Source organism: Eptesicus fuscus, chromosome 20, assembly GCF_027574615.1.
Source record: "Eptesicus fuscus isolate TK198812 chromosome 20, DD_ASM_mEF_20220401, whole genome shotgun sequence".
NCBI classification, from domain to species: Eukaryota; Metazoa; Chordata; class Mammalia; order Chiroptera; family Vespertilionidae; genus Eptesicus; species Eptesicus fuscus.
This window is the reverse complement of record NC_072492.1, coordinates 43092065-43156458: the sequence shown is the minus strand read 5'-3', so window position 1 is coordinate 43156458 and position 64394 is coordinate 43092065. Positions and strand designations below refer to the sequence as shown.

Below are 64394 nucleotides of genomic sequence, written 5' to 3'. Positions count from 1 at the left end.
TCCCCTTCGGAACAGGAGTCCTTGTCTCCCTGTTTAGACTACGCTCCAGATACCCAGGATCCTGTTATTTCTTGTTTTAAGGCCCACACGTTTGCTTCCAGAGCCTGGGTGGGCTGCTCCCCCAGATTCACTTTCCTGAGAACTGATTTGCCGCTGAAAGGGTGGTCAAAGAATGGTTGTTGGGAAATCTGAATGGAGGTTGGACTCACGGACTAGGATGTCAAGCTCCTCAGGCTATGAGATGGAGAGCTGAAAATAGGAGTGGGGGACACTGGGCTGTTTATTCTTGTCCCTCGTTGTAAACATTAGGGACAACCTGTTCATAGGACAGAGGAAGGATGAGGGCTGTGTATAGGGAGACTCAGACATTGGAGCCAGAAGTAGGTAGCATTTGTTTGCCTTTTTACTGAGGGGGAAAGAAGGGCCAATGCTGGAAGCCATGGACATAATTATCTACAATATGGTTCCATAGGATAAGCAAGACAGCACATTTTTAAATAAACTTAAAAAAAATTTTTAGCTCTAGCTGGTTTGGCTCAGTGGATAGAGCGTTGGCCTATGAACCAAAGGGTCCCAGGTTCGATTTCAGTCAAGGGCATGTACCTCGGTTGCAGGCTCCTCCCGGGCCGGGGTCCTTGTCGATGTGTTTCTCTCACATCAATATTTCTCTCTGTCTTTCCCTCTCTCTTCCACTCTCCCTAAAAATCAATGGAAAAATATCTTCGGGCAAGGATTAAAAATGTATGTATATTTTTATTGCCCAGCTGGCATGGCTCAGTGCTTGAGTATTGATCTATGAACTAGGAGGTTGAGGTTTGATTTCCAGTCGGGGCACATGCCTGGGTTTCGGGCTCTATCCCCCGTGTTTGGTGTGCAGGAGGCAGCCGATCAAGGATTCTCTCTCATCATTGATATTTCTATCTCTCTCTCTCCCTCTCCCTTCATCTCTGAAATCAGAACCTCGACCTCCTGATTCATAGGTCGACACTCAACCACTGAGAAACACCGGCTGGGGCTAATAAACTTTTTTTAAAAAAGAATAGTTTTAGATATATAGGGGAAAATTTGAAGATAGTAGTGGGTCTCCACACACCCCAAGCCCAATTTTCCCTTTTGTTAACACCTTAAATTAGTATGGAACATTTGTTACAATTACAATGGAACCAGTACTGATACATTATTATTTACCAATGTCCATGCCTTATTCAGATTCCTTAGTTTTCTCTTAATGTGCTTTTTCTGTTCCAGGGTCACACCCAGATTGCCAAGTTACATTTAGTCATCATGTCTCCTAAGGCCCTCTTGGCTATGACAATTTCTCAGACTTTCCTTATTTTTGATAACCTTAACCTCAGTTTCCTCCTTACTTTCCTCCTACGTCTCCTGGTATTCAAGCAGTCTGCAAAGCCAGGAGATTCTGGGAGGACTGCCAGAGTTGGGGGTGAAGTGGTGATGTGTGTAACTGAGGAAGCCTCAATGTGGCCTGTGGAACACAAGTGTGGAAAGGAGAACTCTGGTAGTAGACTCAGAGGTTTAGGAAATAATAATTTTTGTTTAAATATGCCAGGAAAGAAGAAACATATTGCTAAGGGAACGCCACCCCCTTGCTGTGCCTACTAACTAGCGGGTAATGAAGGAGTGGCAGAATATTTAAATAACGAGTCGGCAGTGACGTCATTGGGCGAAGTCTGATGGCGAGCGGCCTTTCGAGAGCCCTCCCCCCTCACTCCCCTGAGCCCCTGTGATGCCTCAGCTCCTACAAGTCCTTCTCTAAAGGAGAGAAACGAGGCGGGCTGACTACTTATCTTCCACGCTAGCTCAGTCCGAGAAACTACATTTCCCAGAAGACCTCGCGGCGTGACCTGCCTCTTGCGGCATTGGCTTATGTATGTTGCCCCCAGCCAATAGAAAACTAGCTCTTTGATAAGTGCCAAAATGGCGATGCCTAGGTCTTAGAGCTAAGTGGTCCGGTAGGCTTAATTTGGGGCGGTGGTGGATGAAAAGGAAACGGGATGATAGTGTCAGGGTTGTGGAAGATGGAGGAAATGGGGGGTGTTGTCTAGATTTGGAGTGGTGGTGCCTGCTGAGGGACGGAGCCAGAGCTGAGGGAATAATTAGGCGACCAGAACTGGCTTAACCCTTTGCTGTCCTCTTTACTCTTTGTATTAAAGCCCCTTTGACACCCTCGTTAGCTTAAGAAAGGATGGTCCAGGAGGGAAGAACCTGGCAGGATCCTTACCACCCTCTCCCCCCTCTTTTCCTCCTTTGGTTCTGTCTTCCTGTAGCTTCTCCATTTCATTCAGGTCTGCCCCCCCCCCCCCTTCTTTCCCTCAGCATCTCCTCTCCCCTTCTCTAGCTCGACTTCTCCCGCCTCCCAGCTGACCGCCACCGGCCCCGGCTTCCTGAGAGTGCAATCATGAAGGTGGTGAACCTGAAGCAAGCCATTTTGCAAGCCTGGAAGGAGCGATGGAGTGACTACCAGTGGGCAATCAACATGAAGAAATTCTTCCCCAAAGGAGCCACGTGGGACATTCTCAACTTAGCAGGTCTCCAGTGAAATAGGAAGGAAGGATGGGAGGGCTACACCCGGAAAAGTTGTGACCACACGGTCTTACTTTGTGATTCCCCTTGCAGAAGCACTGCTGGAGCAGGCCATGATTGGACCTTCCCCCAATCCTCTCATCCTGTCCTACCTGAAGTATGCCATTAGCTCCCAGGTAAACTGCCCCACCGGTTCCAGAGGGTGACAGTGTGAAGATATAAAAGGCGTAGGGTACTGTTGTGGGCTCATACACCGTCCAGGTGAATTTGTTGGAATATATCACTTCTCTGAGCTGCAGTTTTCTTATGGAAAGAATAATACTTCATTAACTTATTCTACAATAAATATTCACAAATGTTTGTATGTGCCAGACGGTGCTATAGGCCCTGGGGATATGGCTCTGAACAAGGTCTGATCCCAGCACCCAAAGAATTTAGTGGTTAATGCAGATATAATAAGCTGTCAGTCACAGGATAGGCTTATGATAGTGGCTGGGACAGGGTGCTGTGGGAGTACATGGAAGGGGCACCTAATCCATTCTGAGCAATCAGAGGGATGCGATGTTTAAACCAAAACATGAATGTTGAGTTAGCCAGGCAGATTGATAAGACTGTACATAGTGTTTGACAGTATTTCCACACATCTTTGCCAATGCTGGATAGAATCTTGCAGATTTATTTCCAGAGAAGCAAAAAATAACGTCATGTTATATTATGTATTTCCATGATTGTGATGTTGAGCATATTTTTATATGCATATCTTCTGTGAATTACTTATGTATACCATTTGCCCATTTTTCTATTGTTTGATTGTTTTCTTTATTTTTTTGGTAACAGCTTAATTGAGCTATAGAATATGTACTATATAAATAGTTTACCGATTTAAGATATACACTGAGTGGCCTGATTATTATGATCTCTGAACGCATAATAATCTTGGCCACTCAGTGTATATCCTATAGAATAAAAGGCTAATATGAAAATTGTCCCCTCGACCAGGAGTTCGACCAGCAGGCAGGCCGGCCAACTGTCCATGTCCCCTCCCCTTGGCCAGGCTTGCTGGACTCCACCCATGCACGAATTCATGCACCAGGCCTCTTAAATCGGTAAACTATTTATATATATATACACACACACACACTGAGTGGCCAGATTATTATGCATTCAGAGATCATAATAATTTGGCCACTCAGTGTATATCTCAATAGTTTTTAGAATATTCAGAGTTGTACAACTATTACCACAATCAGTTTGGAACATTTTCATCATTCCAAGAATTCCTACTGATTTTTAAGTGTCTTTTAAAATAATCTATCTTGCCCTAGCTGGTTTGATTCAGTGGATAAGAGTGTCGGCCTGTGGACTGAAAGGTCCCAAGTTCTATTCCGGTCAAGGGCATATGCCTGGGTTGTGGGCTTGATCCCCAATAGGGGTGTGGAGCAGGCAGCCAATCAGTGATTCTCTCTCATCATTGATGTTTCTATCTCTCTCTCCTTCTCCCTTCCTCTCTGAAATTAATAAAAATATATTTAAAAAGTAATCTATCTTGTAATCCTTATCTGTTGTATATGTTTTCAATTTTCTTTCTGTCATATTTTTTTAAGTTTGTGATTTTTATTTTCTTAGCATGCAGAAGTTTTTTTAAAATATTTTTATTGATTTCAGAGAGGAAGGGAGAGGGAGATAGAGATAGAAACATCAATGATGAGAGAGAATCATTGATCGGCTGCCTTCTGAACGCCCCACTGGGGATCGAGCCTGCAACCTGGGCATGTGCCCCTGACCAGAATTGAACCCAGGACCCCTCAGTCTGCAGGCCAATGCTCTGTCCACTGAGCCAAATCAGCCAGGGCAGCATGCAGAAGTTTTTAATGTTTCTGTTGCCAGATTTAGCCTTTTTTTTTTTCCCCTTTGTGGCTTTTGTCTTGCATAAGGGGTTGCCTGCTCTAAGGATCAAAATATATTTTTCTCTAATTTTTGCCAACACTTCACTTTTATTTTTTATGTTTCTTTTCTCTGACACAGTTAAAATTTATTGCAGTGTGAAACGGAGATCCAAATTTGTTTATATACTTTTTCAGACAGATGGACAGTTGGCTCAACTTCCTTCATTGAATAGACCATTATTTGTCCTATCCTAAATTTTCTTATAGGCAAGATTCCATTTCTTGACATTCTAGTTTATTTTATTGGTATATTGGTCTTTTCTTGCACCAGTACTTTATTGTTTTAATTATTGTATCTTTATAGTATGTTTGATACCTGGCTAGGCAAGTCTTCCCATAGTTTTATCTCTCAAAAATTTCTTGACCCAAGCATTTTCATTGCTAGACAAATTTTAGAATCCACCTAAGTTCTTTTTAAAATCCTATTATATTTTGATTGGGATTTTCTTGACTTTGTGGATTTGGGGAATTTGTGGACTAACTTTTGAAAAATTACTCTGATTGTAGTTTGAAGAATGGGTTGAAAGTGGGTAAGACAGAAGGCAAGGACACAATTTAGTCTGAAATATTTTTGCTCTAAAGAACCAGATAGTAAATACTTTCTGTTTTGCAGGCCATATAGTTTCTGTCACTACTGTTCTGTCATCATAGCTTGAAAGCAGATCTAGATAATATGTAAATAAGTGGGCATGCCTGTGTTCTGATAAAACTTTATTTACAAAAATGGTGGATAAGCCAGATTTAGGTTGTAAGCCATAGTTTTCCAACTCCTGATTTAAGCTATTGTAGTAATTCAGGAAAGAGATGATACTAGCATAAACTTGGGAAGTGCCAACCCTGGCTGTTAGAGCATTGGCCCGAAAACCAAAGGATCTTGGGTTCGACCTGGTCATGGGCACCTGGGTTGCAGGTTCAATCCCAGGTCCCAGTTGGAATGAATGTAGGAGGCAACCAATGGATGTCTCTCTGTCTCTCTCTCTCTCTCTGCTCTCTCTTCTCTCTCTCTCTCTCTCCCTCTCTCTCCCTCTCCCCCTCCCTCCCTCCCTCCCTCCCTCTCTCTCTCAAAATCAATGAAAAAAATATTCTTGGGTGAAGATTAACAAAAAAATAAAATAAAATTTTTAAAAAAACTTGGGAAATGGCAGCAGCAAAAAAAAAAAAAAAAGATGAATTCAAGTGCAGTGTAGCGCAGTTGGTTGGGCAGCGTCCCATGCAACGAGAGGTTACCAGTTTGATTCCTGGTTGGGGCACATGCCTGGGTTTCAGACTTAATCCCCTGTAGAGGGTGTGCATCCATGTTTCACTCTCCCATTGATGTTTCTCTCTCTCCCTCCCTCTAAAAATCAATTAAAACATTAAAAAAAGGTGAATTCAAGAACAAGTTAGGAAATGACATTGGGAGAGGATTTGGTGATTGACTGGAGGAGAAGTGTGAAAGAGGAAAAAAATCCAAGTTAGTGTCTAGGTTTCTGGTTTGGAGGACTGGCTGAATGATGGGATCATACGATGAATGATGGGATCGTAGGAAGACAGTGGGAGTAGAGTGGGACTCTTAGGTTTGGGGTGCAGATGAGGGGTGGGGATGGCATGTTTGATTTTGGCCTTGTGACATTTAAGGTGCCTCTGTGGGCTATCAAAGAGAAGATACTGAGTAGCCAGTTGAACATACATGTGTGGAACTTAGAAGGAGAGGCCTAGACTAGAGCTGTTGATTTAGGAGTCTTCGTCTGCAGATGGTAATTGAAACTATGGGCACGGGTGAGATTGCCCAGAGAGTATGGAGAGTGAGCAAGGAAGGGAGTGACCAAGCCACATTCCTGAGGAACCCATCACCTTTAACCCTTTGCACTCGCTTCTTTTTTCTGATTCCTTTATTCTACTCGGGATTTAATTTTTTAAATACCCCAGATTTTACAAAGCGCGGCAGTAGAATAAAAAACTGGAGTTTCTTTTCATACAAACTTATTTATTTATTTTTTTATATTTCAAATTATTGATACATTCAATACAATTCGACATACGAGCTGCTACCAATGCTAACCGTGTCGAGTCACACTCGACATCCAAGTGCAAAAGGTTAAGGAACACACACAGGAAAAGAATTCCTCATAGGAGCCCAAAAAGAAGGGGTCAGCGAGGAGAGAAGAAAAGAAAAGCGAGCGAGCGGGGTATCAAGAAAACTCACAGGAGGAGGAAGGAGAGGAATGAAGAATGAGGAGGTGTTTCCTGGTGTTAGATGCTGCTGGGAGGTCATTGAGATCAGAACTGAGAACTGTCCATGGGGTGTAGCAACAAGAGTTTGCTGATGAGCTTAATGAGAGGATTCATGCCGTGGGAAGGCCAGAAGTGATTGGAATGGGTTGAATTGCCAACGGGAGGTGGGGAGGTAGTCAGTGAGTATAGGGAACTCTTATGCCTGTGAAGAGCAGACGAGAGGGTGGTGGTTAATTGGAAGTGTGAGGTCTGCGGGAAGTTCCTTTAAAAATAGAAGAATCTTGAGATGTGTAAACACTGATGGGGAGAGCAAGAGGGATAAAGAGGCTGAAGTAGCCGTGAGAGAAATAAATATACATGGAAGACCGTCATGACTTCCAAAGTGCTGTGCACAATTAGTCACTTATTTTTCCTTCAGAGTCAAGAGGCTCTTTGGTCCAGTGCTGTGCTCGTAGAGGTACTCAGGAGCAGTTGGGGTGTTGACTATGAAGAGCAGAGGCGATCAGAGAGCAGCTGTGGGGTCAGTCTGGGCTGGCGAGGTGTGTAGTGGCCACATAGACGGTCTCCGTCCTTGGGCTGCTGGTAGTTTAGCGCTCCTGCGTTGATGGATATATTACGACTGGAATAGGTTAAATCCTGCTGTTAAAACAGTTCGCCACGTGGGAAGTATTTTTAGGTCTCTAGAGTAGGAGTGCTTTATTGATACTGTTGGCAAAAATTTACTGAACAGAATCCTGAATTTGGAGACCATATAAACATATAACCAATGACATCCTTCAGAACATACAGAATTGGGGGTGTCTCTCCTGGTAGTTTGGGGTCCGTTTGTCGTGGGGACATCCAGCTCCCCCTTCAGGTTGGTATCCAGCAAGGTTCTGTTCTCTGCCAAGCTCTTGCTATGGGGACATCAGTTATAAATAAACAAACACTCGCCTGGAACGTTACGGTCATCCTGCCCAGGCAGGCACCCAGCTCTCTGATCACTGTCAGACGCCAGCATTGACTTCCCGGTGTGTCCTGCTGAGAGTGGCACTAAACACTAATTGTGTATTTAAGTCTTCTGTGTGTTTTGCACCTGTTCAGTCCAAGAATCTTCGTTAAAGATGTCTGAACAGAGAGCAGTCTGTGCACATGATGGGAAAATAAGACGTGAAAGGCATTGCCATGCATGTAAAGTTCACCCGACTAAGGTCATCGAGGCTGACTTAGCTTTCTTCTTAAATCTTTGGAAAGTTCTGTTTTTCTAGTGAAGAAAACCCACGAGGCAGGTAATTAACTGTCTTGACGGTTTCTGTCATTGTATTTTGCTTTTTTATTTGGTGTATTGTGCCACTAATTTTGACTGTTTTCTGTAGTATTACTCATTTTATCAGCATGCTATATTATTTTTTTATTTTTTTATTTATTTATTTTTTTGGTACAGTCATGCCCGGTCCCACAACATACTCTGAACACAGAGCAGAGGTTGTGGGCCTATTATTTTTTTAGAATATGACAACTTAAAAGATTTTTTGTAGGGTTTAATTTCATTCAGGACAAATTATTTCTTTTGAATTATACCTCTGATCTTATGGTGATAAGTAGGTTTTACTAATAGAAATTTGTTTTAAGGTAAATTCCCCCCCCCCCCCAGAACATTAGTTACCAGACATCTTAGATATCATAGTGAAAGACACATCAATGACGAAAGAGAATTAATCAGTCCAAAGCCATAAAAACTTATGGAGGACCCACTACCTGCTGGGCCCCAGGTTGGGTTCTAGAGAAACAGAGAATACATTTTTAAATTCTGTTTAACTTTAAAAAGCCACAAGTGGCTGATGGCATCGCTATTGTCCAGTGCAGCTTTAGAAGCTACTTTGGGAAATGCTGATCTAAGGGTGTGTTCTTACTTATTCATTCTACAGACATTGTCAACAAGTTCATGGGTCACCGAGTAAAAGCATCCTTATCCTCAAGGAGCTTCTAGTTCGGTGTGTGTGTGGGGGGCATGGGGGGGGGGGCAGCAGGTACCAGCTGTGCAGTGATGGGCACAAGGGGATTACTTGGACACAGAGGAGGATTTCAGCTTTGGGTGGGAGGTTGGGGTTGATCAGAGCAGGTGTCCTGGAGGAGTCCTCGAGAATAACTCCAGAAAAATGAGTAAGAGGTGAATAGTGGAATTCACTACCTATGTCAGGGTGCAGTTACCACCTAGTCACTGCAAGAAATGTGTGCTTGTCTCCAGTTCTTTTTTATTTTATTGATTTCAGAGAGGAAGGGAGGGAAGGGAGAGAGAGAGAAACATCAGTGATGAAAGAGATTCATTGATTGGCTGCCTCCTGCACGCCCCCCACTGGGAGTCAAGTTCACAACCCCAGCATGTGCACTGACCAGGAATCAAACCGTGACCACCTGGTTCATAGGTCAACGCTCAACCACTGAGCCATGCCAGTTGGGCTGTTCTTGTACAAACAAAATCACTCTTGATAGAAGTTGTAGGAGTAAAGGAACATAACCATTCTTCTGTCCACTGGCAGTCAGTTAAACTCTCTCTATAGTGGACTGTGAAACATGGCACCTTTGAATACCCCAAATCATCTTCTGAATGGGTTTACGCTTATGATGTCATTTGCGGTGAGTCTGATAGAGGGAAGGATGGAGACAATGCCTGGTGTTTTGTCCATTTAGTGGGTTGAGGAAGGCCTCTTGAGGGGTTGAGGTTTTAGGAGAGCTGCAGCAACTTGAAGTATCCGCGCTTGTTCGCTCAACTGCGGAACACCAGTTGTCTGAACTTTATCTTTCTTCTTTCCCTCCAGATGGTGTCCTACTCCTCTGTCCTCACAGCTATCAGTAAGGTATGATCATAGCTACTCACAAGCTGGGTGGGGGCAGGGGAAAAGATATAGTCATGACGGAGGGGGCCCCACCTCCTTGAATGCTCTGATCATGTGACCACTGAGGCTGGACAGGCAGCCCACGATGCCTCTGGCTGGCATAGCTGCCTTTCCCTGGAAGGGAGAGCATCCTGGGAAGCGGGGGCAGGCAATTAGCCAATCTCCAATGTTGAAAGGGTGCTCATTCTGAAACCTGAGGTGGGAGGAAAGATGAGTGTCCCATCTGCCTCGGGTGAGACTGTAGCATCACCTCTGTTCTTTCCACAGTTTGATGACTTTTCCCGGGACCTGTGTGTCCAGGCTTTGCTCGATATCATGGACATGTTTTGTGACCGACTAAGGTAATAGGGGTGAGAGGCTCACAACCTCCAGCACTAGCTTAGTGTAAAGTATAGAGACTCTGTGGCTTCCCACACTTCTCCCCGCCTGCCCACCCACACCCACCATCCCCATCCTTTTCTCCTTAGTCCTTAGGACAGAAACGCCTCTTCTCGATTTGGAGTAGCTCATTTGAAATCTTGTCCAGTGGAAGCCAACAGGGCTGTCTTCCCTGGGACTTTGCTAGCTTCCCAGCTCTCTTCCCTAGTAGGGGAGTGCCAGGCACTCTGGGGAACGCTGGTGTGGGTCAGATTTCAGCCTTTGGAGCAGAGACAGATTTTGCATCCTTTCCCGTAGCTGTCATGGCAAAGCAGAGGAGTGCATCGGGCTGTGCCGGGCCCTTCTCAGCGCCCTCCACTGGCTGCTGCGCTGCACTGCAGCCTCTGCCGAGCGGCTCCAGGAGGGGCTGGAGGCTGGCACTCCAGCTGCGGGGGAGAAGCAGCTTGCCATGTGCCTGCAGCGCCTGGAGAAGACCCTCGGCAGCACCAAGAACCGGGCCCTGCTCCACATCGCCAAGCTGGAGGAGGCCTGTATGTCCCCTCGTCCCCCTGAGCCCCACCTGCCGCTGCTCCCATATCCGGTTCTGTAATTGAGAGGGGAGAGGCAGGATGGCATCCCACTTTTTTCCAGGAGGATCTGAAATCATCCCACTTCCTTTTTTTTCTCCCCATAAGCATTGCATACATCCCAGGGACTTGGGCAGGGTGGCACCCGAGCCAATCAACCAACAGGTATTTACTGAGCCTTATTGTATGCCCAGCACTCTGCCAGGTGCTGGGGGCGGGAGGGCGGGGGGCTGCTGAAGGAGCATGTGGCAGGGTCCCTGCCTTCAACCAGTATACATGCCAGTGGGGAGCAAGACTAGTGTGCAGTATACTCGGAAAAAATTAGAGGACAAGGCAAGCACATGATCCATCCTTGTTTGTCTCCATGTTACTGATCATCTGAAAAACAGATGCCTGTGTTTGAGCATTGCCTAACACGTCCTTTAGACATGATGCCTGTCTGCTGCCAGGCCTACTGGGCCATGCACCTCTCGACTCAAGTGCACATGTTAAACTTTGGAACTCTCCAGAGTCTGCGATCAGACAGATCACCTAGTGGGAGGGAGGGTTCTGATATTCCGGATGTGGGGCCCGAAGGCCGCAGTCTGGCTGCGGCTTGGGACCACTGAGGATCTATATTTCTCCAACAGTGAAAATCCTAGAATGGGTTACCTCCAGGTCTTCCAGGCCTGGTTGAAGGGCTTGTTGTAGGATTAGTATATTTACTACTTTCCAAAACATGTCTTATTGCCTGTGTAAAGTACAGGAAGGACCACGATGTAAAAATGGGCTGTGCTGACAGTTTCTTACCTATTTTGAGCACTTGACAAATGTTTATTGGCTGCAAAATGAATGAATATTTAACTTAATGGATCTCAGGTCTCACCTCCCCCATGCTAGTTGGCGCCATTCTTCATCATTTGACCCTCTGGAATTATAACTAGGATAAGTGACTTATAATTAAGTGCTAAATCATGCAGTGTAGACCATGAATTCAGGCATTTAGGAGAGATCAGTGGGTTGGACCAGTTGGGTAAGTTGTTAAAGCAGCTGGGGCTTGAACAGAGGCTTGAAGGCTAGGGAGAGTTGGCGAGGTGATGAGTGGGAGGGGCGTTTCCGAAGGGAGGACAGCTAGAGCCAAGGCCCAGGCCGGGTGGAGGATACGGGAGGTGGTGTAGGAGTCCAGCTTGACTGAGTTGGAGAGTGTTGGCTATTTGCAAGGCTGACACACTCCTGAACTGACCTGTGGCCACCTCCCTGTTCCAGCCTCTGGACTCCCCTCCCCGGCCCCACCCCTGCCTCTCTGCCACTGCGTCTCTAAAGTCAGCTGTACGCATCCCTACCAGTCAGGCTTCTGGGATTAGTTTCTAGGGGCTTCACTGTTGGTATGCAGCCTCCTTCTAGAAACAGCACATGCTGCCCCCAGGCCCCCAGCCTCCATGTCACCCTCAGGGGAAGCCTCCTTGTGTGGTTTGGTGGGCCCAGGGGGTGCCAAAGTTGAGGAGTTTGGGGCTACCCTCTCCCTCTCTTCTGTTTCCCATCATGTTCCTGCATTTCTTTTTCTCCGCCAGCCTCCTGGACAGCTATTGAACATTCTCTCTTGAAGCTTGGGGAGATCCTGGCCAATCTCAGCAACCCCCAGCTCCGGAGCCAGGCTGAGCAGTGCGGCACTCTCATTAGGAGGTACCCAGCTCCCAGGCCGATGGTGGTGAAGGGAGAGGGGAAAGGCCCTGGGTGGGGGTGGGTCGTGTGGCGCCTGGCCCCAACCCTTTTGCCCTCCCCTGCTCTCCAACGCTTCCCAGCTCACCAGATCCCACCCCTGTGTCCCTGTGTCTCTGTCCTCTCAGCATCCCCATGATGCTGTCCGTGCACTCGGAGCAGCCGAACAAAACTGGCTTCCCCACAGTCCACGCGCTGGTCCTGCTCGAGGGCACCATGAACCTGACAGGCGAGACCCAGCCCCTGGTGGAACAGCTGATGATGGTGAAGCGCATGCAGGTGGGCGGGCCGCAGTTGCTCCTCTGTCCGCCAGGCGGCGACCGTTTGTGTGCAAGAGGGAGGATTCTTCTGGTCCTTCTGGGGGACATGGGGTTTCTCCTCTTCACGGTGGGAAGTGAATCCCTGTCTCGTACGGTTCTGCCATCTCACCTCACGTCCCTGGCTCTCATGTTCCTGTGTTTCCCAGTCTGTAACCCAGCCTGATCCCCGGGGGCCTGCAGAGGTGAAGGGGGAATGGGGCCCCTCTAATGCCTTGCCCTTGGATCTTCCCGCAGCATATCCCCACCCCGCTTTTTGTCCTGGAGATCTGGAAAGCTTGCCTTGTGGGGCTCATCGAGTCTCCCGAGGGTACGGAGGAGCTCAAGTGGACGGCTTTCACCTTCCTCAAGGTGCCTGGGACCCGGAGCAGCAGGAGAGCCAGGCTAGGGATGGTTCTCGGGAAAAGCAGCGACTCCCTGGGCCTTTGCCCTGCGTTTCTCCCCGCTGGCGTCATGCCCAGCCTGCCGGGTCCCCCAGCACTAGTTCCCATCGATTCTTTTCTCAGAGTCCCAGGCCATATTTAGCTCGCTGGCAGGCTCCTGCTGTTTGTTAGCACACAGGTGCTCCTCAGCTCCGTCTTCAGCCAGATTCCTACAGGGCTGTCACAGGAGCCAGGGAAGTAGGCCTTGGTCCTTGAAGTGGGGACTCCACTTTTGTTATGGCATTTCCTCGTTGGGCCAGCCGATGAAGGGTCCCTGTGTCCTGTAGGCTGAGGGCACCGGGCACGTAGGTGCCATTGCTTTCTGATTTGGCTTCTAGAATGCTTTCCCCTTCAGGGCAGGGGTGTTTCTGCCTCTCTGCCCAGAGCAGGGGCCAGAGGGGGTGCCTTCAGTTCTGGGTGAAAGAGAAGAACTTGTGCTTCCTGTTCTCCCCCTGCCTCATCCTCTAGATTCCACAGGTTTTGGTGAAGTTGAAGAAATACTCTCATGGGGACAAGGTGAGTAGAAGAAATGAGACGGAGGGAGCATAGGAGCAGGTAGATCCTTGTCTCTGCCCTGGAGAAGCAAGAGCCAAGGGCAGGGTCACTTAACTGGGCAGGAGTGTGTCCTTGTTCCTGTGGGAAGGGGAGTGTGTATGTACCTGAGCGTCTGTGTGCACCACACACGTGCACCCAGTCTCCAGAGAGAAGCAGCTAGGCTGCTCAGGAGGCAGGGTTGCCCGAGATGATCAGGACCCGGGTGGCCATGGAGGGCGATGCCCCCAACCCCCCCTCCCCCCCTCCCCCCCCCACCCCATAGTCACTGGAAGCCAGTGGGTAGGCACGGCCGACTTGTAGGCTTTATATCCAGCGGCGTCCTGGTGAGCCTGCAACGCAGGCTGTGGGTGGGGAAGAAGACTGAGGAGCCAGGTGGCATTTCTGGCTCTCTAGGACTTCACCGAAGATGTCAATTGTGCCTTTGAGTTCCTGCTGAAGCTCACACCCTTGCTGGACAAAGCTGACCAGCGCTGCAAGTACGAACTCCCCTGCCCTCGACTGGGAAGTGTCCTGGGCTCTCCCACTGCTCTTCCTGCCAGACACGCCTCAAAGGACTGTCTTACTGTTCACCCCCCTGGGCAGGAGCAGGAGGCACCCGCCGCCTAGTTGCCGAGTGCCCAAGCCCCTCTCCCCTCTCCCTTCCCTCTGGCCCTCCAAACGTTCTTCATCCTGAGGGAGGGAGGACCCGGGCTGGGACCCTTGCTCCTGCCCCTCGGGGATCCCTGCTCTGGGCCCAGTCCCCTCATCCTCTTTCTCCCGCACAGCTGTGACTTCACAGACTTCCTCCTTCAGGAATGTAGGAAGCAGGGGCTTCTGTCTGAGGCCAGTGTGAACAACCTGATGGCCAAGCGGTGAGTGTGAGCTCCCTCGGGCCGGTCCAGGCACCCTTTGCCCTCCCTCCCTCCCTACCAGACTGGGCTCCTGGGTGCCTTTCCCCTCCCGTCTAGAGTTGGGGTTGTGGGGGCCTGGGGCCAGGAGACGCTGGTTTCTGCAGACTAGGGTTTTGCCCCATGAGGTTCTGTGCTCTGACTCTCAGCCTCCTTCGTGAGCCAAGTCAAAATCCTCAGTCTTCCTCCAATCTTAAATGAACGTTCAAAACGGTGTAATGACCAACGACCGAAGGAAGCGATCGCAATATTGGATACGCTTTCCTAGGTGTCTCCATGGCGCCAAAGGTTCTCCTGTGCTTCCCACCGTCTCTGGGCCTCTGCTCCGGGGCTGGACAGGGAGCACGGCAGGGACTGGTCTCTGTTCCTCTTCTCTTTTCTGGGCCGACTGGGTGTGGCCACAGCGCAGCAGACCGGGAGCACGCCCCCCAGCAGAAATCGGGGGAAAACGCCAACATCCAGCCCAACCCTGGGCTGATCCTCCGAGCGGAGCCCACTGTTACCAACATCCTCAAGGTGAGAGCGCCCTTCCCTTGCCACCAGGGTCGTCTCTTCCCTCTTTCCAGTTTTCCCTCTACTTCCAGACGAACACTCAGAGGCCAGAGACCTCCCTCTCCTGGCTTTTATACTTAGTTACTTGGGAAGTAGAGAAAGGGGGAACGCAAGGGAAGCTGCCATTGAAACTAACATTTGTTGAGCATCACTTGTAAGCCAGGCGCTGTGGTAGGTGCTTTCACTTAGCTCGTCTTGTGCAGAAACAATGGAGAATTTCACAGCAGGGACCTCACCTGTCCCGATCCTACCACCCTCGTCCCAGTTTCATTGTGAGGGATGGTTTGGAGAGCAAGGATAAGATTTATTTTTTTAAATTATTTTATTGATTTTTTTACAGGGAGGAAGGGAGAGAGATAGAGAGTTAGAAACATCGATGAGAGAGAAACATCGATCAGCTGCCTCCTGCACACCTCCCACTGGGGATGTGCCCGCAACCAAGGTACATGCCCTTGACCAGAATCGAACCTGGGACCTTTCAGTCCGCAGGCCAACGCTCTATCCACTGAGCCAAACCAGTCAGGGCTAAGGATGAGATTTTAGAAACTGTTTTCCAGATTGGAATCAGAAAGACGTAGATTAAGTTGCAGGTCCTGGTGTACCATTGAATGGAGACATGCAGAGAGAGACTGTGGCTAGGCTGTATCTGGGGGGGTCTTCAGTGTTCTTCAGGACTTGATTTCCTGTCGTGTCCCCAGACGATGGATGCAGACCACTCCAAGTCCCCGGAGGGGCTGCTTGGGGTCCTGGGCCACATGCTGTCTGGGAAGAGTCTGGACTTGTTGCTGGCTGCAGCTGCTGCCACGGGGAAGCTTAAGTCCTTTGCCCGGAAATTCATCAAGTAAGGAAGGCCGAGCTGTGACCAGGGCCGGGGAGGCATATCTGAAGTAAGAAGGAGCAGGATGGGGTGGGGCCCTGGGGTCCGGGTCTCCCAGGATGCTCAGGCCAAGACAGAGCATCCCAGCTGGAGGCCGTGGGGGAAGGGCCGTTTCTTTGGACATCCAGCCTCGTTGCTCTTCGGCTGAGGATGACGTGGAGGAGTTCCAGGAGGTGACAAGGCGGTGAACGGTGGCCCGGAGGGGTTCTGTGTGTGCCCAGGCGTTAACTGGGGCTCTCCGAGTCTGTGGACTTATTTTTGTTAACCTGGAATTTGATCTATAGAAACTGTTCTATTCAGTGAGCCGTTCTCTAGGTTTTGGGAATCTTTAAAAACAACATTCTCTTTTCTGTAGCAATGGTGTTCATTTTAAGTTTAACCTGTAATTGGGACTAGTGAGTGCCTCTCGGGGTGGGTGTGGGCCCCCATCCCCAGCTGTTACTCCGCCCTGGCCCTGGTTGATGCGGCCTCTCTCCATTCCCTCCACAGTTTGAATGAATTCACGACACATGGCAGTGAAGAAAGCAGTAAGTCAGCTCTGCGCATCCCAGGCCTGGTTGGCACTGAGGCGGGTGTGGGGGGAGAGCTCAGGAGGGAAGAGGATGCCTTTCGTGGGTCCTGGGAGGCTCTTCTCCCCTGAGTGATGACTCATGAAGCCGGTGGGAGGCTTGAGAGAGGGTGATGCTGGGAAAGGGTTCTTCTACAACCACTCCCTTTCCCCCGCCTTAGGATTTGGTTGGGTATTGGGGGGAAAGAGGGTATCAGGAGTCTGATTCCAAGGAAGGAATGATGTTCCAATTGAGACTCAAGAAAAGGATTCTGAGCCTCAGAGCTTTGAAGGAGACACTGGCTCTGACCTTCCTTGAGGTGAATCCTGACCCAGACAAGGGCGTTGGGCCATGCCCTGGGCTGCGGGTCAGCCTTCTCATCCTTCACAGCCAAATCGGCCTCCGTTCGAGCCTTGCTCTTTGACATCTCCTTCCTCATGCTGTGCCACGTGGCCCAGACCTATGGCTCCGAGGTGAGTGAGAGGAGAGCAGGCAGGATTAGGGGCACTGAGTGGGTGGGGCAAGAGGGAAGGAAACAGCCAATATCTCTCCCTGCTGTCACCACTCACCTCCCGCCCCACCTGTCAGGTTCTTGGTGCAGAAATCAGGCATCCACATGCATATGAGCCTAACCAGTGGTCACGGACAACGGGGGGGTGGGGGCATGTGTGGGGAGGGGTTTGGGATGGGAATGGGGGGATGAGGACAAATATGTGATACCTTAATCAATAAATTAAAAAAAAAAAAAAGAAATCAGGCATCCACCCAGAGACTTTAATAGAAGTTAACAGATGCCCTCCTGGTCGCATCCCAACTCCTTCAGTGCCCGATTCCCGACCACTAGGTGGCAGCATATCCCTCATCTTTCCCCTGTAGCTGATTTGTCCCCAGTTCTCCAGGGGACAAATGGGAGCAGGGAGCCCCAGGGAATGTGCTCCCCACTCTGCTGGCCCATGACTCGCCTCCTTTCCCAGGTGATCCTGTCTGAGTCGAGCACAGGGGCAGAGGTGCCCTTCTTTGAGACCTGGATACAGACCTGCATGCCCGAGGAGGGCAAAATCTTGAATCCTGACCACCCCTGCTTCCGGCCGGACTCCACCAAAGTGGAGTCCCTAGTGGCCCTGCTCAACAACTCCTCCGAGATGAAGCTGGTGTCAGTGGCCTGGGTGCCCACTCCCAGGGGCGGGGGGGGGGGGGGGGGGGGGGGGAGACAGGGCCGGTCCCTCTCCCTCAACCCCCCCTCGTTCCCCTGGTGATTCTTCTCCCCCCGCCCGACCTCGCAGGCAGATGAATTGGCACGAGGCCTGTCTCAGCATTTCAGCCGCCATCTTGGAAATCCTCAACGCCTGGGAGAATGGGGTGCTGGCCTTCGAGTCCATCCAGGTAGCCCCCCTGTTTCCAGCAGCCTTCTCTCTTCCCTGGGACACAGAGCCAGTCCTTGGTAGATTGTTATATTTCATAAGAACAAGGAGACAGACCCTTAAGCCAGGAGCTCCTGTGTGGATGTTGATCTTCCTTGTAATCATAGTCCTAGCCACTCCGTCCCACCCAGGTGACTGGGAAGTCAAACTTGTGGTGAAAAGAGGTGTGGAATGTGGCCCAGAGCTTCGCCTGCTGCACTCGGCTGCCCGCAGAGGCTGCAGAAAGTGAGAGGCAGGAAGGGGAGATAGTGGCCCCGGTCACACTTTTCCCCTCTCTCAGAAAATCACAGATAATATCAAGGGGAAGGTATGCAGTCTGGCAGTGTGCGCTGTGGCTTGGCTCGTGGCCCACGTGCGGATGCTGGGGCTGGATGAGCGGGAGAAGTCGCTGCAGATGATCCGCCAGCTGGCGGGGCCATTGTACAGTGAGAACACCCTGCAGTTCTACAATGAGAGGTCAGTGACCCGCCCCTCCCTTCTGGAATGCTGCAGGTCTGTGGTGAGGAGCGGCACCTCCAGGAACCGATATCTAACCCCTCTTAACCTTCCCAGACATGCTGCTCACTTGCTCACTCACTTCCTTGCTCGCTCACATTCCTGTTCACGTATTCACTCACTGACTCAGCAGCAGTTTCGTGTCTTATCTGGCACCTGTTGTGCCCAGAAATACAGACCCCAAGCACCTATGGTTCCTGCCCTCAAGCAGGTCAAGTTCTGGAGAACTAGCTTGCCACAAGAACAATGCCGTTATCTTAGCTGCGTTACTGTCTAGAAACTGGGAGCCCATCTGTAGATGCACAGGCCTTGGCCCTGCTCACTCCCCTCACCCCCCACCCGGCTGTCTTCTGTGACGTTTTTCTGCCTTGGCTTTTCATGGGCTTCCAGAATCTCCCTGGCGACTTCAGCCGTGTTGAGTTTCAGTGGTGCTGTCCAATAAGCTTTTTTTTATTGTGGTAAAAAAAATACATACTATGAAATCTACCATCTTAACCATTTTTTATTGATTGATTTTGGAGAGAGAGAGGGAGAGAAAGAGAAGCATCAGTTTGTTGTTTCACTTATTTATGCATTCGCTGGTCGCTTCTTGATATGGGCCCTGAAGGGGATTGATCCCACAACGTTGGCGGATCAGGACGATGCTCTAACCAACTGATCTACCCGGCCAGGGCCCATTTTAGCCATTTTTAAGTGTAGAGTTCAATAGTGTTAACATGTATATATATTTTTTCCATATATATGTTATTCATTTATTATATAACAGTGGGAAGAGAGATTATTTTTGTTTCTTTGTTTGTTAATCCTCATCTGAGAATATTTTTTCCATTGAATTTTAGAGAGTGGGAGGGAGAAAGTGGATGGGGGGAAGTGGGGGAGACATGGATATGAAAGAGACACATTGATTGGTTGCCTCCCATATGCGCCTCATCCGGGGCTGGGGATCGAACCTGCAAACCAGGTACTTGCCCTTGACCAGGAATCGAACCCAAGACCCTTTGGTCTGAGGGCTGACACTTTTTTTTTTTTTTTTAGGGTTAGGGTTAGGGTTAGGGTTAGGGTTAGGATTAGGGTTAGGGTTAAAGTTAGGTTTGGGGTTAGGGTTAGGGTTCTGAGGGCTGACACTATTTTTTTTTTAGGGTTAGGGTTAGGGTTAGGGTTAGGGTTAGGGTTAGGTTTAGGGTTAGGGTTAGGGTTCTGAGGGCTGACACTCTAACCACTGAGTGAAACCAGCCAGAGCTGTATATTCACATTGTTATAAATCAGATCTCCAGCATTTTCATCTTGCAAATCTGAAACTCGTGCCCATTAAGCAACAACTCACCCTCTCCCAATCCCAGCTTTTCATAACCACCATTCTGCTTTCTATTCCTACGAATTTGACTACTTTAGATAACTCACGTAAGTGGAATCGTACAGTATTTGTCATTTTGTGACTGGCATATTTCACTTAGGTTCATCCACATTGTAGAGCACGTGAGAATGTCCTCCTTTTTAAGGCGGAATAATATTCCACTGTTTGTATATACATTCCGTGTTTGCCTATCCATTTATTGGTCGATGGGCACTTGGGTTTGATCACCTCTTGGCCGTTGTGAGTAGCGCTGCTGTAACAGGAGCCTGAAGCAGTGGGGCAGTGATGAGGGGTGACGCACAAGGTGGCCGTCAGGATGCCGTCCACGGGAGAAGTGGAACACCGAGCTGAAGTGGGGTTGGGAGGGCCCATGAAATCGCACCTGTTTCCCCTCGCCTCTTCTCTTCCCTCACCATCCTCCCTCCACAGTAATGGAGTGTTTGCTCTCCACGCTAAGCCCCCGACTCTGTCTGCTGAGGAATAGTGGGAAATCTGTGGCTTCGTCATGCAGGTCGAAGCAGTGGCTCTGAGAGTCACAGGGACTTTCCCAGAGCCACCGGCGTTCCAGGAACAGTTAGTCTCAGGCCCAGTCTGTATTCAGAGTCGAAGACTCTTCACGAGAAAATTCCTGGATACACACTCAAATTTGCCCAGCTACCAAGGGCCGGGAAGAGTCCCGCGGGGCAGCCCTTGGGCCCCGGTCCTGGAAGTTTACTTGGTAGGAGGCCCAGGCTGGGTGGGGACCCCCCTCAAGCACTCAGCCCAGAGGGAAGTGATTGTTCTTACTTATGCCAGAGGATTGGCAGGCCAGGCCTGGGGGATGGGGGAGTTGGAGAGAGAAAATACAAATACATTGCTAGATAACCTGGGAAAGGAAAGTGCACCCGCCCCCGCCCCCATCGGCTTTGTGCCCAGCAGCGAGAGTCCTGCCAGGTCAGGTCTGCTAGGGGTTTCCAACTTCCTCTTGTCTCCTCCCTTAGCATAGAATGGGGTTAATTACCCAGGAATGTTCCGTAACCCAACTCCTTGGAAATGTCTGACCTGGGAGTTTCCTCCCTTGCCCTCCCCACCCCAGCTCTTGAACCCGTGTTGCCCAAGCCTCAAGTTCTCTCCCCCTCCCCCAGGGTGGTGATCATGAGCTCGATCCTGGAGCACATGTGTGCTGACGTGCTGCAGCAGACGGCCACGCAGATCAAGTTCCCGTCCACGGGCATGGACACGATGCCCTACTGGAACCTGCTGCCCCCTAAGCGACCCATCAAGGAGGTGCTGACAGACATATTTGCCAAGGTGCTGGAGAAGGGATGGGTGGACAGTCGCTCCATCCACATCTTTGACACCTTGCTGCACATGGGAGGCGTCTACTGGTTCTGCAACAACCTGATTAAGGTACTTGGGGTGGGTGGGGGTGGGCCAGACACATGGGCCAGCTGGGGAGCAGGTGTCCTCAGACTCCAGGAGACATCCCAACACCTAACCTGGTCAGCCGGGCCTCTCAGAGGTGTCTAAAGTGCTGCGAGAAGCTCCTTTAGAATAGAGGCTGGTCCTCACCTGGGGAGCAGCTGCAGGGCAGAGGGAGGGATGGAGCAGCAGCGGGGGCTCCCTGCGTGCCCTCCCAGAGAGCCGGGCTGGAGTGGCAGGGGTGTCAGAGCCCCACGTTCAGAGCCCTCAGCTCCCAATCCCCCCTCCCCTGCCCACGTAGGAGCTGTTAAAGGAGACGCGGAAGGAGCACACGCTGCGGGCGGTGGAGCTGCTCTACTCCATCTTCTACCTGGACATGCAGCAGGTGACCCTGGTCCTGCTGGGCCACATCCTGCCGGGCCTGCTCACCGACTCCTCCAAGTGGCACAGCCTCATGGACCCCCCTGGCACCGCGCTCGCCAAGTAGGAGTCTGCGGAGCTTCCAGTCCCTGTAGCCCTGAGTCAGGCAGCCTTACCTGGGGTCACCCAGGAAGTGGGGCTGTGGGGAGGCCCTGTCAGATGCGGCCTGATCACCAAGGGCACAGAGCCCCCCTTGGGGTCCCTCTCATTTTACTTCTTTTCCTGGAACCCTTTGCCAGGCTAGCCGTCTGGTGTGCCCTGAGTTCCTATTCCTCCCACAAGGGACAGGCGTCTTCCCACCAAAAGAAGAGACACCGGGAAGACATCGAGGTAGGGGTCCCTCCGTCCACTTATTCACGGGTTTGTTGAGCAGACTTTCCTGAGCCTCTTCTGGTGAGAGGCGCCCTCCCAGGCCGAGCAGCCAGGCATGCTCCCTGACTCCCGGGAGCCCGGCGGCCACACGTCCGCAGTGATGACTGTGAGCAGGTCTCACTAGGATTGGAGGGTGAGGAGAGGGCTGGGATGCAGCGGGAGGGGAGCCCCTCTGGAGGTGCTGACCGAGGCCCGTGGGGACTCGGCTCTTCCCCATAACAGTGAGTTCCCACCCCCAGGACTACATCAGCCTCTTCCCCTTGGATGACATGCAGCCCTCGAAGCTGATGCGCCTCCTGAGCTCCAATGAGGAGGATGCCAACATCCTTTCCAGTCCTGGTGAGTGTGGACAGGGCTGGGCAGCGACTCCTCTCCTGGCACTCGGTCCTCTGGGTGTGCTGCGCTAGGCCCCAGCGCAGGCATCTTTGCTGGCGGTCAGAGGGGGCGTGGCAGGAGTTTGTCCCATTTTGTCTCCTGGCTGCTCTTTCCCACCCCCAGAGAGACCAGGGTTGCTGTGGGTCCCTCCCGCCAGGTGGAAGCTCTTCTGCCCGGTGCAGGCCCAGGGGCACACGGTTGTCTCTTCCCCGCCCCTTACTTCCCACAAGCGACCAAGTGAGTCCACTGCCTGGGGCACAGTCTGTGCCGTTGACTCACCAGCTCTGACCTTCCTTCCCCTGACACAGGCCCTGAGGCTGGAGCAGGCCTGGGCTGGGACTTGGGGCTGCTCCCCACTCTTCCTGCCGGAGAGCAGCCCTCCCCCACCCGACTTCCCTCGCTGTCCGTGCCCAGGGCTCCTTCTGTGGCACTTGCATTTTGCCGTTTCTAGAGATTTCTCTGAGGCTTTCTAGGGACCAGGGAACCAACTCTGCGCCTGAGCAGCAGGTAGATGCTCGGTCTGCCGCCTGCAAACCCTCTGGCCTTTGACTAGTTACTTAGCATCTCTGATCTCGGTTTCTTTGTCTGGAAAAGGGAGATGCGAGGCTGAAGCGGCTGAGTCTGTGCAGCCCACAGAGGCCCCGGGCGCCTGGCGGTGTGGCCAGTGTTAGTTCTGTCCCCTCTCCTCTGGGCATCTCTGTTTTGGGGCCCCTCGGTGACTCTGGACCCAAGGACTCCTCTGCGGGGCCCTCCACCCCCAGGCGTGAGAGCTTCCCGGCAGAGGGGCCTTGTCCTGAGCGCTCTCCATTGGCCCCGCAGCCGACCGGTCCATGAGCAGCTCCTTGTCAGCCTCCCAGCTCCACACAGTTAACATGAGAGACCCACTGAACCGAGTCCTGGGTGAGTCCTCCCACCCCCACTCCTGAAACGGGGTTCAGGCCCGTCAGCTGGAAGAGGGCCTCTTGGTACCCCTGCCAGCTCTGTCACATCTCCCTGCCTCCGTCCTCCTCCTCCCCTACTTGCTAGCTCTCCCGTCTCCCCCAGGCTCCCAGGCTGTGCCTCTTCTGACTCACCCCCAGTTTCCCTTTCACATCTCCTCTTCATGACACCCCCATCTTGGGGGACACTCAGCACTGCTCTCCTTTCCCTTTTCGGTCCCACCTTCTCGCAGTCTAACCCCTTCCCAGACCCTTCTCATGGGATTCTTCGCACTCTCCCCGTCCGCACACAGCCAACCTGTTCCTGCTCATTTCCTCCATCCTGGGCTCGCGCACTGCCGGCCCCCACACGCAGTTCGTGCAGTGGTTCATGGAGGAGTGTGTGGACTGCCTGGAGCAGGGCAGCCGGGGCAGCATCCTGCAGTTCATGCCCTTTACCACGGTGAGCACTTCCGTCTGGGGTGGAGCCGGCCCACCTTCCAGGTCAGATGGGGGCAGCATGGCTTAGGAGAGGTTGGGGTTCAGTGGCGAGCCCTCAGAGTAGGAGGGGGCCTCCTTTCTCCCGAGACATTGCACCTACCACGAGGTAGCCCCAGTGAGCAGCTGTCTGTCTGTCTGTCTGTCTGTGGCAGGTATCAGAACTGGTGAAGGTGTCAGCCATGTCCAGCCCCAAGGTGGTTCTGGCCATCACGGACCTCAGCCTGCCCCTGGGCCGCCAGGTGGCTGCCAAGGCCATTGCTGCCCTCTGAGGGGCTTCCAATGGCCGCAGGGGCCCCGCAGGGAGAGTCTAGCCCCAGGCGCCTCGAAAGGGGACAGTGCGGAAAGATGAGGCATCATTGCTCATATCCACATGATGTAAGAGCCCTTTGCTAGCTTCCAGATCCCTCCCCTGTCCCTGATGTCTGGCTGTTCAGATGTCCCCATCTCTTTCATCATTTCCTCTCCCTGCTGCCGTTCCTGACGAGTGTGAGCAGCCTGGCCCCTTAGCTCAGGACGGTCTCCCTGCACCGCACGGCCCCGCACCGCCCCGCTCCTGAGCTCCCTGCCTCCTCCCAAGAGGCACTCTGGTGCGGAGTGTGCATATGTATGTATGTGTATATTTAAACGTTTGGCAACACATGAGGGACGTTCACGTCAGCTCACTTGTAAATAAAGGTCCTGTGGATCCCTTTGGAAGTGCTGTCAGTGTCTCTGTCTGACCGTGGCCCGGGAGAGGCTCATCCTGGGGGTGGGGGTGGGGGTGGGGTGAGCAGAGGAGGGCTGGCCTCGGGGCCCGTGTTTGTCCACTCATTCGGGGCAGGGAGGGCAGTGGATGATAACGAGTCAACACTGGCCCACCACCGCCTACACCCACCCCCAAAAGTCAGACTTTCTCCGAAAAAGGTGAAGTTTTGGCTAAAGGCCCCATGGGCGTTGGGGTAGAGTGTCCTGTTCTGATGCCCAACCCAGACCAGCCCCACCCAGAGTCTGATCTGTCCCCCAGAAGAGCATGGGGGCGGGGGGAAGGGGCGCTGTGGGGTGGTGAGGGGCAGGAGCTCTGTTTAACGCTGCCTTGCCTGCTCCATGCGACTCCAAGCCCAATTCCTTCAGAACTGACTGAGGGGGAGGACCCTGAGCCACACAGCTGGGAGGTCCGGCTGGCTGAGCCAGACCCTGCTCTCCAAGGAGCCACATGCAGAAGGGAAGTGAGGGCTGATGAGGACGGGGAAGCCTTGGGAGGGGGAACTGGGGACTGGTTGGCCGGCTGGACTTTCCTGGTCGTGGTGGAGGCACCTGGGAACCACATGAGCACCTTGAGCTGAGGGCACAGAGAGCTGTGCCCTGTGGGAAGCAGCCCCGCCCTCGCTGCCAGCTCAGCCTCAGCCCAGGCGCGAGGCAAGCGGGAGAGCAGCGTGTGAGCAGCTCCCTGCCTGGTCCGCGGCCGCTGCGGAAGGAGAGAAATTCAGAGCCTGCGATTTGAGTTCCGACCCACGCAGTCACCTAGACTCCGCCTCCTGATCTGTACAATGCACTTCTCTTTTAAAAATATGCATTTTTATTGGTTTCAGAGAGGAAGGGAGAAGGAGAGAGCCATAGATACATCAATGATGAGAGAGAATCATTGATCGGCTGCCTCCTATACACCCCTGCTGGGGATTGAGCCTGCAACTCGAGCATGTGCCCTGGCCAAGAATCAAACCTAGACTTCTGGTTCATAGATCGATGCCCAACCGCTGAGCCACACTGGCCAGGCCAAGGCACTTTTTTTTTTAATCCTCACCGAGGATATTTTTTTCATTGATTTTTTAAAACTTTTTAAAAAAGTGGTTTAATGATTGTGTTACACATATGGCAGGCAAGATGAACATATTTTTTAAAGTATATTTTTATTGATTTCAGAGAGGAAGGAAGAGGGAGAGAGAGAAATATCAATGAGAGAGAATCATTGATCAGCTGCCTCCTGCACACCGGGAATTGAGCCTGCAAACCAGGCATGTGCCCTTGACCGGAATCAAACCTGGGACCCTTCAGTTCACAGGCTGACAGTCTATCCACTGAGCCACACCGGCTAGGGCAAGGCACTTCTTCATGCTATCTTTGTAGGCACCTGTGAGTGTGGATGGGCTGGAGTTCATGGCCGATGGTAAACTGCCCGGCTCTGCAAATGTTAATGCATCTGGACGGCTAAGGTTCTCCCCGAACTCCACACTCTCCCCTCCTGCTAGCAGTGTCCCATCTGCCGGTCTCCCCACCAGGCTGTGCTCCGTGAGGGCAGGACCATGCCTGCCTGGCGCACTGCTGTGTCCCTAGCCTTAGCCTCGCGCCTGCGCAGAGTAGGTGCAAGAGGCATACGTGCTAAAGGAATGAACCCTGATGAGCCAGAGGACTGCCCCTCCTCCCTGCACCCCTCCTCCCCCTCCCTCTGCCCTTGACCGCCATTCAACTCCCTGCCCCCCAGCCCCTGGCCAGGCACCAGCTGGACTCAAGAAGGAGGAAGAACGTTTACTAGAGACAAACACTTTATTAACATGAAGTTTGGCTACAATAAGAAAGTAGAGGCTGAGAGTGAACAGTTGAGCTTCCCTCTCACCCATCACATAACCCCCCTCCTCTTTTCCCGCCCACATTGCCAGCCCCACCCAGCAAGGCAGGTGCACGACCCTCTGCACAGCCCTAAAAGGAGGCAGAGCACTGGCCCTGGTGGGGGTGGTGTCCCAAGCCTCTGGGTGTCTGTAGGGCATCCAGAAAAAACAAGAGACACCCCACTTGCATCAAAACATGCCCCCCAAGATCTTAAGACAAATTAGATTACCCAACAAATTTGTGGGACCCCAGGGCCAAGCCTCCAAGCTCAGGCTGCCTCTGCTGAGCTTCATGCCCGTGGGGAGGAGACGTGAGGGGAAGCAAGGCCTGGCATTCACACGCCGCGCTGAAGCCAGAGCGAGGGAGGCATACGGGGACCCAGCTGCGAACACGGCTGTTTAAATATTAAACGGCTGTCTTGTCTCCCACGTGGGAGAGTTTCTGATGCTTCCAAGGGCCCCAAGTTGGGTACCCTCGGGGCCGGGGGTTCAGTGCCCACCCCAGTCATCGGAGTTAATACTTGGTATTTACCTATCGACCTCCCAGTCCAGGGGACAGGAAGGCAGGAGCTTTCTCTCTGCCACAGACAGAACGACACTTGGAGGTGAGGGAAGGGCCCAGGAATCGGAGACTCCTCCCCGCTCCTCCCTGTCTTTAAATATTAGGTTTAAATAAATATTAAATAGCGATAAATACATCGGGTGGGGAGGGGTTTGCTCAGGTCTCGGAGAGGTAGCGCAGGACGCGGAGGGCCAGCTCCAGGAAGCCCTGCAGGTTGGAGGCCACCAGGACGCCCCCTGCCCGGCGCTGGAAGGCCGAGGTGAAGGTGAAGGTGGGCACGGTGCCCTGGGTGGCCGGCATGCCAGGGGCCATCCCCAGGTCTTGCATCTGTGGGGGAAAGGACAAGATTAGCCAGCGGCCCTGCCGAGTGGGCATGGTTATCACAGATGGCTAATGCAAAGGCCTGATGAGGGCGGACGGCACATGGTTGAGATGGAGCCGGGGCCTGAGCCCAGGTCTCTCTGGAGCTCCAGTGATCCCACTCCTGCCCTCAACTAGGGGAGCGTGGGAAGGCCAGCAGCAGGAGGGTCCTGGGATGGGGTGGTAGCTCCCTACATACAGCCCCCCACCCCCCAGGTTGCCAGCACGACCTTTAGGGACCAGCTCGGTCTAGGTCCCTAACACTTGCCGCTCCCAACTGAGGCTCACCTGCTGCCAGATGTTGGTGGCAAAGTCGGTGATGTCCAGCTGCAGCATGTCCAAGGTGGGGCCCACCTCGGGGGAGATTCCTGCCAGGGCCTGCAGGAGGCCCTGGTAGAGGAAGAGGCCGCTGTGGAGCTGTCCCAGGCAGCCTGTCTGGGGAGACGGAGTGGGAGAGTCAGGGGGTGCTGCTGGGATGCTCCCCTCAGGGCCCCAGCCTGGAGCCTGGAGCCTGGAGGTGGGGGGCCTTCCAGATCATCCTTCCCCTCCCCGCCCTCCTCCCCTTCAGACACTCACCAGCTGCAGGGACTGGCTGGAGCAACTGCCCAGGGGAACGTGGGGGATGCCCAGAGAGTGCCTGAGCAGCACCAGCTCCTCGGGGTGGCACAGCTTGTGGGTGGCACACTGGGGACGAGAAGGATGCTGAGTGCAGGGGACTTCATAGAGCCAAGCTGTCCCCCCATCTCTCTGAGATCTTCCCCTGCCTCCAGTCCTGCCAGGCTCCTCAGCCCATTCTGCCCTCCACTTCCATCCTAGCACGGTCCCCAGAGGGTCTCTCCCCCGTTTCTTCCCGCCTTTCAGGGCTCCCCTTCTCCTACCTCCCTTCCCTGTCCCCGTGCCTCTCTGCTCCCAGGCCCTCCTGATGCCCCCCCCGCCCCCCCCCACACTTCCCTTCCCCTCCCTCAGCGCTCTGCTCGGTCCTCTTTCCCCTACACCCGCTGGGCAGCACGTGTGTGCCCGCCCTCCTTGCCGCCAGCCCCTCACTCACCAGCCTTTCCTGCATGACCAGGACATCAGCCTGGATCTTCCTCACTTGCTCTAAGCACTTGAGCAGGAAGGTCTCGGGCAGGTGGTGGGCAGGGCCCAGGGGAGCAGCTTCCTGCACCGTCCAAAGTGCACTGTGCCAGAGGAGCAGCTGTAGGGCTGGGAGCGGGCGGACGGGCTCAGGAGCTGTTCTCTCCACTCCCACCAGGGCCCCTTTCTGGGGACTTAGGGACCACCAGCCCCTGGACCACTCCAACCCGCCTCCCCTGCCCCAGGCAGGCAGCTCCCGGATCCTGGGCAGGACACTCACCCATCAGCTTCATGGGGCTCTGTGCAGCGAGCGGGCTCAGCAGAGTCTGGCTGGGTCTGCAGGCTCGGGCTCTGTCAGGGACCAGCTCTGGAGGGCCTTTATACATAAGCCCATGGAAGCCAGGGAGGAAATTACCTGCGACTAAGGCTTAGTAATAACTTCCCATGATTTATGCAAATTTAGTGTCCAGGACAACAACGAGGGGGAGTTGAGACAAAAAGCTGTTTGCGAAAGTTTTGTGAAATTGTGGAATCCCTGATCCTTCTTTGACGTCTGTGCCCCCTCAAACTCTCTTCCTCCCCTTGGCCCCTCCCAGGCCCGAACTGCCGCAGGGTGTTTGCACAGAGCCCTGAACAAAGGCTGAGCCACCGATCAAAAGCCTTGGAGGCTGGAGTCGGGTCAGACTGCTCTGAGGTTGACCTCCAGGCAGCCCCACCCTCTCTCCTGGCAGATCTGTGGGGCAGCTCCCTTTGCCACTTTCCCCTGGGATAATCAAGCCACCTGCTCTCTGCCCCTAAATTCTGAGAGGGAAGAAGCTAGTCGCCCCCATTCCTACCCCCCAAACTCCCACTAGGCTGCCTTCCGAATCCTCCCCTGAGAGGCCAGGGGCCGGGGATTAGGGACATTAGGGTCTTGCCTCCTGACCCTCTGCACAGCTTGATGGCCAGCATCCCAGGCTCCTGTCCTGCACTGATTAGCTGGGAACTCCCCAATCCCCCCCATGACTCATTCCTTTAAGCCCCTGGAATCCTGGCAGAGACCAGAGGAAACCGGATGCCTGTCCTGAATGAAGCAAGACCCTTTGGAGGCTCTGGGTTCACCTAACCCTGCCCTTCCTCCTCCTCCCGCACTCCCCCTCCCTGAACAGGGTCCCAGGGCTTTGGAGTTGGGGGTCTGGGACACGTGGCTTCCCAGGCCCGGTGCACTGCCAGCCAGAGCGCGTGTGCTGCCCGAGGTGGAGTGGGCTGCGGGTGAGAAAGAGGAGACTGCCCTGGCTTTGAATCCGCAAACCATGCCATGTTGGCACTGGAAGGAACCTAGGAGACAAATCTGACCTCAGAGAGCTTAAGTAGCTTGCCAAGGAGCAGAACGCAGATCTGCCCTGTGAACTGGGCCAGAGAGGGAAATGCCTTGTCCCGGGTCATGAGTTACAACCCGGGCCTCTGCCTTGGGCCAGAGAGCTTTCCCCAGGCCCAGGGGCCTACCCAGGGCAGTCTGACCAGGCACACCAAGGCTGTCCATTTCTGTCCCAATTTACTCTGAAATGTGCCTGGGAACAGAGGCATCCTCTTCACCTGAGGAGTGGGTGTGTCTCTTTGGGTGAGGTCATTTCTGCAACAGGGGTGCCCCCTGGTGGTCATAGCTGGCAGGGTCTTCACCTGCTGATCTGTTCACATCCTGCCTCCGGGCCCCTGTTCGGTGTGGAGCAGGCATTGGCTCCCCACCTCCACTTTCAGGTAGGCATTCTGCCACCATGCACTGACTGGACCCACCCACTCCATGGGTGGGGGGCTGGGAATTCACATTGACAAACACGATCCCTAAAACCTCCGGAGAGGTCAGCCTGCCTTGGCCAGTGTGCCGAGTGAGCAGAGCACGCTATGCATCGTCCAATTCCTCTCCATAAGCCTATTCGGAGGGAACTAGACCCCTTCTCCCTTTTACAGAAGACAAATCTGACCTCAGAGAGCTTAAGTAGCTTGCCAAGGAGCAGAACCCAGATCTGCCCTGTGCCAAAGTCTTAAACTCTTAACCATCAGGTCTCTTAGCCAGCGTCTGGCCTTCCTCACTCATGACCAGGCCAGGGCTAGACCCAGGCTTCTTTTACCTTCACCTGCAGTCCCAGGGTGTCAGATGTTTGGTTCAGGAAAACATGTGAATCTAAGAAGGGTGGCCAGGATGGTGAAAGGACTCAAGGTCGTGATTAAAGAAAACAGGCTGTTTCATCTGGGGAAGAGGAGGGGTCGTTGGGTGGTCTCGGGGCTAGAAGGGGACCGGAAGTGGAGGCCACTGCCAGTTTTCAGCTCAACAGAAGGAAAGTGCTTTCTAAGGGTGTGATATGTTGGAGGGTGGAGTGGGCTGCTTCCAGAGGAAGTGAGGAGCTGCCGTCCCAGGAAGTGTCATGTCATCCATCCCGTGGGGAGAAAATCTGAATGCTGGCTGGCAATTATGTCAGGCACTTCTCTTACACTTCTGTCATTTCTTTTTTTTTTTTTTAAAAAAAATAGATTTTTATTGATTTCAGAGAGAGGGGGAGAGAGAGAGAGATAGAAACATCAATGATGAGAGAGAATCATTGATCAGCTGCCTCCTGCACGCCCTCTACTGGGGATTGAGCCCACAACCCAGGTATGTGCTCTAACTAGGAATTGAACCGTGACCTCCTGGTTCATGGGTCAATGCTCAACCACTGAGCCATGCCGGCTGGGCTCCACTTTTGTCATTTCATCCGATCAACCAGGCGGTAGGATGTGGATTGTTCTTGTAGACAAGGGTGGCCTCGGAGAAGCGAAGGGCCTTGCCCAAGACCACCGTCAGGGGAGAGCCAGGCAGATTTGCTTCCCAAGCCCCCGTGGCTCCCATCACGTCACCCTCCTGTTCAGATGGCTAACGGTTCAATCGAGACTCCTGCCCAACTCAGGGGAGAAGAAAGACCAGGTAGAGGGGAGAGAGGTGAGAGCTTGTCACTGGCCACGGCACACACAGGCTGAGCTAGACCAAAATAATCGTCTGGCAAAGGGTCTGGCTCCAGAGACCCCGAGTTATCCATCCTTCCAACTTCCCAAAGGCCTTCCCAGGTATTTCTCAGTGTCCGGAGCGGGCAGCAACGTCCCCTCCTCATCCTTCCTGCTTTCATCTGGCACCGGGTGTGGAGCATCTGTACACAGGCTCTGGAGTAACTCATTTATGGCAGACTTGGCCAGTGGGCCAAGATATGTACACCCTGAGTTAAGAATGGGTTTTCCATTTTTAAATGATTGGGGGGAAAATCAAAAATAATATTTCATAACACATAAAATTGTATGAAATTCAAACCCCAGTGCTCATAGACAATGTATTTGCATATTTTTATAGCCGCTTTCAAGAAGGGCGGAAGTGAGTAATTGTCACAGACCATATGGCTCACTAGCCTAAAAATGTACTATCTGGCCCTTTAAGAAAGCTTGCACGCTATGTATACGGTAACGTGTGTAAGGAGACAGGCAGAGATGTTCTTTGCAGCATGGCTTGTAATAATAAACAGATGCTCACCAACGGGAATGGCTGAATAAACTGTGGTCCATTCATAGCACATATGCCTCCCTGCCACCCCCTGACAAACTCCGAGAGGAAAGGAGTTTTATTCCATTGTATTCTCAGTGCCTGGGACAGTGCTGGGCTCGTATCAATATGATTAGACCTCAAAACCAATACTGAGTGAAAAGAGCAAGTTACATTCATGTGATACATCATTTACAAAGATCTAAAGACTCAAAACAATACCATATATATTTTATTGATTTTTAGAGAGGAAGGGAGAGGGAGAGGTAGAAAAATCATCAATGAGAGAGAATCATAGATTGGCCACCTCCTGCACGCCCTCCACTGGGGATTGAGCCCGAGACCCAGGCATGTGCCCTTGACCAGAATCGAACCTGGGACCCTTCAATCTGCAGGCTGACACTCTATCCACTGAGCCAAACCGGCTAGGGCAAAACAATACTATATTTTGTAGCAAACGTGTGAAAACAGAAGCTGGAAGGCTACCCACTGAGTCCATCAGTGTCTGCCTGGGAAAGGAAGGGAAGGGCCTGGGGAATGAACAAGATGGGCTTCCAATTCGTTGGTAATATTTTTACTTGGGTTAAAAACTTGACACAATAACAAAACGTTAACGTTTATTAAATGCAGGTGGAAAGTACATGGGTGTGAAGAGCAGCTACAGCGTTTGGACAGGTTCTCAGACTAATGAGAGGGCACGATCCTCTCGTGGCAAAGCCACGTGTAAGTCCCAGCACAAATATAGCCAGGGCTATAGCTGTAAGCTTGACCTTATGGTCCGAACCTGTGGTCCCACGTGGCTGAGTGATATGGGCTGCGGGAGGTGCAGCAAGTAAACAAAGCTTGATCAGGTGCATGTAATTGAGTAGATTCGAAACCCACGAGAACGTTGTAAACATCTTGACCACGCCCTTACTTTGCCTCGTGGAATCTGGCTATAAAATAAAGACTCGGCTTACAGCCCATAGCACTATCGATCTCCATCAGAGAGGGCAGCGTGCCACCTAGCCCCAGCTTTATTCTCTTGTCTGTCTTTTCTAATCCTTCATCGCCCGCCTCAGGTTCACCCATGGCCATGCTGGCGTGGCTCACATGGGTATTTGTTATGTTATTCTTTGTATTTCTCTGTCATTTTTCAATTAAAAAAACAAAACTGGAAGCTGGACAACACAGTGGGCTCTGCAAGCATGAAAATGACACTGCTTCTCCAGGAAAAAAAAGCCAAGCTGATGGGGATGAATGACAAGAAAGTTCCGGACAGTTGAGCAGACAAGGTGAGCAAGAACCAGGAAATCATGTCGAATGACTCCAAGTCTACCCTCTCCAATCCGCTACCAAGTAAAGAAAGGGTCCGAGGCACTTTGGGCCAGGCAGTTTAAGATTTATAAATAATTGTGAGGGTGGGCACCATCAGGAAGACTTTTAATTCCTATGAGACATGCTGAGCAAGTAAGAAAGAGCCTCAGGGGCTGCATCTGTCCTCTGTACACAAGTCCCCTCATCAGACACTCAAAAAGGAAGTCACTTTCCGAGGTCAGGGAAAGTGGTCGAGGGCCAGGACAGCCTCGTGAGGACAAAACCCAACCAACCAGCTGCTAGAGCCACAGTCAGGCTGGAAGAAGGCAGCGCAGCCTGGCGGAAGGGAACCTGATCTTGGCATCTCGCAGGCAGTTCACTTCCCACCTAAGCCCGTCCAGGCATCCGGCATTCGGGAAGGACATGCCAGGTGCTCACCATTAGTCCCCCGCCCTATTCTTCCTGGAAGGGAATTAAAGGTCTGTTAGGTTTTTGAAGTGGCCTGTACAATGGGGAAAGGATTAGAATCCTTAAAATAAAAGTTTGGGCTCTGGCCGGTATGTCTCAGTTGGAATGTCCTCCCAAGCACCAAAAGGTGGCAGGTTCAGTTCCTGGTCAGGGGACATACTCAGGTTGTGGGTTCGACCCCTGGTAGGGGTGTGCCAGAGGCAACCGATCAATGTTTCTCTCTCTCTCAAAAAAACACCCATCTTCTACAGAGACTTTGGGGGAAGTGCCATTTCACAAAGCAAACGTTTTTGAACTTGAGTACATGGGGAGGTGGCAGAAGTATAAAGGAAATGGGCCAAAGCACTGTGACCAAGGCTGGGTGGGACCAGGCGCCAAAGCCAGGCACCTAAAACATGCCTTTCATGGAAATTAGGGATTTGGGGGGATGAATCCAAAGTTGGTGATGAACACAATGTCCCTTTTCCAACAAACAAGACTTTCTTGAACCCAGAGCGCCAGCCCCTAGGGAGGCCCCGCTCTTAAGAACTCACAAACCAGCTGGGAGGCTTTCACCCCAACTCCCTTTTCAGGAATCATTTGATTGCGGAGTGGTCTGGAAGCCAGGGGGTTCAATGGCTGGGAAGCCCAGGGGATGATGTGTAGAGAATCCCTCCAGAAGTCGGGTGAGCACGCAGGAGAGGAATTCAGTTAAGGAGGCAGAAAACGCCAACGCATGTTCAGTTGAGAGAACTTGGCAGGAACAGTGTATGTGCAGCGATGACCCAGGGGCCAGCCGGAGAACACGGGAGTAACTCAATGCCCCACGGGGAGCCCTGCTATTGGCGGCCGGAAGACAGAGACGCAGGCCTTTCCCTGGATGGCCTTTCCCCACCATCCACAGCTGGCAGAGGTGGGCTGGGGGCCACAGGGAGCCCCCTCCAGCCTCACCTCTGCTCTCAACCTGCGGTTGCCTAGAGGGAGACCCTCCTCTTCTCTGCAAACCTCCCGAGAGTCAGGCTCACCCTCTCTTTAATCCCCTGGAAGTCTAGATTCCTAATGTTAGAGCCAGGAGGTCACTGAATCCAATCCTGTCAGATGTGGGAAAGGAGCCGGAGAGGTTTAGGGCTTTGCCCAATATTTGAGAGCCAGTTAGATACGAAACAGAGTAAACCAGGCCTTCTGACGCCAGCTGTCTCTTCACCCTGCCCTTGCCTTCCTCATCTCCAGCTGCGGTCCTCAGATCACACCTGGGGCTAGGACCCCAAGACCAGGAAAAAACCCTGGGCCTGTCAACATTGCAGGCATGAGAGCAAGCACAGTCATTAACTGATGCACAAAGAGCTTTGGAGAATTTTTTATTGTTTAAAAATCATAATTGAAGCTTCAAAAACATACAATCCAACCCATGTCCCAATTCAAGTCCTCTACTCCCTGGAGGAGAGCACAGGTCTTTTCCCTCCCACCTCGATGCCCACACCACTAGCCAGGACCCTGCCCTGGGGAGGCCACCTGCCCGCCCTTGGCCCTCCGTGTGCTAAGTCACGGGCTGGGGAGGGGCCCTGGGGCGAGGTGGGGGTGGCTGGCTCTCTACATCCCCCTACCCCCCGCCCCACAATACGCAGTCTGTGAGCTGTGTGTGGGAAAAGGGGCCAGTTCCCTGGGCAGGGGACCCCAAGGGGAAAAGATAAAGAGCCAGTCCCCACTCACCCCACCCCTCCCCAGCCCCCCAGCTCAAGGGAAGCTGTCGTCATCATCTTCTGCCATTTCCTTGGCAAACTCCAAATCTTGCTGCTCTCGCTCTCGCCGTTCCTAGGCAAAGAAATGGCGTGAGGGCTGTGCGGCCTCTCTCACTCCTCCAGACACACCCCAGGCCAGGAACTGCCCAAGCTTCACAGCTGCCCCAGACCTTCCAGAAACCCCCCTTCCGTTCTGCAGGGACTTCTATCTCCCAGTCTTCCCCACAGCAGAAGGCAGCTTACCTCTGCAGACTCCAAGTCCTTGTTGTATGATTTGGGAGGAAACCTCATGGCCTGAAACAGAGTAAAGAGAGGAGAGCAAGATGAAGTGGAGGCATTAACTTAACACACATTTATTGTGCTCCTTCCGTGCACCAGGCACCAAGACACAGTAAGACAGGCTATTCTGTCTCCCGTTTAGTATAGCGGGGGAGCCAGGCATGGAATGAATTACTGCAATACCATGTGGTAATGCTAGAGAGAATTAGGAGACTCTGGGGGTATACATGACTAACCTCTGGATTGGGCAGGCAGGGGGACGGCAGTGAGGGGGAGGAGGAATGGACTGGTTGTGGGAATGAAGGAAAAGCAGTGCGGACAGAAGATGCAATGTGTGAAGAGGTCTGTCCTGAGTTCAGTGGGGAGGAAAAGGGGATAGGGGCCCTGGCCGCTGTTGCTCAGTGGTTAGAGTGTCAGCCCGTACACAGAAGGGTAGTGGGTTTGCTTCCCGGTCAAGGGCATGTACCTGGGTTGCAGGTTCGAGTGCTGGTCCTGGTCAGGGAGTGTGCAGGAGGCAACCCATTAATGTGTCTCTCTCACATCGAAGTTTCTCTCCCCCCACAACCCCTCCCTTCCACTCTCTCTAAAAAATCAATGGAAATGTATCCTCAGGTGAGGATTAAAAGAAAAAAAAAGAAAGGGGCATAGGGAAAGAAGGGGGTGTGTGTGTAACAGTGTGTGTCGTGGAGCATGGCTTTTGCCCAACTATAAGCAAGGCAAGTGATATCCCTGGCTTCCAGCGGGAAGGAGACCAGGAACAAACAGAAGCCAACAGTACAGGCGCCTAACTCAGTGCCTGACACAGGATAAGGGCTCAACAGCCTTTGTGGGACTAGATACCAGCCCTGCCTTTTACACAACTTGGACTTCACTAAGTGCCTTAAGACGGTGATTTCATTTAATCTCAGCAACGCTGTGAAGCAGGCAGGACAGGTAATATCTCACTATCAGCTGCACAGGTGGAGAAACAGAGCCTCAGAGAAAGCAAATGACTCCAATTTGGAACCAAATCTAGAACCCTAAACTGCGAATCTGTCCTCCTCGGCGACTAGACCCCTTAAAAGCAATAGAAGGTGCTACAGCCCCATAAGCCAAGTTCTCTGTCCCCTGAGGCCCCTGTCCTCACAGTGACTTTACCGAGACGGGCTGGGAACTGGGCCCCAAACCACACCAATCTTCTCCGAGGAACCCACGTGTGAAGGGTGCTGTGTTGCCGCCAGCTGGCGCCTGCAGCCGAGCGCTCACCTTGACAGACATGTTGTGGATGTCTAGGCAGAAGGAGATGCGCTGGTGGAAGGCGAGCTGGGGCTCCCGGGTGGAATAGATATCGATCATCTCCTTGGACTGCACGTAGCCCTTCTCGTGGTTGATGCTGGCCTCAATGACGCCGTCCCGGATGGCCTGCGGCCCCAAAGGGAGGGAAGGTCACCAAAGAGCCGGCCATCCTCAGTCCTAGAACATCCTGTCCCATCTCTGTCTTCCTTACACTCTCATACATTCACTCACACACACACTCTCTGGCCGCTTCCTGCAAGACTGGCACCCCTAAAAAGAGGGCCACTGCTCTACCCACACCCCTTGGCCTACTTCCTCTCACTCCCATCCCCTGAAATGAGGCCGGAAGGTGACAACTGCGGCCCCTGGACCAGCCCCACCTTGGCAACAATGAACTCGGCGTCCTCCGGGCTATCCAGCTGCAGCTTCTGGGCGATGTCAGCCAGGGAGATTCGGGAGTAGGAGAGGCTGATCATGCGCACACCTGGGGAAGGAAGGGGTGGTGGGGTGGGCAGAGCACAGGCCCTTCCCTGCCCATGGACACCCACAGGGTTGTCCCCGTCCCTGGGTCCCGCTCCTCCGGCGGCCCCTCGACCCTGATGCACACCTGTCTTAATGACGTTGTGCCGTAGCCGGATGATTAGGGTGTAGGTCCCATCTGCTTGAAACTTCTCCCCAAACTGATCCAGGACCTGGTTGAACTTGGCTAGGTTTCCTGTCCTGACAGCTGCAGGGAGGAAGAGGAGTGGGTCAGAGGATGAAAGGACACGCACATCAGAGGCCGCAGGCCAGGGGTCTGAAGCTCTGGGAGGGGCACTGGCCTTACCTTGGGTCAGAAGGAAGTAGGGCATGAGTGAGCGCTTGAGAGATGGCTGACGGAACTGCAGCCGGTCCGGGATCTCCCCCAGCAACAGCTCCACCACAATCAGAAGCTTGTGCACCTGGCAGAGTGTGACACGGGAACACAGTGGGCAGGGAGTCCCCCAGGTGGAAGAGAATGAAATGGGGCTTCAATTCAGTCAGACATCCTGGGAAACGGGGACATGGCACTGTGATTAGGCCCATGGAGACAGGACACATCCCTGAACCTGCGCTGGGCAGGGAATCCAGGCTCCGCCTGTGGAGTCAGGTACTGGGAACATCGGACCCTCTGACCACACTTCACCCCGTGTCATTCCATCCGGCCAGTCGGCACACACACTGCTCTGAAGTGGCGATGCTCTAACCCCCCAGTACCTTGAATGGGACTATACTGGGAAACAGTCTTTGAAGAGGTAATTAAGGTAAAATGAGGTCATATGAGTGGGCCTCAACCCACTAGGACTGGTGTCCTTATAAAAAGAGATTAAGATACAGCCATGCACAGGGGAGACCATTCGAAGACACTGGAAGAAGATGGCCGTCTACAAGCAAAAGAAAGGCCCTCAGAGGAATCCAACCGCTGACCCCTGACCTTGGATTCTGGCCTCTAAGACTGTGATGAAATACGTGTCTGCTGTGGAAGCCATCAGGCTGTGCTCCTTGGGAAGGCGGCCTGAGCAGACGAAGACCGCAATGGACGCTGGTGAAGCATCCCGGGGTCAGAGCTGAGCCCTGAGAGCAGGAGCACCCCCGGAGAGCATGTGGCTCCTACTATGGATGAACAAGCTTCCAGAGTGTTCTGCTGTGGACTCCACGGTCACCTACAGCTAGCTTCTCTACTGTGCTCTTTACCCCACTCCTTCCCGTCTCTTCCAAGGCCTTGACCTTTCTGCTCAAGTTGGGAAGCTCTCCCAACTCTGCTTCTTTCCCTCAAGCAACCATACCATCTCTTTCCTGCTCCCTCACCAGCAGTCCACGGACCTCACTCCAGCTCTCTCTGCTCCTTCCTGCCACCCGGCTCCACCAAAGAAAACACGGAAACCTTATTCTTCTCTAGTGAAATCTGGTTTGAAAACACTGCTTTACATTTCAACGTCTATCCCCAGTACGTGGACGCAGCCTATATGTTCATCATTTATTTTTAGTGATTTTTACAAAGAACTTTAGTGTGTATCCAATATTGTAAGCAATCTCACATTCTGCACATGTACTGTATGTGTCTGAAAAGCCATTCCTTTCTATGAAAATTCTTCCCATCTTTCAAAAACCAGATAAAATTTAACATTTTTCTTTAAGATCTCTTTAGTTATTTGGCCAAAATCAAACCTTCCTTTCTATGAACTTCTGAACAGAAAACAAACCAATTCTCCTGCCACACTGACCTAATCATTGTGTGTTTTTTAAAAAAATATATTTTTATTGATTTCAGAGAGGAAGGGAGAGGGATAGATTGAAACATCAATGATGAAAGAGAATCACTGATCAGCTGCCTCCTGCAGGCCCCCTACTGGGGATCGAGCCTGCAACCCAGGCATGTGCCCTTGACTGGAATCGAACCTGGGACTCTTCAGTCGCAGGCCGACGCTCTATCCACTGAGCCAAACCAGCTGGGGCTCACTGTGTGTTTTTAATCTGTTCTCTTTCAAGGGCACTAGGGCACTGATATTGTGTTAAGGTGGGAGCAAAGGCTTATAGTTGGGAAAGCTGAGTCCAAATCTGGCTACTAGGCTCTCAAGCCTTTCTGAGTCAAATTCTTTATGTATCTCTTCCAGGGCAAATACCATTTCTTATCCTTCTTTTTTATTCCTCACAGTGTCTTAATACCAAGGCCAGCACTTAAATAAAACAAAATAAAAAGCAAACAACCCTTGGTGACTGATGGTTCTCGGAAGGGTGGATGGGAGAGGGGGGGGAGTGCAAGGCTTATCTCCACCTGAATCAGCCACCTTTCTGGAGGTTTTCTGGGGCCCCTGGCCACAGGCAACACTGCTCCCAAATGGGCACCTAAGGGACCAGGTAAGAGCCTGAGTTTTACCAACAATCCATGCCCAGGACTGGAATGACCTAGGAATCAGGACACTCTCTACCTTTCTACCAAGAACACTCTGAACGTAAACTGCCAGAGGTGCAGGTGGCATCTGCTTAATGTGCCCTGAACAATGTTGTGCACAGGCATCTGATGCCACCTCTGGGATAATGAAGACTAAGGAGCCTTCCCTGGCCCCCTACATAGGGAAGCAGAACTAAAATGTCATCAGATGAGCAAGTAGCAAAGGGATGAGAATTGTTGCTCACAGTCTGTTTGAAGCCGACAGCTGTGTGCTGAGGGGCCTTGCGAAGGGCATTGGTCATAGTTCTCCGGGCCTCTGAGTATTCCAACTGGATGGCTTTGATCCGCCCTGGGTGTGGAGAAGAGAAGAGTGGGTCAAGAGAATGGCACCATCCAAGCCCCCTTGCAAACCAGAGTGCCAAATGCGTCTCTTTGCACCCAATTTTTAGAAAATCTGCACCAAGTAAGCCTGAGACACCTCCTGGCTTGGGGGTTGACCCCCCGGCTCACCTGTGTAGTAGAGGTACCTCGCCCACTCGTTGTTGTTGGCCTGCTCAGGGAACACGGACTTGGACACCAGCTTCTCAGCCTGGTCGTACAAGCTGTAGTGTAGGTAGTTCCGCAGCAGGAGGTTCAGCAGGGTGGCCTGCCCGTCTGGGTCATGCCGAAGGGTGGCTGTCCGGAGCCGAGCATGTAAGAAGCTTCAAGAGGGAAAGAAAAAAATGTCAAAGGTCTCCTCAAACTGATTTGACCTCCCTATTCTTTCTCAATTCCTAAAAATGTGATACAAATTGCTTTTCTGATTATTCTCAGAATATTTAATGAACTATTCTAGGTCCACAGAAAGGACAGAACTCTGCTCTCGGAGTTTGCATTCTAGTGGGGGAGACAGAAAGTGATCATGATGAACAAGTGTATTATGCTGCATGGAGAAATCAGGGTAAGTGCAATGCAGGTGGGGAGGATGGGGCTATGATTTTAATATGTTTTATTGATTTCAGAGAGGGAGAGGGAGAGGAGAAAGAGATAGAAACATCAATGATGAGAATCATTGATCGGCTGCCTCCTGCACACCCCCCGCCCCACCCCCCGGGATCAAGTCTGCAACCCAGCAGGTGCCCTGATTGGGAATCGAACCAGAACCTCCTGGTTCATAGGTCAACCACTGAGCCACGCTGAAGGACACCACTGCAGTTTTCAGAGGAGTGAAATGTTTTCTAACCTGTCATCTACTCTTTAGCTATCAATCAGCCCTCCCTTGATGTGGGGTGAAGGGAAGAGACTGGGGGGACAGTTCTTAACCAGCCGTGGTCATCTCTGTTTCTTCATCTAATATCACTCTCTCTTAACCCCTCCTATGGCAGGGCATGGTAAGGGCATGTTAATCACCGCCCCCATTTCCTGCTGGGCACTTTACGTCTACCAGCTTATCACCCTCTGCAAGTCACGGCTCTGTGGGAGTGACCGACCACATCTCCGACCTAAGGGCCGAGCCTGAGACCCTGGGCCACCTGTACCTGCGCACCACATCCAGCTTGTCCAGAAACTCATAGACCCGGGCGTGGTAATAGTAACACTTTGCAGCCAAAAGGTCCAGGGCCCGGCGGTTCTGAGTGCTGATCTTCTGCATCAGATCATCAGAGATCTTCTGTGCCTGGAGAGGCAGCCGAAAGAGAATTAGTTCTTCAAAAACTTAAACATGGAGCCATCATAAGAGCCAGCGAGCAATTTCCTTCCGAGGCATATATCCAAGAGAACTGGAAACATTTGTTCACATAAAAACTTGCACACAATGTTCATAGCAGCATTATTAATAACCAAAAAGTGGAAATAACCCACGTGTCCACCACCCGATGAATAGATAAACCAAGTGTGCTATATCCATGCAGATTATTCAGCCTTAAAAATGGAGTACAAATACATGGATAAACCTAGAAAACATTATGCTAAGTGGAAGATGCCAGACACTCTTACGGAAAATCCATGAGACAGATCAGTGCCTGTCAGGGGCTGGGTAGGGTGAGGGGAATGACTACTAATGGGTACAGTGTTTCTTTTTGGGGTGATTCAATTGTTCTGGAGCTGGTGATTATAGCTGCACAATATTGTGAATATACCAAAAAGAGTACACCCATTATACTCTTTAAAGGAGATTAATTACATCTAAAAAAACCTAAAAAACAACCAGTTGCAAGAAAAGGAAAAAAACCCAGGGAATTGAGGAGTGGGACCTATAATTTTTCTTTTCTTTTTTTTTTAATCTCACCTAAGGATATTTACCCCTCATTGATATCATTCCCCCCATTGATTTCAGAGAGGGTGGGAAGGAGGGAGGAAGAAAGGAGAAGAGAGAGAGAAACATCAATGGTTTGCCTCTCACACCCACCCTGACCAGGGCCAGGGATCGAACCTGCAACCCAGGCACGTGCCCTGACCAGAATCAAATCCGTGACCTTCTGGTGCATAGGACGAGGCTCTAACCCACTGAGCCATACCAGTGGGCAGGAACTGTCATTTTTTGCATGTGCTCTTGGGACAGTGGTTATGACTGACAAAGAAGCTGGTCCCAAGTGGAGGAAGTGGTGACATATAATATAATATCCAAAATGGAGTTGTTCAGGCCCATAAGAGGCTACTTGACCAAGCCAGTGTGGCTCAGTTGGTTGCAGCACCATCCTGTGCATGGAAAGGGTGCTGGTTTGATTCCCGGTCAGGGGACATACCTAGGTTGCAGGCTCCATTCCCAGTGGGGGGCATGCAGGAGGCAGCCGACTGATGTTTTTATCTTATGATGTTTCTATCTCTCTCCCCCTTTCCCTTCCTCTCTCTGAAATCAATAAAAACATAATTAAAAATAAAAAATTTAAGAAAAGCGTGAAGACTTACCACGTACAGATTGTGCTAATTATTTTTGAATATATTATTTTATTTAATACCAACAACAATCTTGTAAATTAGGCATTGTTTTCCCCACTTTACATACAACTAAGGGAAGTTCATTTGTGTAAGGTACAGTTGGGATTTGAACACAGGTCTTTCTGTCTCCAAATCTCCTACTTTCCCCCAAAGAACCCACTAGACCGGTACTGTGTCATGGCCAGGTACACAGAATGACCACTGCAGGAGTTGTGGGGTCTTCCCTGACTGCGGGGTTAGGTGATGCCCATGGGGGAGAGCTGGGGGATGGTTGATAACCCAGGGACTATCTCCATTTTCTCATTAGAGGCGATCTCTCCCGCAAACCCCTGGCAGCACCTGAGCCACGTGGATCACCCTGGGAAATCAGTACCTCCTTGTAGCGCTTGCTGTTCATTAGGAAGATGACCACGAGGAGCTGCAGGTAGGCTTCCACTTCGGGCAGGAGGGGCGCCGAGGCAGCTTTTCCTGTCCGGGGACGGAACTGGAAATCAGCTTCTGTGTCCATGGGCTAGGAGAGGACAGGCGTTACCGTGGAAAAGCTCAGTCACATCAGTCAACCAGAAATGTATTAAGCGCTCACTATGTATTCAATTGAATGCCTAATATAGGCCAAGATTTTCCTAGGTGCCGGGGATAAAAAATGAAAGATGACAGTCTCTTTCTAAAGGGAGTCAAGGAGGCTGGCCATACAATAGAAAAGAAGGTGACGAGAGTGTAACAATTTTATAGAACGCAACGGGGACAGAAAGGATGCTGTAGGGCCTCTCACAGAGCCGACAATCTTGGTGGGAGAGTAATCCACTACACCTGGAACTACGACAAATTCTATCAGTCAGGGTTTAATAAAGTGATAGAATTTTAGAGATGAGATCAATAATAATGAGACAAAAAAACACCTTTTTTGTATGGGAACATAAGAAATTTTGGGGAAATGTACTTATACACAGTACTTATTTTCAGATTTAGTCACCAAAACTGGAGTAATGTGAACAGCTCAAAAAGTGACCATGTTGGGTGAATTTAGGGATATAAGGTTAAAAAACATTCCAGGTGGCCTGGGGCTTTTCCCCTTTCCCTGACAATAGATTCTTGATCATTCCACTTCAAGGAATTTTCTGAGCTTTCACGTCTATGGGACAGACTGTAAGTTTATAGGATTTTAGGTGGCTGAAGGTCAATGATGTTTTAGGGAGATGGAGGTGGCTGAAGGGTCAGGACCTGGATTGTGTGCCGTGAGTAATAAGGGCGATTTCACAGCCAGAAAGGAAGAGGAGAGGCCTCTCCTGGCAGAGAGACCACTACCACCATCAGACCACCTTCCTCAGCATCCACTCCGTGCCAGGCACCATGCTAAGCGCTTTACGCACACTCCTCCCCTGCCACTGCCCCCAAAACCTGTCCATCACATTCAGCGAACGAAGAAAATGAGACACAGGAGGTTAGGTTACTTGCTCAAGTCCCACAGGTACCAGATGGTAGAGTTGGGATTCAAATTTAACTCTACCTCCAAACCCTGTGCTCTAGACCCCCGTTTCACACGTCCCCCATAGTGAACCTCAGAGGCAAAGAGGTGGGGGCACCTTCTCCTAGGACAGTGGTCGGCAAACTGTGGCTCGCGAGCCACATGCGGCTCTTTGGCCCCTTGAGTGAGGCTCGGCGTTAGAACCACTTCTTCAAAATAGACTCGCCCAGGCCGAAAACCGACTTTTGCGCATGGGCCACGAAGTTTCAATCGCACTGTATGTGCGTGCCTGCACGTGGTATTTTGTGGAAGAGCCACACTCAAGGGGCCAAAGAGCCGCATGTGGCTCGCGAGCCGCGGTTTGCCGACCACTGTCCTAGGACAACGGAGATGCCATCCGATTGGAGGAGAGGTCTGTGTTGGGGGCAGTAGGAAATGAGTTTGGTGGGAAGGTTCCTGATTCCCAGCTCCTGTCCCTGTCTCGGAAGGATGACACGACAGGGTAGAAGGATGGTGCCCTTGGCCATGGGCAATGGCTACTAAAATGGGCCGCTTTGCTTCATTTCTCTGCTGCAGCAGGTGACAAGACAGAGCTTCAGGATGCGCCTGACTCACTCACCTCTTCCAGAAAGGGTAGCAAGAAGTCTCGAGTGGCATTGTTTGAGGTGAAGAAGCCATGCACAGCCTTATAGAGAACATAGTGGTTGAGGCGGCGTGACGTGGAAGGCAGCATCCGCAGGGCCCTCAGTACGTATCGAGGCTCCTTGCCGGAAACGGCCTTCTCCAGCTGTTTCACATGCTCCTTGATGTCTGTGAAGGACCAGAGAAAAAAATGTTACTTCCAACTCTTTCATCCCTCCCTACCCCCACCCCACTCCAGGCAAGTAGTTCTAGGGAGCCTCTTTGTGGCCAATCACCTCTTCTGCCCTAATAGGGTTCAGCAATATTTATGGATGCCATAGAGGGATTTTAAGACATCACCAAGTGCCAAAGAAAAATAAAGCTGCGGTAGGGAAAGGGGTAGAGATACGAAGAAAAAAAAAAGACGAGAAACAAAACAAACTCATGGATATTTATCAGATCTCTAAATAAGAGAAGACTTTCCAAATGTAAACAGTGGGAGAAATCACACACACACACACACACAAAACTGATGAATTTGATTTCAATAAAAGAAAAATATCTGCAACAAATGTGACCAAAGATGCATATTCCGATTCTACAAAGACCTTGTATAAATGATTAAGATAACTATGGGGCAAACAGGACATTTCTGCTGGTATAATGTAAACCAATACAGTTTTTCTGGACAATGCCAATCCAAAACCTTAACAACATTTACCCTTTCTTTTTTTTTTTTTTTTTTTTTTTTTTTTAAATATATTTTATTGATTTTTTACAGAGAGGAAGGGAGAGGGATAGAGAGCTAGAAACATCGATGAGAGAGAATCATCGACCAGCTGCCTCCTGCACACCCCCTACCAGGGATGTGCCCGCAGCCAATGTACATGCCCCTGACCGGAATCGAACCTGGGACCTTTCAGTCCGCAGACCGACGCTCTCTCCATTGAGCCAAACCGGTTTTGGCAACATTTACCCTTTCGACTCAGGCATATTGATTCTAAACTGAAGAAAAAATTAGAAAGGTAGGTTAAAAACTTGGGCAAAAGATGAATGCTGCATAACTATTTATAAAAATAAGAAACTGGACACACTTAAATGTCCAATAAGGAAATGCAATCAACTAGTCGTTTCTTCATCACCTTTGTATACTTAGCATAGGGTGCCTGGGCCACATTAATAACACGACATAATGATAACAGCTAATATGTACGGAGGGTTTACTACGTGTTCATCATGCGCTACGCGCAGTTCTAAGCATCTTCGTCTTCACAACAACCCAACCAAGTAGATACTCTTACTCTCAGGGAAAGAAACTTACTTTTTGAACTTGTATTCTTAGCCACTATATCAGGTAGTCAGTACATGTTTCATTGAATGCTATGTTTGCGGATATGTTAAATAAAAGCACACCAGACCACCTGTATTAAGCTATGCCTGTTCCAAACTATACATATAACTCGATCTGAATTACAGGAGAGCAGCTTAAAAATTCACAGGAAAAAATGTTAACCATGATCCCCCCTCTCCCCGCTGCTACACTTCAGACTTCTCATATTTTCCATAATTTCTACAATGAACACGAGTTACTTTATAGTAACAAAGTGAAGTATTTATAACAAACATGTACATACTTAGTAGGTAATGCTGAGCAGCACCTTTGCTACTGGCTATCATTATTTTAGGTAAAAAGATCGATATTAGCTGCTAAGCCCATTGCCCAACCTACTTAAGAGTAGGGAGCTGATGCAGTCAGCACTCTCACCCCCTCAAAACACCACTCAGAAGCGTAACTGCGCTTACTTCGGTGTGTTTGCGCTAGTTTCTCATGCACTTTAGAGAGAAAACCCAAGAAACTGTCCAGTCCCACTCGATCGGAAACGGGGGAAACAGCAACAGGCTCAGAGTGAGGAGGAGAAACGTGAACTGGGAGGAACAAGAGGACTTGGAGGAGAAGGGAACTCCGATGGAGAGTGTTACGAACTCAAAGACGATAGCTAAAAAGTTGAAAGTGTGTCATGTATTTAAAGCCTTAAGAAACAGAGTAGGATTGAGGGCTTGAAGGGAGAGGAAAAGAGAGATGGGATCGTTTGGGCACCTGAATTACCGAAAGGAGGAAGCAAGATACTAGGTAGGAAGGGCTCTGTTAGGGGAGTTTGCTAAGGTGGCTAACACAACAGAAACCTTTGTACACGCTTAAAACAAGGGCCAGTATTCCGCGTCTTCCTGACCCCCTTTACACACATAAACACAAACAATGGTTTCTAGAGGGATCAGTCGTACACATCGGGCGCGACAGAATCGGGATGTAAATGTGAGTTAGAGGGGGGACTAAGGAGAAGGAGTCTACACACCCAGGGAGACCCAGTCCTGGATGCAATGCCGGGCGGGGTGGAGGTGTGTGGCGAGGGAAGAGTCCTGAGCCCGGAGTAATTGGGGATGGGGTTGGGAGTGTCAGGGTCGTGGGGGCGGGAAATTTTTTTTTTTTGGGGGGGCGATCCTTAGGAACCAGGGGTGGTGGAGGCTGCGCTGGGGTCCCAAAGAGAAGCTGATCATGGCACGTCCCCGGCCCAGACTTTCGTACCCTCCAAGGTGATGGTGTCCAGCTCTCGCTGGGAGTGCTCAGTCGCCGTCGCCGTCTTCCCGTCAGCCTCCCCCGTTGACCCGCTACCCGCCGTCGCCTCCTCTTTCATCTCCACATCCTGGGGGGTCGGGGGTACCGGCGGTTCCTGTTCCCCTCCGCCCGGCGGCGGCTTCGCCTTGTCCGCGCCGCGGCGCCGCGCGGAGCCCTCCTGCTTCATGGCACACGGGGTCGCGGCCTAGTCCGGGGACTGAGGCCGGGGCCTCGCGTGAATTCTCGCAGCAGAGAGCTGGAACCAAGTCGGGCCTGCACACGAGCGCGGGATCGCTACGGGCCGCACGATGACGGAGCAGCAGCAAACCCTTTCCCAGCGCGGGGCCTGCTGGGAAACGCCAGGCCCACTGGGCCGAAGGCCGAGTCAACAAAGGGGAAAGAAATCAACAGCCGAGTGCAGGATGGGGGTGGATCTGCGAGGGAGGAGAGGGGAGGAGCCTGTTTGGGTTTGTGGTGCTTGCTTTGCAGTATTTAAATGTGGATTTTCTTCTATCTTCCTCCGGAGTGCATTTCTGTGCTTGTCCACGAGAGGTCCCCACAGGCTCCAAGCTGGGTTTCACCGGACTCGGCGCCTCAACTAGCGAGGAGTGCGTAGGACCTGTGGGAGCGCAGGGCGTGATGACGTCACGACCAGGCCGGCGGGTTTCTGCCCAAACTCTCTCGATTTGCCCCCCGCTGAGTCGCCTTCCAGGTCCGCGAGGCTCACCTTCAACGGCTGCCCAGTGCGTGCCGCGCGAGGGAAGAAAAGCTGCGAAAGAGGGATGTGGAGCTAGGCTGTTGGGCTTAAAATAAAACCGAACCATGGGATCCAGCCTTCCTTATCAGGTTTTTAGCTAACGCTGAAAATGAGGCATAAAAATCTCTGCAGCCTGGGAGGGTGCATAGGGGTGGAGTGCATTTGCGTACAGTCACTCCAGTTTAATAAAGTGTAGGGGTCCACTCTGTACGCCCCGGGGCTAGCGCTCTGGGGGGCGCCGTGGTAACGCACAGCTGCAGAAGGCGGTCTGCTGGAAGCTGTGCTCCCTGCCGTGTGTTGTGAAGGAAAGAGGTTGGAAGCCCCTACAGGCAGAGGCTTCAGGGAGTCCTTTGGGGCGCCGGTGGGCACCCAGACAGACCCTGGAGTGAAATAGGGACCAGAATGATAGTGTACCTACGGAGAGCCTGAGACTCCTCCCTGGGAAGGAAATTGGATCAGAAGTCCTGTCCACTTATTTTACAAAGGAATCGCCCAGTGATTCTGCAGGAGGTGGATACATGTTCTAATTTCCTAAGACAAAACCAAAACTTCCTACCCTCTTGGAACTTTTATCTCTTCCGTAAGTGGAAGTCCTAAGTTTTAGATCAGGTCAGACCACACAAGACAATCTAGCTGTCTTGTAAGGTCCTAGAAGACAGAGAATATGTTTTCACTATCTTCTCCTTTAAATTTATGTATATAGAAAAAATTCTTTAAATTTTTTTTAAAGTATTGATTGATTTTAGAGAGAGGAAGGAGAAAGAGAAACATCGATTTGTTGTTCCACTTATTTATGCATTTACTAGTGACCCGGTGCACAGACTTGTGCACATTGAAAGGAAATTAATTAGAAGGTGGACGGCGGGGTGGAACTGGGCAAGAGGGGCCAGACACACCCTGAAACCAACTTCCCCGGTCTCAACCCAGTGTCTTCTGAGTGAGCAGGGTCTCTCCAGCAGGTAGGGTCTCTTGGCAGGTGGGGTCCCTTGGCCTGGCCTGTGGGGATCGGGCCGAAACTGGCTCTCCGACATCCCCCGAGGGGTCCTAGAGTGCAAGAGGGCACTCTGCAAAGTTGTTGTTGTACAGGGTATGGAACGCAAACCCAAGAGTTCAGTAAACCGGAATTAGGGCGACAGTGCCCCAGCAACAACATAACCCACGGCCGAAGGTGGAATTGTGCAGCTGGCGAAGAATCAGGTTCCCTCCTCTCTGTTTTCGAGGTGCATCACCCAAGAACCTCCTCTGCCAAGTCACTGCAGCTTGGCAGCTCCTGCATTGAGCATCTGCCCCCTGGTGGTCAGTGTGCATCAGCGACCAGTCAGATGGTGGGAGGGACACTTAGCATATTAGCCTTTTCTATATATAGATTGGTTGATTCTTGTATGTGCCCTGACCAAGGATCAAACCTGCAGCCTTGGTGTATCCAGACAATGCTCTAACCAACTGAGCTCCCTGACCAGGGCTTTACCACACCCTTTTCATACTATTGTACCAAGTAGCTCGTGCACTAAACAGCCACTTGCTAAATGGAAAAATGTGTGCTCCAGTTTTAGGGAACATGCCTTGACCAATTCTCCCCTAACTATCCCCCTTCCCCGTAGGGCTCGGGAATGGATAACAGGACTTCTGAGTCATCACTGGAATAAACTCATTAAAGCCTCTTCATAACGCCATATCTGTAACTGAAGGTGGGCGAGAATGGCAAAGGAAGAAAACAGGTAGGCTTCGTTGTTCATCTTTACGAAGTTACCCTTCTGGATAGTTAGGGTGTTAGCTCACCTCTTTATTACGTTTACATCATAAGATTAGAACAATCAAGTCAGCAGATAACTACTCAGTATGTCCTTGAGCAATAGAGTGAGGCCTTAGAACATGCCCCAGAATGGGGGAGGATGGCTTAACACAAAGTCTTTGGCAGTTGGTCATGAATTCTTGGTGAGTGAGGGAACTAATCAAGGCAAGGGGTGGCTAAGAAGGGGAAGAGTTTGACTCCTGGGGCCAAAAACCTTGGAGAAATTATTCCACCCACAAAACTATTTTAAAAGGGGTTGGTGAAAGATATTAAAACCAAGTTTTAGGCGGAGGAGGATGGTATAAATCTAGCAGTTTTATGAGATTATAACATCCATGTTAGCAGGTCCATATGCAAGTCTACCCATATCACTTCCTCCTACAACCACCCTGAACTGAGAGCAGAAGAGGAAAAGGTGAAATCAGAAGATGATAGCATAATTTCTTTTTAAAAAAGTTGTTGGTCAATATACATATTGATTTCAGAGAGGAAGGGAGAGGGAGAGAAAGAGAGAAACATCAGTGATGAGAGGGAATCATTGATCAGCTGCCTCCTGGATGCTCCCCACTGGGGATCAAGCCCGCAACCTGGGCATGTGCCTTGACCAGGAATCAAACCTCAACCTTCTGGTTCATAGGTCAATGCTCAACCACTGAGCCACACTGGCCAGGCAGGTATCTTTTTTTTTTTTAATCACCTATTTGCATTTTAAAATTTTTTATTCATTTGTTTGTTTTTAGAGAGAGGGAGAGAGAGAGAAACATCGATTTGTTGTTCATTTCATTGATTGATTGATTCTTGTATGTGCCCTGTCTAGGGATTGAATCTACAACCTTGGCATATTGGGACAATGCTCTAACCAACTGAGCTACCTGGCCAGGGTCTATCTGCATTTTTATCCAATAAACTTGAAAATTGTCTTACTCTTGTTTGGGGTTTATACAATGTATCTCTAGGTTTTTGCCTTTCCTAGTCCCTTAACCCAAGTCCAGAGGACTCCAAAGGCTCCTCTCTGAAGACAAGCTGCTTTGATGATATCTCACTTTAGAATCTAGATTCCACATTCTATGCCCTCATAGTTCTTCTCTGAGTATCTTCTCTGAGTATCTCCCAGCTGGCCTGAGGACAAATAGTATTCATGTACATATGATCTGTATGTAGTATGACAATGTCTATTTTCTTATCTGGCACAAGTTAAGAATTTCCTTATGATAGATTCTTTAAAGAAAACACCAAAGACATTTCATCCAAAGTGAAATATTTTCCATTAATTCCAGTAAAGCTTGATTTTTAAAAGCACAAGATTGAGGAATTGGGATAGAAAATTAATTAATTTTGGTTTTGCTGAAATAGTTCATAATTTTTAAAATCTGAGTGTGTCTACTCTCAGAGGACTTAAGCATCAGTGCATGGGCTTAGCGGGTAGCAGAACTACAGGGGCAGGAGGAGATGTCGAGTTGGTCACGTGGAAATTGGTTATCTGGGGGGATCAGCTAGGGTTTTCATCATCCTCGGCCTGGTGGCTCTGAAATGCCCTTCAATGTTAAGGACATAGCACAGTGAGGTAGGGGAGGCATTGGGGAAGCAAGAAGCAGATGGAAAAGGCAAGTTAGGAGGCCTTGATCAGCAGCTGCAGGAAGGAGAGGCCAGCATAAAGGGCACAGAGGTGGGGGAGCGTGTCTGGGTCCCATGTGTACTGGGGGCCGGATCTCTGCACTTCCAGGCCGCTCAGCCCCACTAGGGCCTCTGTGAAGACCAGTTCCTCTTCCCCAAGGGAGGCGAGCAGGTTAGATTGCAGGGGGAAAACCCCCTCTTTGTCGTGCAGAAAGTTCTGTTCCAGTGTGCTCTCCACCTGGAGGGAACAAAACAGCATGAAAAGAAAGAACTGGAAGCCTCTCTTCCTTTCTCCTAACTCGTAAAAACCACAGATGCCTACCTTTCTCTTATTATAACTCCTTTCATTACATTACATTCAACTCCACCTGGGCCTTTTTTTTTTTTAAAAACATTGATTTTAGAGAGAGGCAGGGAGAGAGAGACATGGATTGAAGTGCCCTGACCTCAATGTGCCCTGATCGGGGCTCAAACCCGCCACCTTTTGGTGTATGGGACGATGCTCCAACCAACTGAGCCACACTGGCCAGGGCCCATCTGGACCTTTTAACAGCCCTGTACAGAGGGCAGCTCATTTGTTTTTTAGCCCCATTTTACTCAGAGACATTAAAAGATGAGTTCACATCACTTGGCTAGGACTAAGCAAAACCAGAGTGTCCTGTTCTCCTCCCACGATCAGGCTGAAAAACCCAGATAATCGCCCAGACATCTCTCTACTCTTCTATCTCTAGTTGTGAAATAGCAAAAAAGAAGAAACGAGAGAAATAAGAAGGGGCAGGAGGGGCTGGGATGAGACAGAGGCCCCCCAGGATGGTTCTGTCAGGAGGCGACGTTTGTCTCTTTTCCCTGGTTCTGGCTGACTCCCTCCCCGACTCCCCCAGGTCTTATTCTCACAAGTTTCAGTTGCACAGGCAGGATCTTTTTCTCCATGGATTTCACCAGCAGCTTCTGTTGGGCTTCACTTAACTCTGAAGAAAGAGGAGAGAAAGAGATGTGTGTTGTTGGTGCATAGGGAACTACCGACTCCACCTGGGTACACGTCCAGCCTTTCAGCATTAATTAATTCATCCAGCCAGCCACAGGTGGGTGCCTGCTCTGGGCCAGGCACCTTTGCTGAGTATGTTCGGTAAATATGTACTCCCTTCACTCAAGGAACCTGCAGTCTAGTGGGGAAAACAAAGGAACGTGCATATATGGTACACAGTGTTAGGGGAGCCATAGCGGAGGGGTCTACTTTGGTCTTGGCATTTGATGGCAGACTTCTTTTTAAAAACATATATATTTTATTAATTTTTTACAGAGAGAAAGGGAGATGGATAGAGAGTTAGAAACATCAATGAGAGAGAAACATCGATCAGCTGCCTCCTGCACACTCCCTACTGGGGATGTGCCTGCAACCAAGGTACATGCCCTTGACGAGAATCGAACCTGGGACCCTTGAGTCCGCAGGCCGACGCTCTATCCACTGAGTGATGGCAGACTTCTTAAGAGAGCAAAGGTCTCAGCTTATACCTGAAGGACCAGAGAATTCTTTTAAGTGGGGGAAGGTTTCCTGCAGAGCGAAGAAGAGAATTCAGGGGGCAAGATCAGAGGATGTTACCCTCTGAAATGAAAGCTAACAAATATTGATAACGTGATAAGATTAGCTATATGTTATCCCAACCTCTGTTTGCAAGACTAGGCCATCTTCTCAGACTATCCAAGGTGACCAAGTGAATCCTTAGGCATGAGACCAATTTTTAAAAATGTAGATATAAGCTACTTAATTGTGCTATAATTTGCCTGGCATTCATTCAATTACTTATTCATTCATTCAAACATTTGGGAATTCACTCAGCGATTCACTCCTGTCACCAAAAGGGTGTATAAATGAAGGCCTTATTCCTTACTTACCTGTTAGGGCTCCAAGGAAGTAGAGGATGGCGCCCATAACCTCCTTGGATATGAGGACATCTTTTGGGAGTGCCTCCAGCGTCACCTCATGTCCTTTGTCTAGAGCCCCTTCAAGCTGTGAAGGAAGGTGGGTGACTAAGATAACACGAGGAAGGGGCCCAGCACGGTGCCTGGCACATCATCCCTTGACATGTGTCAACTTCCTCCGATTTCCAGATTTCTTTTTCAAGATATCAAGTCCTGAAAATACTGGACTCGGGGGTTCCTTGGTTCCTGAGCCTTGCTTCCTGGAAAGGAAAGTTCCGGCCCCCTTCCAAGAGAGGGCCCTGCTGGCCTGCTGCCTCCCCCGTCCATCAGGAAGGAGCATGTGCCTTGGAAACTGCACTGTTTGTCCTTCTCCAGAGGCACCAGGGCAGCCTGGGGCACTTGGCCAGCTTGGGGAAGGCATCCGCTGTCGAGTCCCCTGGCCCCTGATCACCTTCTGCCAGTGTCAGATCCCCCCCTACCTCCCCAGCGGCAGCTGCACCAAAAACCTCCCTTCTTCCCCCCCCCCCCCCCTCCCCGCCCACTTCCACTGGGACCTCACCGTGAGCTCCAGGTCTTGTAGCTCCTTTTTCTTTCCTAGAAGTTTGCTGAGGGCCGTGAGCAAGGAGCTTTGTCCCATGTGACTCAGCTTCTCCACTTCTTGGGTCTCTCGTTGAATCTCTTCTTTGAGTGTCTTGAAGTCCTCATGCATCTCCCCTGTGGGGACAGTAAGCGTGGCAAACAGGCGGCTCTCCACCTGGCACCCTCCCCTCTCAGACAGCATCTCCCTGCAGGCTCCTCCACACACCCTTCACAGGCCCCGTGCTCTGCTCCCGGCTTTAGCCTGGCCTCTCTTTTTTCTTGACCAAGGAATGCAATTATGAAGTTATCCATTAGCCCTGACTTGAGATGCATATATGTGTGTGTGTGTGTGGGAGGCCATTAGGGGCGAGGAGGGGCCCAGGACCCACAGTACCATCTAAGCCGCAGTCATTCTCCCTGAGCTCCCAGGCCCCACCAGGGATCAGCAGACAAGTGACTTCCCTTTCTCTAAGACTGGCTAAAAGTTGAGGAGGGAGGTCTCTTTCCCCTTCTCCTGAGTTAGTGGGCAAAGAAGAATGACTGGTGACTGAGTGAAGGCCAAGATGGGACTGCTCCTGAGGTCCGTGGGTGGGTCATAGACAGGGATGTGGGTGGATCAGGGTTGACTTGAACCTTGGCCTGACCCTGTAGGGACCTGGCATCCTAGGAGAATGTCCAACCTGCTTTGGAGAGATTGGCTTCCTGGCAGTGGCGCCAATCCCCACGACCTGGGACTCAGCTCTTGTCTTCCCTTCCCTCCACCCCAATGCTTCTCCTACACCAAAGTCTTGGAAGAAAATCACAAAATTCCTTACCAACATCAGATGCCTGGATGACTGAGAAGAAAAAAAACACAACAATGGTAAGAATGTAATTCTCCCAAACAGTAGCCATACCCAGGCGATGAAACATTAATGGGGGGTTAGGATACCCAGCCAGGCGATGAGGTTTAATGGGGGGGGGGGGAATTAGGATAACCAGCCAGTTTAAGGATACTCTTGTCCCATTTGTGGGAGGCAGGAATGGGTCAGGAGAAAAGCTAATGCAATGGGAAAATGGCACCTGGATTGAGTTGTCAACACTGTGACTCAGCTGCTTCCGCCCCAGGTGCCGGGCGGTGGGTGGAGTTGCAGAGGTGTGTGTAACAGGTTAGAGCTACTAAGGCCCTGGAGGACAGCGGTCCGGTCCAAGGCATCAGCCCACCTGGGCATCTCATGCAGAGACTTCCCCTTTCCACTGCTTGTCCCTAAGCTACTGGCATTTCTGCCATGTTTCAGGGTTTGCTGAGATCTGCTCTGCCATGCTCCCTGTCAGTCCCATGGAGGAGGTAATAAAACAACAACTGGAGTTTTAAAATTCTGAGTCAAAAACGTTACAGTGAAATGGCAGGAAACACTTACGGATGAGCTTCTCCTCTTCTGGCTTTTCTGAAAACAGAAACAATGCACGTTTGTCAGCATAACACCTACTCATGCCTTTTAATCTAGAGCAGTTGTCAAGGCAGCTTTATCAGTGATCATTATAAAAACACACAGAGCCAGGCCAGCTGGCCGGCATGGCTCAATGGTTGAGTGTCAACCTATGAACCAGGAGGTCACAGTTCAATTCCCGGTCAGGGCACATGCCCGGGTTGTGGGCTCGATCCCCAGTTGGGGACGTGCAGGAGGCAGCCCATCAATGGTTGTCTCTCATCATTGATGTTTCTATATCTCTCTCCCTCCCTCTCTGAAATCAATAAAAAAAAAAAGATATTTAAAAAAATCACACACACACACACACACACACACACACACCCCACACGGAGACTATGTTAGCTCATCTGCCCACAATTTGAGAACACACACTGACTCCATGTCTTATTTTTGTTTCCAGTTGTGCCTTTCAGTCTCTTTCTGTTTCTCTGTCCCTCTTGGGTGTTATTCATAGGCCTTTATCTGTCTTTCCTAGAGTTCAGAATAGATATTTTTAGGGACTTGGAAAACCAAACCGGGCTCCCTGGCAGGGGGACTATGGTGTGTGTGTGCTATCAAAGGGCACGATCTTTAGCAGATACGGTCAGGGCTAGGGCAGAAGATGTGGGGAGCCAGGAAGCGTCTCACTCACCTGCAGGAAGGAAGGTTTGCATGTTATCGTTGTAGATATGCGGAATCTCTGTAAGGAGCAAGAGAGAGGAGAGCAGGAACCTTAAACAGCTGCCTCATCTTCCTTTCTCTAGTCTCACGTCTATGGGCTCTCCTGAGGGCTGGGACCCTGCCCTCAAATGCCTCGCTGCATCTTTGGCTCCTCCTCTCTTGCCAGAAGGAATCCTTTTCCCCCTCTGTAAATCCTTTCCTGTGATAACAGTATCCTCTCCCTTGCATTCGAGTACTGGTTTCTGGGTCTGTTTCCTCCACTGGCCACAGACTCCTTGAAGCTGATTGCTCTCAGCTCCCTCTCCCCCGAAGCTAACGCAGTGCCTAGCACACAGGAGATGCTCAGAACCGGGAGTCCCTTCAGTCTCTCTCCAGGGCAGCCCCTGCTGTTCTATTCCTTGAAGTTGGACCACCGTACAACACACTGGTTCACTAATTCCCTGACATTGCCACAAGAGGGGACCAGGATGTCTTAGCATTGGTGCAGGTAATTCTTGTCTTGAGCGGAGAACACGCTGGTGTCTACTCACCCCATTCATTTTCCCCTTTGACCATCAGCTGTCTCACTCGAAAGGCCAGGATGCAGCCCTTGGGGATGGTTACCGCCTCCTTGTGGTTGATGGATCCCTAGGATGAGACAGTGAGGATTTGTGAATCTGCAGAGATCCTAAGTATGAGACATTGGAAGTGGGGGGTGAGGGTGCAAGTGAAGGGCCAGTTTGAGGGCCTTTGGGGAGACAAGAAGTTGGGAACCCTTCACTGGTGTCCCTGATGGCCTTTCTACCTGGTCCAGACTCCATGGAGTGGGCTTCACAGCTCTTCTGCTCATTTCCACAGGTCATCCCACTCATGATCTGTATCTCCCTTCCTGGTTCAGACACATGAAGGAACTGGGCAGACCTGTGCATCCTTGTCCCACCTTAGAACTTCCATCCAGGCCTTGGTTCCTTCTTCCTCTTTGCAATCTGTCCCTTGCTCACCTCCTTCAAGAAACCTTCCATGACTAACTCCTACTCCCAGTTCCAACTCATCCCTTGAATATTTGTACAAAATAGACAGAGGTATCCAGAACATTACTTATTTACATTGAATTTTCCAGCCTATGTGTCAACTTCATGAGACAGAACTTTCTGAGAACAAGGATGTCTCTCCTGTAGATGGGAAGCACCACGACTGTGAGTTTCCCCTTCTCTGACAGATCCCTGTGGCATGTGACACCTTTGTGTCTGGCCAGCAGGGGACTGGATCCTGAAGAGCTGGGAGAAAGAATGGGTCCTTGATAGTGTCCTGGATGGGCACTGCTGGGGCAAAGTCAATGCAGCCTCTGTGGAGAGGCTGAAGTGTGTGTGTGTGTGTGTGTGTGTGTGTGTGTGTGTGTGTGTGTGTGAACCAAACCTGTAGCCCCAATGGGGCGAAGAAAGGGAGGGAGAAGACACCCTCTGCCTTGCCGGCTCTCTCTAGAGTGACCTCCTGCACAGTCTCCACCACCTCCATCACCACATACAGGTTCTCGCCTCGACCTCGCATCTCTTTCAGGAACGGGTGCTCTGCTGACAGCTTCCTGTGCAGGAGAAACATAAGAGAATCATCCAGAGCTTCTCCCCGCCTGGGCCATGGCCTCCCCTTTTCTTCTGTCATTCCCAGGTGCTAGGCATAGCGGTGTCAGGGAAAGAGTGGGGACTCAGAGGAAAGACCGAGGTTGAAACTCAGATCGCCGCTGATAGCAGGGCAGCTCCTCTGTCTCAGTGGCCTCATCTATAAAGTGAGGGTAATGACACCTACCTCCAGGGTGCTGAGAGAGAGACTGGGCACTCATCTGGCCCAGGACAGAGCCTCGTGGTTGCTTCTTTCTCTCTTTTCCCTTGGCCCTGGGGTGGACTCCCTTTCCTTTCCTCCCTGTTCTTAGCTCAGCATCTCTTCTAGGGGCCTTTCTCTCCATCTCTTATCCTCTTTCTTGCTGTTAACACCAGTTTCCCTCTCTACTTGCCTACATACATAAACATGTCCTTTGATCTTGCTACTCCCTCAAATTGCCATTGTTTCTTTTCTTCACTTCATTGGCAAATATGTCACAAGATATGCCTATACCCCCTGTCTTTACTTCCTCCCCGCCTTCGCCAAAATTCTTTTCTGTTTCTACTCCTCAACGGAAGTCACAACGACTTCCCACTTACCAAACTCAAAGGCCTTTCCTAACTTTGACCAACATTGGACCCTGCTGTCCAAACCTTTCATGAGATGCTGTCTTCTGGCTTCTGATCACCCGCTGTCGCCCCAGTTCTGCTCCTGTCTTTCTGGCTTCTAAATCCTATCCATTCTGTCTGCATCACATTTGCCCTAAAATTTTATGTTGTCTAAGATTCTGTTCTCAGTTCTCTGCTCTCTGAACTCCCACCCCATTCCTATAATTGTAACCTTTATGTGCCTGATCACCACAAATGTATTTATCTCTTGACTTCTCTCCTGAACTCCAGACGCTCATTTTCAAATACCTTTAACATTTAAAAAAAATTGAGGTCTTGTTGACGTATAACACTGTACTAGTTTTAGCTGTACAACATGATGATTTGATATATGTATACATTGAGAAGTGATTACCACAATGAGTTTAGTTAACATCCATCACCACACATAATTACAAATACTTTTTTTTCTTGTGATGAGAACTCTTACGATCTTCTCTCTCTCGCAACTTTCAAATATAGAATACAGTGTGGTTAACTATAGTCACTCCAAGTACCTATTGACCACTCTCACCTGTTGTCTCAGTGGAGACATGAACTCAAAACAACCAAAAGGAACTCACAATCTTTCTCTCCAAATACGCTTCTACACTCGGTCTTCCTGTCTTTATTAATGTCATTACTTGGGTCAAATATCAAAGTCATCTTGGGGTTTTTATTCTTATATATTTAATTTATTTATTTCAATAAAAAATATATATATATTTAAGGTGTACAACACGTTTTGATATACATAGAGAAATGATTATTATAGTAAAGCTAATTAACATATCCATCTCACAGTTACCATTTGTGTGTGTGTGTGTGTGTGTGTGTGTGTGTGTGTGTGTGTGGTGAGAGCACCTGCAATCTACTTTTAGCAAATTTCCAGGCCACAGTATAGAATTATTAATGATAGTCCTCACACTGTACATTAGATCTATGTTAGCGTCGTCTTTGACAAAACCCACTCCCTTACCCTGTAGTCGGTTGGCAGGTCCAGTCCATTCTGCTGCCCCAGAGGCCTTGCACCCATTCCTCCCTCTTTGTTCTGACTGCTTTTCCCAGCTCAGGTCCTCACTCTACATCTCCGATGGACAGTGGAACAGCGTCTTGCATGGTCTGCCTGCTTCAACTGCTTCAAATCCCTGTCTCTTGTGCACTAACTAACACTCTTCCTCCATCTGGTTAGACTGATCACGACACACATCAGAGCATTGCCAGGGGCCCTCTGGTGCCTATAGAATAGTTGCGTCTCCTTGAGCAGGCACCTGGTTCCTGCATGCTCTGGGCCCACCCTAATCTCCCTTTGCTCCACTCATACCTCTTCATGGCCCCTGTAAGTTTTGTGATTTCTCACCCACGTGCCTTAGTAATGCCCTTCCCTCGGCCCTGGATGTCCAATTTCTACTCATCTTTCAAGGCCTAGATCATGGGCTGCGTCCCCTGTGAACTCTGTCCTCCTTTCCCCAGCTAGAAGTCCCCCTGACCTGCCACAAACTCAGACAAACCCCTCCTATGGCACTCACCACTTCTTGCCTTGAATTCTGGTTACTGTAATATACTTTTCTCACACTCCTAGATCTTAAGGTTCTGGGACCAAGATGTTCTAGTGCACCCCAGCACCTAGTAGGGTGCGTTGCCCTTAGTAAAGCTATATACATTTTACTGGATGATTTCTCAAGCACCCCAGTCCTTCCTTCCTGCCTCCCTACCCTTCACCTGCTTCCTTCAACCACTACTTAACTACTTAAAAGTCAGTTCCCCTGTCAAACCAAACATCTGAGGTGCCCCGCATCAGCATGGCATCTGCCACACCCCTTGTGCTGCTGGGGCAGCAATCCCAAGGGCTGTCCTGGGTGTGGGGGGGCCAGGCTTGAGGTCATTTATGAGAGCAGAATGCTGGCTCAAGCTGCAGTGGGGAGCAGTTAAGGACCTTTTCTTTTAAAGCGTATTTCAGAGAGTCTTAGGGTAGGAAGGCATCCTTGAGATTTCCACCCAACCCCATCATTTTTCAGGAAACAAAACTGAGGTCCCAAGAGCAGAAATGACTTTTCCAAGGCCATAGAGCAAGTTCATGTGAATACATTCATCCTCATATGTGTGTGATGGGGGGTGGGGGTGGTGGTGGTACCAGAGGTAGTGGAAGGACAGGGGAGTGGTTAGAAAGTGGCCTGGAGGCACCCATAGGCCAGAGCATCATCTTTAAGAGTTCCGCTACGGTGATCTTTAACTCTGGGACCAAGGCACCCTTTCCATGCAACACCCTACCCCATCCTGGTAGCCCCCATCCCTGCCAACGCTCACCTCTCCTGGTGCAAGGTCTCCAGGGCCTTGGGAGCCACACTGAGTGTCTGGACCTCCAAGGTGCTGTTCCGAGACAGCCCTGCAGTCCCCGTCACCTTGACTGTCCTTGGCACATCCACCTGTCCCTCCACTCGGGCATCCAGCATATTCTTAAAGGCAAAGTTCCCAGAGTCTGTTGGATCTGCAGGAGGGAGCAGACGAAAGGGGCTGGGCCAAGAGGCATCTACCGGCCGACCCCCACCTCCCGCTAGAACTTCGGGCTAGATGACACCTAACCCCATCTGGGGAGAGGGGGCTTCGGGGTCCTCCTCATAGGCTCCTGCCTGGGCCCCCTCCCTCCGTCCCCAACCCCACACCCGAGGCTTACTTGAGGGTGAGCTGCCAGGTTCCAGCACATCCAGGAGGGTGTAGTCAGTGCGCAGGTACCGGGCGCCCCAGAAGAGCGTGCTCTTCCTTTTCCTCAGCACCAGGCAGAAGGGGTGGAAGCGCTTGAAGTCTATGAGGCTGTCCAGGGGTGTCAGGTCCCCTCGAGGGTTCAGCTGTCTGGTCAGGGCCCGGGTGACATTTTCAAACATGGTCATTGTCTCTGGGGGGTGAGCGGGGAGACAGAAGAGTGACAAGTTGGGAGACCAGGCCATGGGAAGGCCCCTGCAGAGAGAGATCACCCTTAGGATGCCTGGATTCTTGGAATGTCTGCGTTGAAAGGAACCAAAGGATTCTTCATTATTTTATGACGAGGAAGCGAGGCCTCGAGAGCTGAGACAGCTTGTCCAAAGCCACTGGCTGGGTCTCTTCTCTTTGTCAGGGTCTCTTCTCAATCCACACACATTTTATTCACGAACTTGGAGCCTGGCCGGAGCGTTTCATCAGTGATGGAAGTCAAGCTCTTCTCCCACAGCAATGCCTACCTCATCGTCCCAGAGAATTGTGACAGCCAGGACCAGGGATGCCAGGGGATGGAGGCAGCCACCACTGGTGCTGAGAGCCTGGGAGGCAGTTGCCCTGTTTTGGGGGTTGGAGTCACTTCCCTGTACCCTTACTTCCCTGTACCCTCCTCCTGGCTCCTGGGTGTGGGAGCCACTGCCCTCCGGGGCCTGCCCAGCAGATCCAGGCATTTCGCTGCTCTTTGCCTTTGCTTCCCTTCTGCTTACAATACCTCCCTTCCAATCTAGCGTCACTGGTCATCCTTTAAGACTTAATTCGGGTCACCTCCTCTGTGATCTCTTCCCTCAGCCTTTCAGACAGCTAGTGACTCCACCCCACATCCCCCAAACAGGTGTCCTTCTGAAATACCTGCAACCTTATGTTGTTATGATCTGTTCACCTGACTCTCTGACCTACTCCACTGTGACCTCCCAGAGGGAAGGAAATGGCTGTTAGTCATCTCAGCAGCAGCAGCAGCAGCACCAGGCACAGTGCCTGGCACAGACTTGGAGCTTGGCATATGTGTGCAGAAAGAATGAATGAACAAACGAATGAATGTGGCCCTGGGAGACATAAGCTGAGGTGAGAGAGCCCTAAAGAATGTGGGGCCTGCAAGAGCCTGAGGTTCATACTCTTAGGTCTCTGTCTTTGAGGTTCAAGTCCAGGTGCACTGGCTGGGGCAGCCAGCTGGCAGAGCCAAATTATCCCCGTGGGTGGAAGAGGATATACCAGCTGGCCTGGAATTGCTTCATCTCCCCTGTAGGCACTTCAGAGAATCATGGAAGCGGGAGGCAGTGCACAGATGTATGGGCTGTTCTGCCAGCCACATGAGCTCTCCTCATTCCTAGGAGGGCCAGGATGGGGCAGGACCAACTCCCGGGCCAGCCAGACTTACCTGGGAGGGGCTCGGGTGACTGCAGTCTCCTCACCAGAGAGGTGCTCACAGGCTCCCTTCGCTCCCCGAGGCCAATCAGGATACCAACCCCATTGGGCTCTCGGGGACTCCTAGGCCCTTCTTGACCCACCCCCGTTCTTGTTCATCCCTCGAATAGCTCCTGCCTTCTCCGCTGTCATCAAGCTCTTACCAGGGAGTGGTGCTAGGTCCTGTCCGGCAGCTGGGTCCGGGGTGAGGGCCCGGGGCTCACTTGGTCTGTGGGTTGAGAGAGTGACTGTCCCTCACCAGGACAGGCTGCTGCTTTATGTGTCTGTGGAGGTAAGGATGTAGGCCTGCCCCAGTGACCCCGCCCCTCTCCCACTCCACTTCCGGGAGAACAGCATCAACCTGTTCCACATGTGTCCTGCCCCAGGCAGGTGCCAGCGTGGGTTGGGGGAGCCAAGGCCAAGAGAGAGGTGGCAACTGAAGGTCAGCCTAATGGGCTGAGAGGAGAGGAAAGAAGGCACCTTTGGGAGAAAAGCATGTAAGTTGGTGTGTGTGTGTGTGTATGTGTGTGTGTGTGTGTGTGTGTGAGAGAGAGAGAGAGAGAGAGAGAGAGAGAGAGAGAGAGAGATGAGGAGAGAGAGAGAGAGAGAGGAGGGGAGGGCATTTCTGCTCTGTTATCACGGTCATCAGGAAGCATCTAGGATTTATGGTGAGACCTTGGGGGCATGATAAGTGGATAAGAAATCCTGTGTGTTCACAGATTCCAGCATAGAGCAGAGCAGCTGTGAAGTGGCCCTCCATCTTTCTGCTAGTCAGCCTGCACGTTACTACCTGACTCCATTTGTTTTCGTTACGTACACGTATCTACGGCGCTGCTAGAAGCATATGTCTGTGCAGGCAGAGTTGGTTTTCTGTTATTCTATGTTCAGCATCTCTGCTCCTCATGCAACACTGTATGTACACATACACACACACTTATAGGCTGAGGCATATGGAGTTAGTGGAAAACCCAAAATGTGGTGTCTGCTGTGAGAATTCCGATGTCTCACCATAGGTCACTCGAGTCTTGCTCTTCCCTTGAATCCCTGCCAGGAAGGATCTTTAAAGGGGAACTTACACACCTGGGGAGGGCTCTGGATGACACTTACAGGCCCGGCTCCTCGGGCACTGGGCTGTGTCTGTGTCGGTGTGCACGGGTAACCGGACTGCAACTGAGCATTTGTGCTCCACCTGGAGGCTCTCAGCATCACTCACCAAACAGGAAATGCAGCCCTGAAAGCCATGAAGAGTAAGTTAGGTCTTCCCTGGAGGTTTTCTTGAGGGGATGGTGGTGAATGGGGAAATTAGACCACATCGCACTCAATGAAACTCCCTAAAAACTTAATTACTCCACCTCCGTCCCAAAGTCTCACTCAATATGGCGGCTCCTCCCAAATCTCTCTTCTCTATATCTCACACCAAACAAGAGCGTGCCCCTGCTGGGTCTCTGGTCCCTGACCCCTATCTTTTTGCTCGCCTTCCTCCCCAGGCCCTTCTCTCATACTTCCTCCTTCCATAGCCCTAAACTTTACCTTAACCTCACATCCCTCTCGCCGAGGGGAGGCAGGTAGGAGTTTGGACATGTAGGAAGGCTGTCGTTCGTTATTCGGTCCCTTTCATACCTGCACATGTATGTAGAAATCTGTTGTGTGTATAATATCCTTTCCATCTCTATGTTTTCCTGGATTTTCACCTCTTCTTCTCTGTATCTCTCTCTCTTTTTAAAAATATATTTCTTTGTTGATTTCAGAGAGGAAGGGAGAAGGAGAGAGAGATAGAAACATCAATGATGAGAGAGAATCATTGATCGGCTGCCTCCTGCACACCCACTACTGGGAATCGAGTCCACAACCCAGGCATGTGCCCTTGGCCGGAATCGAACCTGGGACTCTTCAGTGTACGGGTTGACGCTC

General features: G+C 51.1%; 4 protein-coding genes, 1 long non-coding RNA gene and 1 other non-coding gene across 12 annotated transcripts; 3 read left to right on the top strand and 3 right to left on the bottom strand.

Annotated features, from left to right (window-relative positions):
* The first annotated feature begins 1929 nt into the window (after window positions 1-1929).
* MED24 (mediator complex subunit 24) lies at window positions 1930-24329 on the top strand. Of its 3 annotated transcripts, XM_028128811.2 has the most exons (27): window positions 1930-1970; window positions 2357-2546; window positions 2635-2717; window positions 9500-9538; window positions 9845-9918; window positions 10253-10485; window positions 10630-10686; window positions 12072-12183; window positions 12348-12498; window positions 12774-12887; window positions 13427-13474; window positions 13907-13989; window positions 14278-14364; window positions 14805-14916; window positions 15651-15793; window positions 16319-16356; window positions 16768-16850; window positions 17352-17530; window positions 17661-17760; window positions 18079-18254; window positions 20772-21036; window positions 21350-21531; window positions 21708-21798; window positions 22080-22179; window positions 23035-23115; window positions 23447-23595; window positions 23786-24329. In XM_028128811.2, the coding sequence occupies exons 2-27, from the start codon at window positions 2417-2419 to the stop codon at window positions 23900-23902; spliced, it is 3027 nt and encodes a 1008-aa protein (XP_027984612.1). In that variant the 5' UTR covers window positions 1930-1970; window positions 2357-2416; the 3' UTR covers window positions 23903-24329. The 3 variants fall into 3 exon arrangements, with proteins under 3 accessions (XP_027984612.1, XP_008152050.1, XP_054565552.1); XM_008153828.3 differs by lacking the exon at window positions 10630-10686; XM_054709577.1 differs by lacking the exon at window positions 10630-10686 and having other exon boundaries at window positions 15615-15793.
* Window positions 16600-16701, top strand: LOC114227164 (small nucleolar RNA SNORD124). Its single transcript, XR_003613259.1, has one exon. It is a non-coding gene; the product is annotated as a small nucleolar RNA SNORD124 (small nucleolar RNA).
* A 1761-nt stretch (window positions 24330-26090) lies between the features above and the next one.
* Window positions 26091-28599, bottom strand: CSF3 (colony stimulating factor 3). 2 transcript variants are annotated; one of them, XM_054709259.1, is made up of 5 exons: window positions 28492-28599; window positions 28186-28340; window positions 27714-27821; window positions 27426-27568; window positions 26091-27104 (listed from the first exon to the last, which is right to left on the bottom strand). In XM_054709259.1, exons 1-5 carry the CDS (start codon window positions 28595-28597, stop codon window positions 26744-26746), a joined length of 873 nt encoding a protein of 290 aa, XP_054565234.1. In that variant the 5' UTR covers window positions 28598-28599; the 3' UTR covers window positions 26091-26743. The 2 variants fall into 2 exon arrangements, with proteins under 2 accessions (XP_054565234.1, XP_008152093.3); XM_008153871.3 differs by having other exon boundaries at window positions 26867-27104; window positions 27426-27572; window positions 28492-28590.
* A 6241-nt stretch (window positions 28600-34840) lies between these two features.
* On the bottom strand, window positions 34841-47692 carry PSMD3 (proteasome 26S subunit, non-ATPase 3). Its single transcript, XM_008153827.3, has 12 exons — window positions 47286-47692; window positions 44700-44890; window positions 42989-43126; window positions 41217-41353; window positions 40210-40400; window positions 39945-40048; window positions 37615-37729; window positions 37396-37515; window positions 37169-37272; window positions 36759-36914; window positions 35478-35528; window positions 34841-35307 (listed from the first exon to the last, which is right to left on the bottom strand). Exons 1-12 carry the CDS (start codon window positions 47500-47502, stop codon window positions 35230-35232), a joined length of 1602 nt encoding a protein of 533 aa, XP_008152049.1. The 5' UTR covers window positions 47503-47692; the 3' UTR covers window positions 34841-35229.
* Window positions 47693-48078: 386 nt separating this feature from the next.
* Window positions 48079-54716, top strand: LOC114227155 (uncharacterized). 3 transcript variants are annotated; one of them, XR_008554823.1, is made up of 6 exons: window positions 48106-48161; window positions 48879-49031; window positions 49159-49292; window positions 49674-49790; window positions 53379-53498; window positions 54629-54716. It is a non-coding gene; the product is annotated as an uncharacterized LOC114227155 (long non-coding RNA). The 3 variants fall into 3 exon arrangements; XR_008554825.1 differs by lacking the exon at window positions 54629-54716 and adding an exon at window positions 53588-53667; XR_008554824.1 differs by lacking the exons at window positions 48879-49031; window positions 49159-49292 and having other exon boundaries at window positions 48079-48161.
* Window positions 50160-62746, bottom strand: GSDMA (gasdermin A). 2 transcript variants are annotated; one of them, XM_008153826.3, is made up of 12 exons: window positions 62648-62746; window positions 61006-61224; window positions 60639-60819; window positions 57505-57670; window positions 56640-56736; window positions 56081-56128; window positions 55378-55404; window positions 54793-54813; window positions 53958-54112; window positions 53372-53486; window positions 52373-52446; window positions 50160-51716 (listed from the first exon to the last, which is right to left on the bottom strand). In XM_008153826.3, exons 2-12 carry the CDS (start codon window positions 61217-61219, stop codon window positions 51474-51476), a joined length of 1341 nt encoding a protein of 446 aa, XP_008152048.2. In that variant the 5' UTR covers window positions 61220-61224; window positions 62648-62746; the 3' UTR covers window positions 50160-51473. The 2 variants fall into 2 exon arrangements, with proteins under 2 accessions (XP_008152048.2, XP_054565684.1); XM_054709709.1 differs by lacking the exon at window positions 62648-62746 and adding an exon at window positions 62458-62522.
* Between the last annotated feature and the right edge of the window lie 1648 nt (window positions 62747-64394).

Excerpts from the sequence above, each read along its gene's own strand:
- MED24 (XM_028128811.2), top strand. The coding sequence starts at position 2,417 with ATGAAGGTGGTGAACCTGAAGCAAGCCATTTTGCAAGCCTGGAAGGAG. Across the intron at positions 9,539-9,844 it reads TCCTCACAGCTATCAGTAAG|TTTGATGACTTTTCCCGGGA; the intron begins GTATGATCATAG and ends TTCTTTCCACAG. Across the intron at positions 13,990-14,277 it reads AAAGCTGACCAGCGCTGCAA|CTGTGACTTCACAGACTTCC; the intron begins GTACGAACTCCC and ends TCTCCCGCACAG.
- PSMD3 (XM_008153827.3), bottom strand. The coding sequence starts at position 47,502 with ATGAAGCAGGAGGGCTCCGCGCGGCGCCGCGGCGCGGACAAGGCGAAG. Across the intron at positions 37,730-39,944 it reads CTGTCGGCTTCAAACAGACT|GTGCACAAGCTTCTGATTGT; the intron begins GTGAGCAACAAT and ends ACACTCTGCCAG. Across the intron at positions 36,915-37,168 it reads CCGAGTTCATTGTTGCCAAG|GCCATCCGGGACGGCGTCAT; the intron begins GTGGGGCTGGTC and ends TTGGGGCCGCAG.
- CSF3 (XM_054709259.1), bottom strand. The coding sequence starts at position 28,597 with ATGTATAAAGGCCCTCCAGAGCTGGTCCCTGACAGAGCCCGAGCCTGC. Across the intron at positions 27,822-28,185 it reads TGGTCATGCAGGAAAGGCTG|TGTGCCACCCACAAGCTGTG; the intron begins GTGAGTGAGGGG and ends TCTCGTCCCCAG. Across the intron at positions 27,105-27,425 it reads CCACCAACATCTGGCAGCAG|ATGCAAGACCTGGGGATGGC; the intron begins GTGAGCCTCAGT and ends TTTCCCCCACAG.
- GSDMA (XM_008153826.3), bottom strand. The coding sequence starts at position 61,219 with ATGACCATGTTTGAAAATGTCACCCGGGCCCTGACCAGACAGCTGAAC. Across the intron at positions 54,113-54,792 it reads CATCCAGGCATCTGATGTTG|GGGAGATGCATGAGGACTTC; the intron begins GTAAGGAATTTT and ends CTGTCCCCACAG. Across the intron at positions 51,717-52,372 it reads TGCCTGTGCAACTGAAACTT|GTGGAGAGCACACTGGAACA; the intron begins GTGAGAATAAGA and ends TGTTCCCTCCAG.